The following is a 72089-nucleotide window of genomic DNA, read 5'->3' as shown; positions in this document are numbered from 1 at the left end:
TAATTAGGGTTTTGTCCTCCTGTCAATCTTATCAATCTTATCATCAATCCTTCAATCTTGTCATCATGCGATCAATTTGTCATCGATCGCTGTCATGTGCAATCTTGTCATTTTGCGATCGATTTGTCATCGATCGTGGTCATTTTCAATCTTGTCGTCTTGCAATCTATTTTGTCATCAATTCTTGTCCTTTTGTCAATCTTGTCATTTTGCGACCGATTTATCATCAATCGTTGTCTGTCTCAATTATGTCAATTTGGATCAATTTGTCATTGTTCCTTGTCAATTGGCGCATTTCTCAATCAATTGTCTATCTCACTGGTCATTTATCAATTCACAATCATGACATTAATTATCATGACAATCAAGACCTAATAGTCATTTTCGCATTTCTAATTTGTCTTCTAGGGTTTTATGATTTATTCATTTAACCTAATGTGTCATTTCTTCCTTTAGGATTAAATAAATTACTTATTTATCCTAAGTCTTCTCATTACAATTAAATCTTTATTTAATTGGCTAATTATTCCTCTTTGTGAATTGATTAATAAATGAAAAATTATTAATTAATTCACTAAATCCTAATTTCTAATTTCTTTCAATTTCTAATTCCTAATTTTCATCAATTTCAATTTTCTAATTTCTCAAATTTCCTAATTTCAAATTCCTCCTATTTCTCTCCTAATTCTATGGGAATGACATTTCAATTTGTCATAAATTGTCATAATTGATAATCAATCAATTTGACATAGAATGTGTCATAATTTGTCATCAAATTGTCAATCAATCAAATTGTGCATGGAAAGTGCATAATTTGTCATATTGATTTGCAATTTCCATTTGAATTGCATCATGCTAATCTTGTCATTTATCCAATTCTTCTATAAATTGGATGTTTTTTTTCAATCAAATCCCTTCGAATCCTCAATCCTTAATAACCCTTCGAATCGCTTCATGAATCTCAAATTTTTACCGAACTTTCATTTCTAGTACTCTTGAGCCTTTTTTCTTTCAATTGTGTGAGCACTTGTAGGTGAGATCCACAAAATTATTGAAGAGGAAAGAACAACAATGGAGCCGCATGGAAGGAGTATTCAATCTTGAATCTGGTTTGCATAATGTTTTCTTTTGAATGCTTCATTTTCATACCTTCATTGAATGTGCTTTAAAATTAGGTTTATTGCAATGAGTATTTCTTTGATTGAGCTATCATGTTTAACGTTTTGATTGATATACTTATTCTTGTAATGATTCCTAATTTCTACGCTACAGTTGGACCTTGTTGGTTAACAAATTTGTCTTTTCTTTGATTTTTATATGTTTTTTAAATAATGACTCGTGCATACCCTTCATGAAAAAGAAAATACACCAATAGTTGGGTGAACCGAGTTTAGGTTTACCCTTTACATAAGAGTGCAGCTCCTCGTAAGATGTTCAATAAATTTTTATGCAAATTACTCAAAAACAAACACACTTTTCACCAGAAAGTGAGAAAGGCTTTCACATTCATTTGTCAACACAAAATAACACTACAAAATATTTATTAATAAGTGTAAAGCTCACAAACTTTACTCTTGCACATATCCATTCAATATAAAACGTATTCCACCCAAAATACTCAAAGTAGTGTAAATGTTGATCGATTCTCGCTCATGCTTCATAGGACAAGGGGGATCAAAGCCATTTAAACAACACTGAAGTACCATTTAAACAAAAGAGAATCAATGAATTCACAGACTAAGAAAGAACTGGTAATGAAATAGCATATTCCACACACAAGCATACATCTCAACAAAGATTGCTTAATCTTTCAAACACAAAGATTTGAAGATCGTATCAAAAGATCATTTCATTCAAGTACTGGAAATATCTATACTGAAAATCCAAAGAAAAATAAGTCTATTCCTTTCAATCAAAATTTTTCGGACCTTTAAAAAGACTTTCAGAACCATATAAATAGCCGCCAAGCTATGATAGTCTATTACAAATAAAACCAAAGTTAAATGATTAACTCTATCCCATAGTTAAAGAAGTTTAGTTACTTAAAACTGAAAAAACAATAACTAAACTAGAAAAGTGGCATGAGCCACAAGCAACAGAGGCACGATCAGACTCCAGCCGATGATGTGGCTTCAACCTATTTGTCTTGTGATGTGGGAGTACTTTGAATGTTCTGCCATTCTAGGTGAGCTGAAGAGAAGTTTAGAATGAGCTGATAATGTGGGAGGCCTATATATAGGATTCATTGCTTCCATACCTCTTTCTTTTTTCTTACCTGTAGGACCTTACCCTTATTCATTTCCAGATGATCGAAGCAGACAACCAACATAGATTCAATTCTTGCAATCTTTGAGAAATCTTCAATTGTGAAGGACTTTGCTTCCTGAATTTGTTGTTTTGATCTTTGAAAACTTGAATCATCTTTGATGAATCCTCAAGCATTTTCTTATCCTCTTTTAGAAGTTCAAGGTCTATGCATTTCATGTCTTTTTGCATAGTGTGAGTCAATTCCTTCAATTCTTTTAGAAGTTTGAGGAATTCCTCATGTCCTTGCCGAATGATTGAGTTTCTCCACTCAATATTTTCTTTGCAAACAAAGAGTACATTATCATCAAGGTCGTGCACCGGCTTCTCAACGAGGAAGCTCATCACTCCATATATCTGAGTATCTCTCATCTGCCTTAACACAACCAACCATTTACTTTTCTCTTTCTCCCAAGCAACTATTTCTATTTCTAACTCTTTCCCAATAGACTCTGCATTCTCGAACACTTTGACCAAATCATAAATATAACCAGTTCCCTACTGTGCGATTGATTCAAGCCATTCGCTAAAGACATATGTAATCATTCGGCTCCTTTGAACCTGATCAAGTAACTTCTGGTTCATGGGCGGTTTCGGATCTAATGATAAAGAAACTTGGGAAAGAGGCTAGGGATTTGTATCCTAGATAGCATTAATATACTGAGCCATATGTATTATAATCTACTTCATCTCATTCTTGTCTTTTTCATCCTTCCAAGTCTAGTGAGGATCCTTTTGGTTGAAGACTCCAAATGTTTAACATCAGAAGCCCGGGAAGTTGCCCCTAGATCAATCTTTTCAATGATAAAATCTATCTCAGTGATATTCTCGACCTCCTTATCTGTTGGGGGTCTAGCCACTTCTACAACCCAGTGTCCTATTTGCTCATCTACATCGATCATGGTTTTTGTTTTGAGTCTTTTGGACTTTTAGTCCTTCCCAAACATTTGCTAACCATATCCTCCATAAGGATTGAAATAGGAATTACATTCCTCTTTTTGGTAAGTGAGGCACTCATCCACTTAGGAGTGGTGGATGTTTCCCTTGGTAATGGTGATTGTTGGTTAATGGTGATAACAGCCGTGGTATTCTTGGAATCCTCAGGTTGCAGGATTTCCTTTCCTTTATCTACAGCATCTATGATGGGCTAGTCTTGCATCTGAGTATCCATTGCTTCTTGAATTTCTTCCTCAGAATCTAAGTCCACTACTAGTGAACTTGCCAGGGTTTTCTGGTTACTTTTCCTACTACGTGATCTGGTAACACAGGGAGAGGCAAACCCACAGAAGACTCTTCTAGACTTGCAATTTTGGCCTTCTCTGTCCTCTGTTTCCCTTCACCTACAATATCAACAACAACATTAGAATAAGGAAGAGATTTTTGGGAAGCCGCATGAGTTCGACCAACTTTCTTATCCTTAGGTGCAGGTATAGGCTTTTGTCTGAAGTGACAATCTTTCAACATTTTTCTATTCTTCTAATCACATTAAAGGTTCTGGCCTCAATGCTATCATCCCCTTTCCTATTCCAATCAATTTCTGGGATAGGCTATCCCTGTATCCTTTCATCGAACTTGGGGTCAACTACTTCCTCATCTCCATCTTCTTGCACCCTAGAAATATTCATAGATAAGCCCATTGTGACAATTTGTTGAACCGTGAACCTTGACCACAACCTTCTTCTAACTTTGAACTAGGGATAACTTTAAGAAACCACTCCCCGGGCAACTGTGTAAAATCCTAGCAAATCAGACTTTATTTTCGGGGGGAAATTTTCATATCGATGGCGAATTTATTTTTTTAAATGGGGAAAGAAATTATTTTGTATTGCTGATTTTTTTCTAGGGTATGAAGATTCCATAAATTTCTGGCGAATAATACCTTGTTCTATGGGGAAAATATTTATTGTGGGAGGCGAATAATTTTTGTTAAAAGAAACAAATATATAATTGTATGAGCGAAAAAAATTTCTGTGAAGGAAAAATTATTTAAATGTATTGGTGATTTTTATCCACTGTTTGAAAATTATTTAATTGTATTGGCGATTTTTATCCACCGCTTGAAAATTATTTAATTTGTTTTGGCGAATATTTTGTTACTTATGGAAAAATATATAATTTATTGGTGATTTCATGAATTCATTGCCATTAATAGACAAGGCACATCACATCACATCACATAATACATTGAGTTTGGACTTTGCACGATGTATCAATAAGCGTGACCTCTTTGACATGTGAAGGGTGACACATACCTAAAATATATCAATGATTTTAAACCGTTCGATGATCATAGATCAATGGCTAAAGTGTTATTTCGGCCCAATTTTCTGAAGAGAACATAGCTCACCAGAAAGTGCCCGAAATGGAATTGGATTCAATAGACACGTATCAAATGTCATGAATCAGTATCGATAATTTTGTTCATTTAATATATATATTTTCACTAATTGCAATCCACTCTATCCCCACAACTTCCAATGTGATACTTACCAATTTGGTACTGGTTTATAGTTATTTCCATTTTCGCATAATAGTGCATTTATGGGAAATATTTGCAGAGATACGAAAGATTTAAATTTTTTTATAGGAATTAATACGGTTAAAGAAGTAATTATTACAATCAAGAGCTTCAACTATTTAAATACTATCTCTTCTTCTTTCATCTTCAATTAGCCTTTTCTATTTGGTAGATAAATCGTCGGAGCTCGCAGTATTTAAAATTTTAAATTCTTCCTCTGGTTTAGGTTTATAGGCTTAGGTTGTTTAATTTTTTAATCTATTTTCTCAAGATGGACACTCCCATCTGCTTGAGAAGCATTTTTGCAGAGGACTAGAGGGTCTTTCTAGGCTCCATTAGAGACCCAACCCTCCAATCAGTCTGCAATGAGGTTGGGTCGTTCACCAATGAGGCTGTGCGGATGGTGTTGGGCAGAGAGTTTCTGTGAAACAAAAATAGGTACCGTGTTAACACAGACATTACATCCCACTTCTTAGCGTCTCTTCTGGACCTCGGAGGAGACAAGGTGGATATGCTGATGTTGTTGAAGAAGGTTTTTAAGGAATACTTCCTTGGAGATGACATTACTCTTGTTGTCCTTGCAGAATTAGGGGTGGGGATCCCTTGGGTGAGTGAATTATCCAAGCTTCTCCTCCCTGACCAAATAGTGTTAGTGGCCAGGCAACTGTTTCTCCTGAACCTGAATGCGAAGTAGTTGACATGTCATAGGAAATGGGCGCGGATTGGCAGGGACTTCCTCCAGAAATGGTTGCTCCTGGACGACTTTCCAAACTACATTTGGCTTGAAGAATTCTCTCAGCTTATGTTGTCTGAAGATGTCTACATGGAAGGAGGGTCAGATTCTTAGGGCAAAATTGTAAACAATTCCACTACCTGTACCCTAGCCCCACCCCCCTGGGCCCCTAGTAGTTTTTTTTTCCTATGTCCTCGAACCCTAATAGGCTTAGTGCTAGTGGCTCACTCATTTTGGCTTTTAAGTTTTTGAGGGACTCAAGTCTCAGATGTAAAAATTGTAAATTTCCAAAGCATAAATATTAATGATAATATCAAGTCTTAGAGTCTTATGGATATAAAAATTCTTTCTATAATTTTATTTCATTTTTTATTAATTAAAGTTTTTAAAATGTTTTTTGTATATGAGCTATGTTATTTCAATTATTTGTTAAACAATGGAAAGAAATTTAATACTGTGATATTTTTTATGTAATGCTTCTTCCTCTATATTTAATATATATATAAAAAAAAATCAGTTCATTCCATTAATTATTTGTACATTGATTATAATTTTATAAATATATAGTTAAGATTTGGACAAAAACTCCAACTTACTTATATTAAACTAAATTTTTTTGTTTTTGATTGGTAAATATTTTTTTCATTCTATTGATTCAAAGATTTCAAAATACAAAATTTGCAGTCGATCACCATGCATAAACACAGATAGAAAGAGATCCATACTGCCCACTGTCCAAACTTGTAAATTATCCTACCCTACATCTAGTAGCAGTAAACAAAAAACCAGTTCGTGGCTAGTTATCCAAAAAATGTTCCAACATTGATAAAAAGTTTTGGAATTAAAAAACTAATAGTTGAAAACATTTGGAAGCAAACTAAAAAGAACTGGTCGATACTCGATAGGCCACTCACTTGCTATCCCCCTGGGTTGCCTCCTCTCTTCCTTCCTCGGAGGTCGATGCTTTCCCTTTTGCCACTTCAGCTTTCATTTTTGGAGTGCAGTCTAGGCACCCAAAGTCAGGGTCGCCCTCCAAACTTGCTAGTAGCTATATGGCATTGCCTTCTTCAAATCTATCTCTCAATTCTCTACCAACCTCCATCCTTGCCACCACGTGCAGAGCCTTCAAGACCTCATCCACCCTAGTTAATTTCACAAGAAATTTCATAGCTTCCCACCCCAAACGAGCTCGTTCACAGCACTGGTATTTGATTTCATCCTCTGGGCCATGGATAAAAGGGATCAATTCCTCCTGGTCATCCCCTTCCTTAATTTGAATGCCAACTCACAACACCACCCACTCCAAAATTGAGTCTAGGTTGATCAAAAAATCCCCATCTATCAATTCAACCAAAGTGAGTTTCACCTTTTCCACCTCCGATTCGAATTCACAGGCCCACCCCAGAATCAAAGAGTATACCTCCATGTTGGTTCGGTATCGGTGACAGATATGTGCTACCTCCTCAGCAAGCATCAGACGAGCTACCGCCCATAGCTTCTCATCCTTAAACCGAAATAATCCTTGCATTCATTTATCCGATACTTTGCCCAAAAAGGGCACCAATTTCTTTTATGTTCGCAGCATGAAATTGGCCTCCATGGTCACCTGCAATTTCAAAAAACACTTCCTACAAAAATAATGTAATACAAAAGCTACAAGATACAAATTTGGTCTTCTTCAAAACAAAATCTGACATGCAGATCAAAAGGTAATAAATTTTACCTCCGTCTAGGGCGGGTAATGCATGTGGAGGATAAGGCATTAATGCCATGAGATCAGGAAAAAGATTTCCTGCCATCCTCTCCTCCCTCCATTCATGCAACCTACCACAAAGAACTTCCTTTTGCAACAAACATTCGCCACCTTGACAGTTGTACTTGCCACATTTATTCTCCTAACAAGTTGAGAACTACACATATTTACTTATTTTAATTATATTAAACTTTAAATTAATATTTTAGATTTAATGTTGAATGTTTTCTTTTTTATATTAATCTTTTACCTTTCAAATTGTATATCAAAATTTATATTTTTATTTAGTTATTTGTTTTATTCTAGAAACTAAGTTTCATGTTTTATACTATTTTTCATTTTCATATTTTTACAAATAATATTAACAATATATTTAATAGTTATCTCAAACTATTGCACATCTTTAAAATTTAAATGTCTCTTATTATGGAACCGACGACATCTAACAACACTCAACAGGTACCATCGTCCGTTGGATGAGCAAAGATCAACGGCTTAGGGTGGATTTTGGCCAAAATGTGGGAAGTGAACACATTACTGAGAACTTCACTCGGAATTTAACATTTTAAATTTAATTAAATATAATTAAGTCTATAAAGCTCTTTTTTGGGCGGAATTTTAAAATGATTAAATAGACTTAAAAAATAGACCTGAAAAGTGACATGAGTATGGTGACATGCCAGAAAAATGGTGGAAGTCATGGGACCCACGGGCCATGACATATGACAATAGGTACAATTGTCCATTGGATGAGCAAAGATCAATGACTTAGGGTGGATTTCGGCCCGAATGTGGGAAGTGAACACATTTGTGAGAACTTTGCCTGGAATTTAACATTTAAAATTTAATTAAATATAATTAAGTCTATAAAACTCTTTTTCGGGTGGAATTTTAAAATGATTAAATAGACTTTAAAAAAAGACCTGGAAAGTGACACGAGTATGGTGACATGCCAGAAAAATGGCAGAAGTCATGGGACCCATGACATCTGACAACAGGTACAATCATCCGTTGGATGAGCAAAGATCAATAGCTTAGGGTGGATTTCGGCCCGAATGTGGGAAGTGAACACATTTGTGAGAACTTCGCCCAGAAATTGGAATTGAACATTTTAAATTTAATTAAATATAATTAAGTCTATAAAGCTCTTTTTCAGGCGGAAGTTTAAAATGATTAAATAGATTTAAAAAATAGACCCAAAAAGTGACACAAGTATGGTGACGTGCTAGAAAAATGGCATAAGTCATGGGACCCACGGGCCACGACATCTGACAACAGGCACCATCATCCATTGGATGAGCAAAGATCAATGGCTTAGGATGGATTTCGGCCCGAATGTGGGAAGTGAACACATTTGTGAGAACTTCACCCAGAATTGAAATGTTTTAAATTTAATTAAATATAATTAAGTCTAATATCCTCAGAATTTATATTGAAGTAATGAATGTTTTGTCCTTCGGCATGGAATAGTTATTAATAATAATTAATAAAATTACAACATGATTCTAGATATTTTGTCATCGTCCGTTGGATGTGTAGACACCTAAAATTGTCCAGTCTAATTAAATAAATATTTTATTTATTTAATTGATCCCACTTCTTCTATTAATTAAATAAATCTTTATTTATTTAATTAATTCATTAACCTTTTCTACCCATGACACATGTCATTCATCTCTTAATTCCTACACTACCTACCCTCTCATTATTTTCTTATTTCCTCTACCTACCCTCTAATCATAGCCGACCATTTATCTTTTACACCTCTCAATCTTATCCCTCCATTTCTTATAGTGTCTTCTATATAAGGAGATGCTTCCTTCATTATCAAACCCTGACCGCCAGCTGATTACTGGACTACACTACGCTTTTGAACTTTCATATGCGATCCTACTTGCAACCACATTCCCATTCTTTGTTGAGCTCTTGTGCACATATAAAATTTGAGAGCAAATATATCAAGCAAGATCAATGGAGATAGGAAGAATGAAGATTCAAACCCTATTGGACATGTGATGGTATAATCTTTATGATTTCATTTGATTTGCATTGTCTTAGGTAATCTTCATATATTATGGTGGATCTTTGTTGTTGTTAGGCTAGGGTTTTGTGGTTGAATTCATTTAGCCTTTCAATATTGTTGTTATCCAGTTTCACTGTATACATTTTGGCACGCCCAGTGGGACTCTTGTCCCTTTTCCATTTAACATCTTTTGTTGTAGATTTTGTGTTTTTGAAGTTGTAGATCTGACATTTCTGACAATATTTTGATATTTTCGCATTTGCGTACTTTCGGATCGCGTTTTTGATTTTCTGCCGCATCTGTGACATCGGGAATCGCGTCTGCGCCTTCGACAGTATTTTTTTTTTGTAGATTCCAGGAAATGTGTCTATGTTCCCTAGTTGCGTTTGTGAAGCCTTCAGGCGCATCTGTGTTTCAGAACTGCGTATGTGTTCAGGAATCACATCTGTGTCAGATCTAATCGCGTTTTTGTTTCTAGTAACCACGTCTGCGTGCAGTTGTTGCATTTTGATTTCTTTGATCTAGTTTTCCATCATTCAGATTTTAGATCTAGTTTATTTTGAACTAACATCTTCGGATCTAGCTAACAAATTTGGTGCAGCTTGTTTTGAAAGCAAAATCATTTTGTTGAAGGCCCCTATTTCACAAAGTCTTTTGGATCTAAAAATTTACGTAACTTGTGTGCATGCAGGAAGGGGTGATCATTTGAAACAATCCAAACTACTAATAGATCTTTGTTGCAAGGCCTTGGCAAGGGTTTTTGATCTTTATTGTGTGCCTTGTTTTCATAGACTAGCAAACACTTCAATTGGTGCACTAAAATTGAACCATTGTCTTTTGTGTCTTGGGCAATAGGCTCTTTTTGTTTCATCTTTAGAGGGCCTGTCTCCCCGTGTGGTCATTAGGACAACTAGTGAGGAGACAATGACCCAAGTGGTAGTGAGGAAAACCCACCTCTTTCGAACCACTATAAACAACTGTATCCATGGTGAAAACTATGGATAATGTGTGTTGATTAGTTCATACTGACACAATGTCTCCCCATAAACCCGTTTGATCAAATTTATTTGATCAGTTGTAGGGCGTAACCCCTACTGACTGGGAGCCTTCTATATTTATAGAGCTGAAAGTGCCGCATGTATGGCCACATGAGTGGATGCCCTTACTAGCACCTTTTTGTTTTAGAAGCCAAAATCCTTCTAGTTGTTGGGACAGGAGGTCAGATCTCTGGAGCGGCCCATACACATATAGTTCTTAGTAGAGATACAAAGTTCACCACGAGGAGTTTTCGTGGGGACTGATGCTTGGTTGCCCCAAGAAGTGAGTTCCGAGGGTGGAGCCAATGGGGTCAAGCATCTAAGTATCTGCTCTGAATAGCATAGCCTCATGTGGGAATCAACAACTATTGTACTAGCCAACCATAAGAATTGTGCTTGACTTATTTTAAACATTCAAATATTCAAGACCAAACATCAAAACATTGTGTCTTTTGTGTCTTCAAGTGTATGCAAAACATTTTTACATCAAACAACACACTTTTCTTTGAGTCATTTTAAGTCTAAACACTTGCAAACATTGAGTCCTCATCAACATTGTGTCCTCTTGTCATGAAAAACAATCAAACATTCAGATTTGGTCACAACAAGTCACTTCACAGATTAGAAAAATTGCACAAAATTTTCAGAAACGCGTCTGTGTCTGACAGACTCGCGTCTGTGTCATATAACCGCATCTGTGAAGGACAAAAACATGTCTGTGTTCTCTTGAGCAACATTGCACTTACAACATCTTAGAAACGTGTTTGTGTCTGACAGAACCACATCTGTGTCATTTAATCATGTTTGTGTCTAACATAATAGCGTCTGTGTCATTTGAGCGCGTCTGTGAAGTATACTCCTAGGCTATCTCTCTGGGTTTTCATCTAGCATTCAACCTATTTCTGGGTCTCACAGAGTCCATCATTTCTTTACACCTTACATTACATATACATTTGTCTAAACTTGAGTCGAAAGGTCACTTGCTTGTCCTCATCATACTTTGTCAACACACTACATACAACAACATTTTGCTAAGTGGTCCCTCATCAAAGTCTATCACCTTTGGGTCTCATTTGGTCTTACTTAGAGTCAAGGTCAACTTACCTCATCAAGAGAAACTATCATCTCTTTGGAAGCCACACCTACTCTACTACATACATTACAAGTACACTTCGGACATTACAAGTACACTTCAAATTCATTTACATTTTATCCAAGTCTTAGTCTTCCATACTCTTTCCATTTTCATCTAGTCTCACACATCTTGGTCAATACCTAGTTCATGGTTGAAACCTGTTCCCAAAAATCTAGGAGAGAAACTAAAGAGGCTCAAGAGTCCGCAAACATGAGTTCCTATGAGTTTGACAATGATATCTTTTTCAATTCGGATCATACTACATTACCTAACATGGATGCCTATAGAAACATTCCAAATGTTGAGAACATGGACACTACAAACAACAATGATACACACAATGACAATATGGACAACTTTTCCGTACATTCAACAAAAGTGGAAGACACCATTATGGATCCTAGTTTCAATTGATTAGTTGAGGAAATAATGAGGAGAGATAGACAATATTTCTTACAAGTGATGGCACAAAGTGGAACCAAGATCCCTCATGATTTTGACATGTCTCAAATAATGGAAAATCAACCTTTGCAACAACCTCACCTCAACATGGATCAAAGGAGGCCTAATAGTGGAGGCAATAGAGGACCACATATGGTGCCTGAATCACCATCATCTTTGTTTCAAAAACCAAAGGTCCCACATACACATGGTCAAGCATATGATACTCACCTTCGCAGACCATTATGGAAGTCTTATGTAGAAAAATATGCTCAATCACATACCAATGCTAAGGATCAACCACCAAGGCAATTGGATATTCAAAGGCATGCTCAAAATTTGGACACAAGGAAACCCCACACCAAATTTGGGGGCAACACACTAGAACAAACTCATGACATGCTTATAGAGTATGGTATATAAGGACAAAGCAGATATTCCATTCCTCATCATGACTCTATACCAAGTGGTCCATATACACAACATCACTATAGACCTCCTCCATATGAACATGTGTATGATCAATATCATCCATAAATGCAACATGCTCCTCCACACATTGGGTCAGGCATGGGGTATGGTCCAAGAAGTCGGTCTCCACCCAAGAATAATTTGGAACAATAAATCAAGGACTTACAGAAGAAAATGGAGGACATAAATACACTGAAGCCAACTTACACAATGAGAGGCATATGTCCCTATCCATTTGACAAAAGCATTCCAATGCCTCCATTTCCTACACACTTTGTGACACCTAAGTTTGATAAGTATAGAGGAAAATGGGATCCTAAGGCACATATAAGACAATTTTTCACAGCTTGCATTGAGGTAGCAGCAGAAGAGACATATTTGATGAGATTATTCCCACAAAGCTTAGGTGATCAAGCTATGGAATGGTTCTCCCAACTCCCACCTGGAATTAAGTCATGGGGTGACTTAGCTGAGGCATTTATACAACATTTCTCATACAACATAGAGATAGACATATCAGTCACTACCTTGTGCAACACTAAGCAAAAGGATGGAGAATCTTTTTCATCATTTTTACAAAGATGGAGGAATTTAGCCAATAGATGCTCTTTTGAAATTCCACAGAAACAAATGGTAGAAATGTTCACTCAGAATGTTAACAAAGACATTGGTTATAACCTAAGAAAAGCTTGTTTGTCCACCTTCAAGGATGTCATTGAAAAAGGCTTAGCAATAGAGAAGGTCCTAATTGAACAAGGAGTCATTAAGATATTCAAAGAAAACAAAGATGACTTTAAAGGAAAAGATAAGCCAAGATTTTGGAATAAAAACAAGAACACAGTCAATGATGGTGTTGTGGATGCCAATACAGTATGACCCAAAATTATTTTTTCTGGATCAGTCTCTACAAATAATCAAGTGAATACTCAAACAACTTCCAAATCATGAAGAAAGTACACTCCATTGGGAGAACCACTTGAGTCCATTTTCAAAAAGTTAGTGGCAAACAAGATAATCACAATTCCATATTTTCCTCCATATGAGCCAAAGGTTAAACCAAATTGGTGGAATAATGATGAGTATTGTGAATATCATAAGAGCAAAGGTCATAAAATAGGTAATTGTCATTGACTGAAGAATATCATACAAGATCTTATTGATAGAGGTGACATTGAGATTGAAGGACACTCATCCAATCAAGAACATGAAATGTTTAAGGAACCATTCCCAAAGCATGACAAGGGAAAAGCTACAGCCATAGATGACCAAACCAACTATACTAGAGCATCCTATAACTATGATTCCACTATCAATCACATTTTGATGGACAATTATGTCTCTACCATTATCATCAAGGACAAAATGCCTAAGAATTCTACCCAAAGACCCAAGATCGTCCTAAAAGGAATTGGATCTTCTTCTGAACCTACCTCTGAATGTAATGTTACAACTCGTCAAGGTAAATTCACTTTGCAAGGTGCTCCAGCTAAAAACACTGCTTCCTCATCAACCAAACCTGAATATGACCTTGTAGAACAGTTGGGGAAGACACCCATGCTCATCTCCATCCTTGAGCTCTTACACATATCTTCCACACATAAAGCCATTCTTGACAAAATCTTGAGAGACATTTTTGTCCCTACTGATCTGAACGTGGACCAGTTTCAAGCCATGGTGGGATACCTTTCTATTCCACACTCCCTTACATTCATAGAAGTCGATGATGCCTCTGTAAGTCAGCCACATAATGCACCATTACACATTGAAGCCTTCATACACAAACATTGAATAAAATGAGTCCTGATAGATGGAGGAGCAGGTCTAAACATTTGTACATTGAGCACTATTAAACAATTGGGATATTCTGATAAAGCTATGAATTCTACAAACAAAATTACCATCAAGGCATATGATGATGAAGAGAATTCATCCAAAGGCACAGTCACCTTGCCTCTCAGAGTTGGGCTAGTTATGAAGGATGTAGTTTTTCAAGTCCTAGACTTGGATCTCACATACAATATATTACTAGGACGTCCTTGGATTCATGAAATGAGGGCAATCCCATCTACATATCACCAATGCATTAAGTTTCCTCACAACGGAGTTGAAATAATAGTTAATGGTGATCCTAATCCATACATATACTACAATAACTTGAGACCAAAAACTGAGATGATCATTCCAAGTAATAGGGAAGTTGTCCCTTCCTTTGCATACATTGATCTTGAATCATTAAAACCTTCGACATCAAAACAAGGTGAGTTTATAGGGAAATTTCAGGACAACCACATGGGTGAATACACTTTGAATCAAACCCTGTGCTTACAACAAGTTATGAGTTCACCAAAAGAATATGAAAGACCACATCCTAATAAGCATGTATCTATCATTATACTCAAATGGGACCCTACTATCTTTCAAAGATGGGGTGAACTGGAAGAAGAAGACTTATACAAAATGATTTACAAAGACCTTGAAAATGATACACAAGATCACATCAGCATACCATGAGAAAAGTATGGCAAAGGATTCAAGATCCTACAAAAATTTGGGTATGATGGCAAAATTCCTGTCGGCTTAAGGAAGGAAGGCATCATTGAACCATTACAACTTGAATTGACATTCAAAAAGGAACGCTCTAAAGGACTTGGTTTCATGACTTCCAAGTTAAACACTCAAAAGATAGGAGAAGCATTACAAATCAAAACTACAAAAATTCAACAAGAGAATCGCTATTCCATAGACTCCAATGAATGGGAATGGGATTCAGACAAATCCTCCAGTGACTATGAACTCATCAAGACATTTAGAGAACTAGATGAACCCATAGAAGAAGAAGAATTTTATAAAAAATTCAAGGTTGGTCAAGAAACAACCCCTGAGGATCCCACACAGTCCTTGCTTCTAGGTTCTAGGTCAAAATCACATAGAATGAGAACACTTATCCCAGAAGGTGCTACTAGTGATGATAATTTGGATTCGTTCATGATTGAGACAAATGAGGAGAGTGCCAACGATGACCTCGATAACTACCTCGACATACTTGAATATAACTGCATCTTCACTCTTAGTCCCCCTAACTTTGAAGACATCAAAGGCCTTCCCCTTGTTCACCACCAACTTATTGACTGGGACCATGAAGGACTTGCACAGTTCAACACATTCCAAAATGATGAAGCCTTTATTGACTATCTAGGCATACGAGATGATCTCCCCCCTAGGGACCATAAAGCAGGATACACCATAGAACTCAACAGCATGGCATATTTTGGTGAGGGTATTGGGCCTTCCAGTCGCAAAAACATAAAAATAAAAACAAATCAAGGGTCTTATGGCAAAAACCACGTTGTGGCATTGTCTGACCCCAAAAAAGTAAAAAGAAAGGACGTATCTGAGGGCGAAAACCTCTTTGAGGCACTCGAGGATGGAAGGCTCGACATTCTCGTAGCATCCTATGAAGAAAAATCATCTATGTTGGTAGAGGAAACCATCAAAACAAACATTGGTATAGAAGAAAGTTCACATAACATATTCCTGGCACAATCTCTAACAGAGATAGAAAGATCAAAGTTCATAAGTTTCTTCACAGAGCGACAAATCAATTTTGCATGGTCATATGTTGATATGCCAAGATTGTATCTAGATTTGGTAATGCATGATTTGACAGTTAAACCAGGGGCAAAACTAGTGAAACAGAAATTAAGAAAGATGCATCCACAAGTGGCATTATTAGTCAAGGAAAATCTTAAAAAATTATTGGATGTCGGATTCATATACCCAATTGATTATCCTAAATGGATCTCCAACTTAGTGCCTATCAGTAAACCAGATCGTAGCATCAGAATATGTACAGACTTCAGAGACATTAACAAAGCTTGTCCTAAGGATGACTTCCCATTACCAAACATAGATTTTATCGTCGATCTCACAGCAGGTCATGCAATGTTATCTTTGATGGATGGATTCTCTGGTTATCATCAAATAAAAATCGTATCCGAGGATCAGCACAAAACAACATTCACTTGTCCTTGGGGAAATTTTTGTTGGAATGTCATGCCCTTTGGGCTAAAAAATGTAGGTGCTACATATCAAAGAGCCATGACTACTATCTTTCATGATCTCATTCACGTTACTGTGGAAGATTATGTTGACGATCTCTTGGGCAAATCAATAGACAGAGATACACATTTGGACATACTTTCAATCGTCTTTGATCGGTTGGAAAAATACAAATTAAGATTAAACCCCAAGAAATGTGTCTTTGGAGTAACCTACGAGAAGCTCCTGGGATTCATTGTATCAAAAAGAGGAATCGAAGTCAATCTAGCAAAAGTCAAGGCCATCCTAGAGATGCAACCACCATGAAATATCTGTCAACTTCGATCTTTGCAAGAGAGACTCCAGTCCATATGAAGATTCATAGCACAACTTGTGGATAAATGTAATCCTTTTCAGCACTTGCTACATAAAAACATCAAATTCAAATGGGATGATAACTGTCAACAGGCTTTCCAGATACTCAAAGATTATCTTCTAAATCTGCTAGTATTGATGCCACCAGTTCTAGGTCAACCTCTATTACTATACATATCAGCTACTTCAACAGCACTAGGGGCACTCTTAGCACAATAGGTTGTTGAGGGCAAAGAAAAGGCAATCTACTACATCAGTTGCACATTGGTGGGATATGAGCTAAACTACACACCAATCAAGCATGCGTGTCTCGTTGTGGTCTTTGCTTCATAGAAATTATGACATTACATGTTAACTCATAAAACTAAGTTGGTTGCAAGGATCGATCCATTGAAACACCTTCTCAATAAGGCAATGCTTACTAGTCGACTAGCCAAATGGGTGATGCTCCTGAGTGAATTCGACATCGAGTATGTAGACAGAAAAGAAATAAAAGGACAAGCCATCATAGATCAATTAGAACATGCTCCCGTGATAGATGATGTTCCTCTAACTTCAGAATTCCTAGATGAATCCATCTTAACAGTGTCACGTGCAAAACCTTGGCAGCTGTACTTTGACGGTTCATACACACAGCATGGGGCAGGAGCTGGTATCCTCTTCATAACTCCTCAAGGGGATTCCATACCAAAATCATATCGATTATCATTTCCCTACACTAATAACATAGCGAAGTACAAAGCATTAACAACTAGATTATGGATTGTAGTTCAGTGGAAGATCTAGGAACTTCATGTTTTTGGGGACTCTCAATTTGTGATTTGTCAAGCAACTGATGTCTACCAAATAAAGGATGAGAAATTAATGCCTTACAAAAGAATGGTGGATGACCTGAAACAACATTTCATGAAGATAGACTTTGAGTAGATACCAAGAGAGCAAAATCGAGCTGCAGATGCTATGGCTACAATTGCTTCACTAATCGATCTACCACAAAATGAGACTCCCTATGAGTTCTTGGTGGACAACCTTTTGGTTCCCTCATATGAGATCACTCCTACTGAGATGATATGTGTCGTTGGTCTTGAGTCCCAGTTATATGGTCCCATTTTCACATACCTTTGTGACAATACCCTTCCTCCTGACCTATCCAATAACCAACGTCGCACTTTCATTCACCAATCTTCTCGATACGTCATTTTAGCCGATATCCTATACAGTCGAGGTCTAGACAGTACTCTTCTTAGATGTTTAGAAGGGGATGAAGCTTAGATTGTGTTACCTGAAGTTCATGAAGGAATATGTGGTCCACATTCTAGTGGTCCTACCTTAGCCAAGAAACTCATTCGGACTGGATATTACTAGCCCAATATGGAAAAAGACTCATAGTAGTTTGTCAAGAAATGTAAGCAGTGTCAAATTCATGGAGACCTCATTCATGCGCCAGCACAAGAACTTCAACCAATTGCGACTCCTTGGCCCTTTTGTCAGTGGGGACTCGATCTCATAGGCAAGATTCACCCTCCTTCCTCCAATGGTCATAAGTTCATCATCACTGCCACAAAGTATTTCACAAAATGGATCGAAGCGGTGCCTCTTACACAAGTCACTGGAAAACAAATTGCTACATTCATTCTCAACTATATCATTTGTCGATACAGTATTCCTATTTCCATCATCACCGATAATGGGCGTCACTTCAAAAATCAGGATGTTCATGAGCTCTATGACCACTTCCATATTACCCATCATTTTTCCACACCTTATTATCCCAAAGGTAACGGTCAAGCTGAGGCGTCTAATAAAGCAATCCTTAAAATCCTGAAAAAGATAGTCAACGACGCTAGCCGCAATTGGCATATCCAACTTAATCCTGCACTTTGGGCTTACCACACAAGCATCCGCACACCTACAGGAGCTACACCCTATTCACTTGTTTACGTCACTGAAGCTATCTTGCCTATTGAGGTTGAATTACCCTCTTTACGAGTCTCTTTGCAAAACATTATCAGTGATGAAGACTACAAGGTCTCTCGCTTGCAAGAACTTGAACTATTGGATGAACGAAGACAAATTGCTTTTAATCACCTCAAGGCTTATCAACAATGAATGAGTTGTAGCTACAATCATAAAGTCAAGCCTCACACATTTGAGGTAGGTGACTTGGTTCTTAGAAAAAATCCTAAAAATCAGCAAGACAGAGAGAAAAAGGGCAAGTTCGAACCAAATTGGCTTGGTCCTTACATCATTACAATAGCATATGGATCTGGTGCATATCAGCTCTCAACCATAGAGGGTGAACCTTTGGAGGATCCTATCAATAGCATGCACCTTCGTAGGTTTTACACATAGCTCTTCACGGTATCCTAATTCAAAAAGACAAAAAAAAAATTAAAAAAAAAAAAAAAAATTAAAAAATACAAAAAAATCATAAAAAATAAAAAATCATTACTTGGTGAAAACCTGGCAAACAAGCGCCTTGTGACACACAAAAAAAAAAAACCATTTCGTCCAATGGTGAAAACCACTTTGGTGGCGCCCTGAACAAGTACCATGGTGAAAACTGGGTCACCAGCGCCATGCATAGAGACATTGCTCCTCCCTCCTTCAGGATTCCATTTCATCCTTCACTTTGCACACACTCACAACCTATTCATTCATAACAACCTTTACACATTCCCATCATGGCTTGTTATTGATCTACCTAAGATTGGTTTGCCATTCATAATTAACCTTCCTTTTCACCCTTTTCCATCCATAATAAGTCAGCTCCTACATGTGGCTAAGGAAAATCCTACGTCTAGTGATGGGTGTGGAACTGAGAGCATCACATGTTTCGAGGAGTACAATTTCTTCCACTTTTCTTCAGTCTATTTGCACACAATCCGCAATAAAGAAACACTTGCATCGCCAATCCACAATAAATTTTCATCTTCTCTGCAATAAAGTATCAGTTTCATGGATTCAGTCAGTTTCAGATAAGACACAATAGTGATGGGCTTCAATAAATCAAATCTTTCAACAGACTCAGACAACATATGGTTTAGTGCTATCTATCCTTTTTGTGAAAGTAAACATTGTGACCACAATCAAATAAGACTTATACAAGTGACAAGAGACACTAAACTTGAGGACTACAGTGGATGTTGGTGTTGAGTCTTGGTTTTCTTTTGATTTTATCTTTTTGTCTTTTAGCTTTTCCAGGATGTCTCTGACTAGAGATTTTATCTCCAAGATGTTTTTGACTAGAAAGGCGAGGATGGGGTATCGTCACCTATTTTTATTTGTTGTTTGTGGATTGTCTCTTAGTAATGCTATGACTTGTCCAAGGATATGAGGACACTGTGAGTCTAGTGTGAACTGGGGCATTCCTTGTTTGTGACTGTCTTATCTCCATGCAAACGGGTACAATGACTTTCTGGGTCGAACATATGCCTCGATTGTCATAACCTATTTTTCCATAATAAAGCTCAATGATGATAATGCACAAGAAACTCTTTCACTTTCATATCTTCTATCTTCCATCCCCCGTTCTTGATTGACTTCCATCGTCCTTCTTGAGTCTGCGTAGCCTTCTATCATATGACTGAGTATAATGACACACCAAAAACATTTGCATCTCATGTAGTTGCATCTGCATTACCACATATTAAGCATTTCATACATACATATAGATATCACAATTACATCACATTCTGCACACAACACATATTAGTACATTCTGCATTCTCATCATATTTATTTGCATTTCATACATTCACATTTGCATTGGCATAACATATTAAAAACATAAAAGAACAAAAATATGGCATTGCATCATGTACATATTTACATCCATATCATAACCATCACATAGAAATAAGCATCACATAAAAAAACATCTCATCACATAGGTACACATGCATATAGCTGCCACAAAGATGACTCATCTCATATATATATATAATCATAAGTGTTATGATACAATGATGTCAAAATCATATGGCCACAATCACCCGAAGGTGTCTACATCATCATACAAAAATCATACAAAACTGATACATAGGGAGCCCTCTAAGGCTATGATGAACTCCCTCCCTCAGAGCCACTTGGCCTCGACGAAGTTTGATCCCCAGAAGGACCCACCCCAGGATCATCTCTCCTGCCCCCTTTATCTATTGGTGGTGGAGGACCCATAACCCCACCACTGGACACCTGTCTCCTATCCCTCCCTCTAGTGGTCATCGTTGTCCGCGATGGTCTACGGAAGCTCCTAGCCCACTGCTCTGGTAGCACGGACCCATAGTATAGGTCTCTCTAGTAGCCTATCTCCTCCCTGGCTCATAGAACATAAGCATAGCCAACTCCTATGTCCTCTGCTACTTGCCTCCCCACCCTTGGTGTCATCTCAGCCTCTATATAGTGCTGAATGGCCTAATCCCTCTCCCGCTCTATGTCCCTCAGCTATCTCCTGAGCCTAGTTGTCTCCCTCTCCAGATCCTGGATCTCATCTACCTGTCCCTTGCAGATCTCCCTCAACTCCAGTAGCTCATCCTGCTCCTCCTCCTCTCCCCCCTATACCTATAGCTGCTCCTATGGCTGCCCCTGTCCCTGTCCCTGTCCCTGTCCCTGTCCCTATCTCGGACCTTGTGCTACTAGCACCTATAATGGTAAACCACCTCGGCCTCTCACCACCTGATCTTGTCTCTCCTCCCCACCCTCTCTCCATGGAGCCACTCTCCTCTCTCCTATCATCCCTCGCCTCCTTCGTTGGCCTCTACCTCTACCATCTCCATCATCATCCTCATCCCTCCCACCATCTCCATCTATCTGCTCCCCTGGATCTGTCAGTCATGGAAATGGATGCTCAGCCAAATATGTAGTATACTCTCCATCCATCCCTACATCCTCTATCTCTAGCCACATATCCCAAGGCATGGGTAGCATCTCTACCAGTTGCATCACGGCCTGATCATATGATAATAGCGGCTCAAAGTGTGCCTGATCCCTGACTGTCCGAGCATACATCCCGAAACCCCGTGGCATCCGCTGAATCCTGCCAAACTGCCTACATACCTTGTCAACCAACTACCTCTCTAGTACATAGGGCATCCACCCAATTAAATACCTGCTCCTGAAGGTGTATGGTAGCTCCACTGTGTCATCCTCCCATGCCTCACACTCTCAGTATGATCTCCATACCACAGTGTCAATCTCATCAATGACCTTGCGCCAGTGCTCCAATCTCCCGATCCATGGCTGCAAGGTAATCATATCATATAAATGCACAAAACTGCGCCCATGGCCCTTGCCTCTGAAATGTATCAGTCGAGTCATAGGCAGATGCTTATAAGCCCATACCTGCAATAATGTCACTCCGCAGCCCAATCCTACGGATCCATGATATATGAACTGATGAAGCTCATAATACAAGTGTACCAACATGCACGATCCCCAGGCATATCTGGTATGTTGTGTCACCAGTGTCTCCAAGGTACTCCCCTAGCCCATAGTCAACCCTTGTGTCGCCCTATCCGGACATAGGAACCCACTGATCACTCCTCCCAGCACTGTTGGTAATGCTAATCCAGTCTGTGTCATCGTGTCCCATGCCACATGTCCAGCCCTCATCTCTAGTCCTGGATCCTGAAACACTCATCTCGGGGTGTCCCTATCCTCATCTCAATCATAGGGTATCAACTCCCTATTGATTGGTATCGTCAAAATCCTATACACATCCTCCAAGGTGACTATCATCTCACCCATCAGCAAATGGAATGTGCATGTCTCAGAGTGCCAACTCTCAGCTAAAGCAGTTAGCAATCCCATGTTTGCCCAAAACTCAGGCACATACAGAATAAATCACAGACCCATAACCTCAATCACAACTCTATCCTCAAATGTCAGCTCTAGTCATAACCTTTGAGTTGATGGGAATCTCTCCCATGACTCCAGCATAGGTAGGTACTCCTATAGTCAAGTAAATCAGTCATGTCAGTCATAGTGGCATTCCCTGTTCATCACAAAATGCTGCTTTTCATCTTAAGTGCTTATGATACTCTATCCTAGTGACACTCACTGTTCATCACAAAGTGTTGTTGTTTATCCTAGTGGTACTCCCTATTCATCACAAAGTACAACGTGTTTTTGCACTCGCTGTTCATCACAAAGTGCTACTCATATTTGCACTCACTGTTCACCACAAAGTGCTGCTCTTTTTTTTAGTACTCCCTGTTCATCACTAAGTACTCTATCTTGGTACTCCCTGTTCATCACAAAGTGCCTTGATCTATCTTATCCTAGGGCCTCTGCTTGAGTGTATCCTCTTGAGTAGTTTCCTAATTGGCAACGTATGTTCTATCACAGAATTATCAATCCTAGCCCTATTTGCTATCCTAGTCTTCTCTAGAGGACTTGCTTGAGTGTATCCTCTCAGCAGCTTATCCAATCGACAATGTATGTTCATCAAAGAATTTCCGATTCGACCTAGAAGACACAAACACGCTTACATACTGCATAAACGCTCCTGCTCTGCGCAGACATGCCTGAAATACATAGACGTGCTTGCTCTGCATAGACGTGCCCACATTGCACATACACGCCTGCACAACGCAGACGTGCTCGCATTTAACATAGGTGCTTTTTCCTGCACAGACGCACCTAGCACAAACACAGACGCGCCTAGCTAACCTAGACGCGCCTGGCACCAATACAGATGCGCCTCGACATTTTTTGACCTTTTTTTGACATACCTAAATGTGCATTTATTGTTCTACCTAGCATGCATTAATGACAAAATTTATTGTGACAAAGTACAAGGAGGTTTTGTGGTACTCACTGGCTCTCTTGCATCTGCTGGCCTTTGGAATCGGCGAATGCGATCGAATCTATGCACCAATGCCATCGCTGCTGACTGGTACTGCTCTATTCTCTCTCCGCACTCTGATCTCTTGGATGTGTGGATGACAATGAGGATGTATTCCCCTTATGGTCTATTTTATAGACTACCCTAGCCCTAGCTCTAGCCCTCGTCTCTCGAGTCAGTCTTCTTTATCCCATGACTCTATCACTCTATCCGATCAATCCATTCTAGCCTTTCTCTCTTATCGAGAGATTGTCTGTGATCTTTCTAGACATTTTCATCCAATCTCTCAGGGGGGCATATCATTCCCATCTTGGGGCAACTTTGTATCAGTTCATATTATCTTCTTTGAAACAATGCAACAAATTGCATTGTCTCAAAGAGGGGCAAAATGTAGACACCTAAAATTGTCCAGTCTAATTAAATAGCCTAATTCTTCTATTAATTAAATAAATCCTTATTTATTTAATTAATTCATTTATCCTCTTCTAGCTTTATTTCTCATTTAAATAAATACCTTTATTTATTTAAATTATCCTTTTCCTAAATTAAATAAATATTTTATTTATTTAATTGATCCCACTTCTTCTATTAATTAAATAAATCTTTATTTATTTAATTAATGCATTAACCTTTTCTACCCATGACACATGTCATTCATCTCTTAATTCCTACACTACCTAACCTCTCATTATTTTCTTATTTCCTCTACCTACCCTCTAATCATAGTCAACCATTTATCTTTTACACCTCTCAATCTTATCCCTCCATTTCTTCTAGTGTCTTCTATATAAGGAGATGCTTCCTTCATTATCAAACCCTAACCGCCCACTGATTACTGGACTACACTACGCTTTTGAACTTTCATATACGATCCTACTTGCAACCACATTTCCGTTCTTTGTTGAGCTCTTGTGCACATATAAAATCTAAGAGCAAATATATCAAGCAAGATTAATGGAGAAAGGAAGAATGAAGATTCAAACCCTATTGGACATGTGATGGTATAATCTTTGTGATTTCATTTGATTTGCATTGTCTTAGGTAATCTTCATATGTTATGGTGGATCTTTGTTGTTGTTAGGCTAGGGTTTTGTGGTTGAATTCATTTAGCCTTTCAATATTGTTGTCATCCATTTTCACTGTATACAGGATGAGTTAAGCTGAACAGCTTAGGGTGGATTTCGACCCGATTGTGGGAAGTGAACACATTTGTGAGAACTTCGCCCAGAATTGAACGTTTTACATTCAATGTCCTCAAAATTTATACTGAAGTAATGAATGTTTTGTCCTTCGGCATGGAATAGTTATTAATAATAATTAATAAAATTACAACATGATTCTAGATATTTTGCCCTTTAGGTATTACTTTTGTACTTTTCAGAGTTTTCAAAATAAGAGACTCGTAAATCATAATCGTATTTCATTTCATGGACAAACCTATAAATCGAGGGAGATTCAAAAACAACTACTAGATTGAGGAATAAAAGTTGCAACAGAGACTGTCTGCGCCAATCTAGTGAAATATAAATTTCGAGTAAAATCTACAACACCTACATCCCGCCTTTTTTCTTTTTTTAATCTCGTGGTCCAATTTGAGGGTTAGCATTTTCAGGTTTTTATCTAGCATTATTTTGAATTATTAACAATAACAATGATGGGAAAAACGAGAAGCAATAGTTCAACAGGAAGCAAAGTGAAAAATAAAATGTACCTAACCGAACTGGTTAAAACACTAGGTTTCACTGATGAATACCATGATATTTATGACCCTGCTATCCATGGTGAAAAGTGTATCACAGATATTAGATATGCATTGTCTAGTAAGGCGGCAGATGCATCCAGGGCAAAATTTACTATTTTCAGCCCAATGTTAAAACAAAGAACAAATAAAATCACATCGTGGGATGCTGGATTGGGAAGCATGGTGTTACCTGAAGTATTCCCTTGCCCTGATTTTGTCATGGTCTGTGCTGAAAATTATGATGAAGATAAAAAAGAAATTGTCAATAAAAATACAAAAGAGGAAATTCTATCCGTAAACGAGGGAGAATTTGCTCGTTTGTTGAACCTAGGATTTGAAGCCCAAAACTCAAACACCCAAATTGACCTTGAAAAGCTGGCAAGGAATTATGAGAGTCTTGATCCAAGTTGCAGAGATTCATTTATCAAAGCTATAATAAAGAGTGGTACTGGTATTATGTTGGATCAGAATCACAAGCCTCCTTATGATTCTAACATTTTTGTTCCATGGGTTGGGGATACTATTTCCTTGCTGTCATTTTGCCTAGGATTGGAAAATGATAGGGAAGTGGGTGCAAGCCTTCTTGAAATAATTTATAATATCCATTGTGTAGGTCAACCAGTAAGATATAATTTTATTGAGCACATTGTGAAATCCATGCAAAAACAATTACTAATGATCAAAAAAGGTTCCTGTAAGACATTTAGGTTCTCATCCTACTTGTGCTATCTCCTTCTATCCAAGTATCATGCAATATTCTAGACCAACAAGCTTCAAATTGTGAGCTATAAGATTGATGAGAAGACTAGGAACAGAACAGAGTGTCCAATATATGAATGGACACCAAAGATAAGGATTCATGATAATAGAAAGAACTACAACCATTTTGTAGACTTCTTTTTGGCACCAATGTATAATGAAATTACAAGCACTCCAATGCCTAGGTTGTCTGTGTCTTGTAGAGATTGCATTCAACTTGGAAGTCAAATAGAATTGGCTGACTGGTTCTTCATGGAATAATTCACTATGTTGAGGTTTTACAGATCATCAGTAAAACCATATAGACTTCAATACATGTGATAGAGAGGGTATTTGCATTAGAGTATGTACGTCAATTGGAGAAAACAAATAGGCACTTCCATGGTCAGCAAAAGAAGAGCATATTTCCTTCCTTGCCTTTCTCATGTGCAGGGTTCACATTTGAGAGAAAATCATTCAATGTGGCACATGAGTTTTTGATAGTTTTTAACTTTGGTGATGAGGGTCTCTAGTAGTATGATATAATCGGTGTAGTTCAAGAAAGGCTTAAGAAAAATGGGAACTCTTCAGCGTTATGTCAACAGGAAAGTAAACCATTGCTAGAAAAGCTTAGAAACATGGACTCTTGGGATGAGGTTAAAAAAGAGATGGAGAAAATTGTAGCTGACAATAACATTTCAACAGAAGAAATTTCATCACAAATTATGGCATTACACACATAGAGGACAACAAAGGAAGACTAGGGCATCCAAAATAGGAGGTCCTACAATTTCTACCTAAAATCTGCTAATCCATTTAAGAAATCTATTCCCAAATCAATTCTGCAAGAATGTAAAGAGATTTTTTAGACTCAAACCAAAATAAATGATTTTTGGACTATGAGGAAGAATCTCGATGAACCAAAGACTAGTGCAAAATTTGAGACCATCGACAAGGATGAAGAGTTTAGAAAATTGTGGAATATGGAGCATCCCACAACATCACATGACAAGAGTGAAAATGATGATGAGTATGAGGTTGAGCCTGCTCCAACAACTACTACAGTCCCTAAAATATTAGGTGTAGTCCACGAGTCCATGAAAGAAAAATACAGCAAAGGGGCAAGAATTGTGGAAAAAATGGGTTTTGAAGGTGGTGGTCTAGGTGCCAGAGGAGAGGGCATTTGGTATCCACTTCAAGTACAACTTCCATCAGAATCAAAATCAAAAGATCCTATTAAACCAACCATTGGACTTGATTCTTCAGATTCATCACAGATAGGTACTACTCATTACCCTCAGGGTCCACCTACATTTGTTTCAGGTTCAAATCCACAACCACCAGCACATCATGGTATTCCCATTGGTGGTGAATCAAGTGCCACTGCCACAGGTGGGGAATTTGGGGATAGTATTCCCATTATTATTCAGTCAAGTGATGCTATGATTGGTGGCCATGGTGGGGTTGGCATGGGTACTACTAGTACTACTAATACTAGTTGTCTAGTTGTTGGACAAGGGCTAAAACAAAATATCTCTTGCAAGAGGCCACTAGTGGTAGATACTAATACTATTCAGAATCCTATATCAAGTGCCACTGACACTACAAAACAATCATTTGTAGCTTCAGATCACACACCTAAAAATATTATGAAAATTACACATGAAAGTGTCAGTGGGAGTGGGACAGTATCGGGAATTGTTGTTCGTAATCCTAGTCAAGCATTAGTTAAAACCACATGAATAAGTGGAACTGGAGCCTCTAGTATTCCTATGTCACCTTTCAAACATTCAATTGCTTAAGCAAGCCCAGATTTTCAATGTCGTGATTACTATGAAAAATATGAACACACAACAAAAGAAAATAAAGAAAAAAAGAAAGCATTCCATAGGGTTTCCCTGACTGAAGTTTTAAACAAAGAGCCTGCAAGGAACAAGGTATTTTTAACATATGACCCACATAAAGATATGATGGAGTTCATGGTTGTTATGCCCCCAGCCCCAACTAAAGATAAAAATCCACCACACAGTTAGATAGATCCCTCTAAATTGCAAGTTAGTGCCCTCCAAATGGATTTTTCCAAAGTACATAATGTGGACAAAATTAGTGTGTCAAGAAGGACTAACGAAGTGGTCTACACTTCACTACTAAAGGTGGAGAGAGAAAAAAATAAACTGGAGAAACAAATAGAAAATTTATAGGCAGACCTGGCAAATGAAAAATCAAGGAGGAAAGCAACATAAAGCAAGTGCAATGTTTTACAGAAAAGGATAAAAAATTCAGGTTCTGCAGTAGAAATTGTGGAGCAAGAGAAGATGGATGCATAATTGAAGGACCTGATAGAAAATTGGCTAAAAGCAGTAAAAAATTTGATGAGGAAAAAGCTAGTTTTCAAAAATTATACAAAAGTTATGAGTCTGTTGTTGCTGAAATGAGAAAATTACAGGACCTATTGAATCATGGGAAGGAAAAAGAAAAATATTTGCAAGAGGAAGTATAGGAAGAAAGAAAAAAATGTACACAAATGAAAGAAGACCTACACAATGCAAATGATAAAATAAAAACTTTGGAGGGTAGATTGAAAGATAATATGAAAAATACAACGAAGTATATACAAGAAAACATTTGGCAGAAAATAATGCAGAGGAGTGACAAGTTGTGGGAATGGTTTGAATTGAATGAAAGTCTAAGAGTGATTTATATGAAAATCAAAGGGCACTTTGAGAATAGCACACATGTTTATTCAAAAGAGGATATGGCAAAAAAGATTCTGCAAGTAGTCTATAGTTCCAGTGACAGCTACTTGGCATCCAAGGGAATTAAGAGTTGCTTTGATGCCATAGTTAAGACATCATCTATCATTGAAAAATGCCAAAAATAAAGAGAAACATCAGAAGTTATGAAAAATTGTGGAAAAAAGATATTGAAGCTGGAAGAAAAGAAAAAAAAATGATTAAAATTGATTTGCCTAAGACTGATGACCCATCAAATAAATTCATTGGAAAGGAAGCTTACAAAAAAAACATGGAGATAAAAATGAAGTCGGATTTAGACTTGCTTCCTAAGGACACAACTCCCCAAAGCTTTCTGGAATTCATCCAATCATTTACAACTCTAAATTCAGTATTGGATGAAATAGTGATGTCAAGTCAATCTTCTAAATATAGAATGTTGATGAAGTTGCAGTTGACTTTCCATAGTTTACAGAATATTGACCTTCCATCAGACAAAGAGTGGAGCACCCTACAAAAACTGGCACAAAAATCTTAAGAATCATAATATGTATTGCACAATTTTCTTCGTTTACTCTTAATTTCAAGGTTTTATGTTTTTTCTGTTTGGAATTCGGCATCGCTTGAAATAACTCTGTTTTGTGAATAGGAAAAAACTAGCACTCGCACAACTATGATGCATAGTGAAAAACTTCAACCAGTAAATATGTATTCTCAAATTCTCCCTTGCTTTAACATTTATGCATTTCTCTATTTCTGATTACTAGGTTTTAGGCACTGCTATTATCTATATTTAATTTGTCATGACTTGAATTAATATTTAATTTTGAACTCTGTTTTTTGAACAGGAGACATCAGACATGTAGCAGATGTTAAATTGCTAATATGTCTTGTGATGGCCATATAAATATGTGTTGAGTTTGTGATTTTGATGTTGAGTCTTCACATGTTTCAAACTTACAATTCCACTTGAAGCTGTTGTTGCTCCCTTGTTTCTATAAAAGAGAATTCGGGGTCATTTGCAAAGGGTTCTGAAACTTTGTATTCACTTTGCATGGACATTGGAGAATCACATAGGAGCTGTTGTTGCTCTCTTGTTTCTATAAAAGGGAATTTAGAGTCATTTGCAAAGGGTTCTGAAACTTTCTATTCACTTTTGCAATTTGCATGGAGAATCACACAGATTGGTGTATTACTATTGAATGAATTGTATCATATGGCCAAATTTTGAAAGAAATAATGAAAATATAAGTTCTCGACATGTGTATTACTATTGAATGAATTGCACCATATGGTTCTGAAATGTATCACACAGATTTGAGACTCAAACATGTCTAAATAAACAATAAACATCTCTGTAAGAATAAATACATTATGGTCTTTTTTTAATGCTATTTTAAATCTGAAAAATTTGAAATAGAAAGTTGAAAAATACAATTACAAATCAATATTAAATTTTTATGCTCTGCAAAAAGGGTTAGAAAATTTGTTCGATGACAACACACACACAAGAGCAAAATGTTAGTGTTAGCAACAAAAGATTATCCTAAACAGGCATATCAAAAGAGATACCAAAAGCATGCGAGAATATTTAACTAGGAAAGTAAATATAATAAAACATCTCGAAATGCCTCCTAATATGCTCTTAGCTCCTTCTCCTTTGTTTCTCTCCTCTCCAAGTTCCAAATTAGTGTAGCTCTCAACAAGTTTTTGCACTATGGATGCTTATGGAGGTTTGAGATTGAAGTATTTACTCTAAATGTGAATAAAAAGCTAATGCTAGATGCTATGATGTTAAAATGATTTATTTTAAACCAAAATGACAAGATATTAGTGATTGATGTTAAATGCTCTCTAAAATTCTCTATAACTTAGATGCATACAAGTTTTCAAGATCTGGATTATGAAGAAATGGGCTCTATTTATAGGAAAAATAAAGCAATGGATGGTCGAGTTTGAGTAATCTCAACAAGGGTTAGGATTGAATGATATTCAATCCATGTGATGGCTTTCAACCCAATCCTAGGATGACAAGTGTCAATGTGAGATAGGTTGAGAGGAGAGGGAAGAAGCATTAAATGCTTGACATGACCTGAGAGTTAACTTGGGAATTAAGGTCAAGGTTAGGTTGAACGAATAAATTCTTTATTCAAAGAATAAAGCTTTTATCCAATGGATAAACTCTTGTGCAAAGGCAAAAGGGATAACCATGGTCAAAGCAATAATTGTTTGAGGAGACACATGAGTGCAAGTTAAATAAACCATAAATGGTTGTGTAAGAGCCATTAATGGTCATGTAAGACTTTAGAGGTTAAATTGTTGAACACACAAAGCATTAAATGTTTTTCAAAGACTTTGAAGTCTTTGAGAAGTGACTCCAAGTTGCTTAAGAATGTGACAATAATTAGGGGATGGATTAGGTTAATTAGGAAGGGGGTTTAGGAATGCAAGTGGATTTGGTGGGTGAGAGAAAATTGGATTTTTATTTAAAATAAATTAATTTATTTCAATAAATGTGTGCAAGTTGCATTTGTAAGAAAATGCAAGTGGGGGGATAAATGATTTAAATAAATGTTTTATTTAATTTATTTAAAAGAGGAAAAGGGGTTTAAATGAAATAAATATGATTTATTCATTTAATTGATTGTGAATTTGGTTTAATGAATTAATTAAAATAAATTGAATAATTTATTTAATTAATAGAAGAATGTTTGAAGATGAATTAATTAAATATTAATTTAATTAATTGATGGCTTAGTGGATTTTTAATCAAATAAATATGAAATATTTATTTAATTAAAATGGACAGATTTATGTGACTACATTTGCCCCTCTTTGAGACGGTGCGGTTTATTGCATCGTTTCAAAGAAAGAAAAATAGGTGTGAAGAAATGCCCCAAAAAATGTTAATTTAATGGGTGGTATTCCCTCTTGAGAGAGGGGCTGAGAAATTTTGAAAAATCGAGCGATCTCTCGAAAAAGAATGAAAATTGGCAGGGTGATAGAAGAGAAGAAGTTAGCAATACTAGTGAAAAATAGAAGAAATTGGGGATAAAATGGAGAAATGGGAGGCTTAGGAAGTTCACGGGGACCACGGCGATGAGCGAGGGAAAGTTATGGTTACGGCGAAGGGTTTATATGGAGAGAAAGAGGTGAAAACAGGCTCATTTGTATCCGTGACCATAGTGAAATTATAGCTCTGATAGTGACGTTTCAGCTATCAGGATGCCGGTACCAGTAGCAAAGCACCGATTTGAGCGAGTCCGACGATTTCAGTGGCCAGATGACTATGGACCAGCGGTATACAAATTTGAAATTTTGAATTTTATGTATTTTTTATGTGTTCTTTGTTGAGTCCAAGTTGAGTCGAGACAATAACGCTGAAACTGTGTTTTGGCACTTTTGTCCAATGAATTAGCGCTGTTGTGCCCCAATGGCGCTATTGTCTAGTCTTTTGAGCGCTTTTGTTAGTTTTAGCGCATTGGCATAGCTGTTTTAGCACTTTCACATGTTGAGCACTTTTGTATGTTTGATTGAGCGTGTTTGCTATGAAGTGGCACTTTTGCATAGTCAGTATAGCGTTATTGTTGTTTGAGCGCTATTGCCTAGTTGGTTGAGCGCTTTTGATGCCAAGCAGTGCTATTGCCTAGATGTTGTAGCACTGTTGTAGTTTAAGCGTTATTGGATAGATGATTGAGTGCTTTTGGATGGAATAAATGCTTTGGTGTGCGAAATAGCGCGTTTGTGTAGAAAAAATAGATGCCCCAGTGTTTTGATCAGATAATCTCTGAATGTCGATGATGAATCGATGGAGATGTGGAGTGAGAGTTGTTTTGAACCATAGCAGCCCTGATGAGACTTAGGTCATTAGGATAAATGCTTATTGAAGTCTAGGTGTGCCATGATTGCTTACCTGTTGAGACACGAAGATACTTGATCAAAGTATCTGTTGATAGTCTAGGTTTAAACTTTAGAAATTTTGAAACAAAACAACTGATGATGATGGTTGATGCACTTGTGTAGGAGGATCTGCAAGTCTTATAGTTGCGTGAGAGACATCCCGCCACATAGGGGCTGCATGATTGGTTGACAGAGGTTGAGATTGATTGCATTGTAGCGACTAGGTTGTATGACATTATGTATATGCCCATGATTCAGATGAATCATGCTTTGATGACAGCCTTGGCAGAGCACCGACATAGTGAGACATGCATGTTTCAATTGGTATAGGGGGAGATGATGGTGACACTAGAGGATGTATGGCGCATCCTGTATATTCCAATTCAAGGGGAGCTGGTCACCTATGACAGAGCGTGGGGTACCTTAGCGGTATAGAGATTTTTCGATGAGGATGTTTATATTGATGATGGCTCCATAGCCTGGGAGGATATCGCTGCTTTGTACAAGCCATTACCAGCAGTGTTGTCGGAGATTGTTGGGGGGATACTATGTCCAGATAGACAATCACATGGTCTAGCCATTGGTTGGAGACAGGTTATTGAGCAGATGATGACAGAGGGGACTCGATTTGCCTGGGGACTATGCGTGTTAGCGCACCTATATCAGGAGCTGCATGAGGTAGTGTACCGCAAGAGGGGCTCCTTGGCAGTGGGAGTGATGCTGCTGCATATATGGGCATGGGAGCACTTACCAGTTACTCGACCAGTGAGTCTTAGATTCCGGGCAGTTGACCAACCCTATGTGTTTATGTACAGGGGTATGATGAGTCAGCCCCACCTGGGGAAGTTAGAGTGGTGGCGGCGGGTGCTGGATGACATGGATGCAGTTATTTGGAGACTGTATATAGAGTGTGAGCCCTAAGAGGATGATGCGGAGGCATTGCCGTATGTATTCATGACCCGATTCCTCATTGGGAGGACATGCTACCATGTAGAGAGATAGGTGCCGGGTAGAGTTATGAGGCAGTTTGGATGTCGGTAGGGATTGCCTAGGGGATTAGGGGAGTATGCTAGGTTGGTATGAGAGAGATATTCATGGGGGCCAGTACTACTCTATGATCAGGCATTGGCAGAGTTCCAGATGTTATAAGTGAGGCCATGAGATATACGACCGAGGGTGGTAGATGCAGAGGTATCAAAGGAGTATAAGCAGTATATGGTGGCTCATCCGATTCCGCAGATATCAGATCCGGCAGAGCCAATTCCCGATTTTAAGGAGGAGAGGGGATGGAGACGGAGGAGGAGAGGAGGTCAAGGACCGATGGTAGATGGAGGAGTTGGTGATGGAGGAGGAGGAGGGGGGGATGGTGGAGGTGGTGGATTCAGAGGTGGAGGTGGTAGTGGTGGTTAGGTGCAGTGAAGCGGGAGAGGTGGTTTGTCGTTGCGGATATCACAAGGACCTCTGATGCAGGGAGGAGTTAGATTGGGTGGGAGAGGTATGGGGGAGAGAAATGTATCAATGGATAGAGGGGAGGGAGCTACAGTTGAGGCACTGATGGATACATGGGAGGGAGCGACAGGGGGTGGTGATCTTCGGGATCATATGATATTACATTTGCAGACTCGACTGACAACAGCTAAGACACAGGTGGAGGATCTAGAGGCAGAGGTTGTAGCTAGAGATGTGCAACTATTTGCACAAGAGTCAAAGTTGACTATAGTGTTGCAGGAGAGGGATGGTGCAGTGGAGAGATTAACAGAGCTGCAGGAGAGAGTTCGGGTTGGAGTAGGAGCACAGGGTCCTACTGGGGAGGTGATGAGGGAGATCCAGCAAACACAGGCTGAGATAGAGTATTGGCAGGGATTATACGAGTAGGTGGTGCCAACTAGTTAGCAAGCACTAAGCTATTCATAGATGCGGCAGGCCAGATCAGAGCGGTCTCAGAGGGTGCAGAGCAGTGGGGGTGTGATGGGTCCTCTACGAAGAGATAGGTTAGGTGGCGCAGGAGCTAGTGGTGGTTTGATGGGTCCTCCATGGAGAGATAGGTCAGATGGTGCAGGGACTAGTGGGTGAGCAGGTGGTGATGGTGGTGCAGCATCTGGTCAGAGTGGCATTTGAGAGCATTTTGTATATTTTGATATTGTCATTTTGGACTATGTCTTGGATGGCTCTTGGTAGCCGATTTCGTAGACTTCATTGTACTCTGATACATGAGATGATATATATGAGGAGATCCCATATTTTTGTGATGATATGTATTTTGATGACATGTTATGGATGTTTATACTTGATGGTGATTTCATGATTTATTCTTAGATGGATATTTGTTTTATGCTATATGTATGTGTTTATGAGATGATTCCTATATGCATATGTTTATGATGATTTATCTTTACATGATGTCTATATGCATTCGTTGTATGATGTTGGATGGTAATCATGTGGATGTAGGTTTATGTATCCGTGCATTTTGATTTTTTTGGGATAAAAATGCAAGATGTATGCAATGCCATGATGTTTATGTATGCATAAAAATGATAATGTATGATGGTATAGATAGTATTTTGTACTTTATTTTAGCACAATGGTGGGATAATGATATGTAATGATGTTAATGAAAATGCTTTTGAATTATTTATTTATGTATATGCATATAGATGGTTAAAAATGAATGTAACATGGATAAACAAATGTATAGTACAAATGTTTAAATGATGATTTCTAAATGAATGCATATGCTATAATGTATGAATCAATGTTTGAGACAAATGATATTTATGATTCTAAATGCCCAAATATGATGTAGTAAAATGATGATGTGATGATAATGCAACTCATGCTTAATAAAATAATTGCACCTTAATGCAATTAAGAGGGCGAATGAATGCAATCTAATGAATCCTAAGTGAGATAAAATGGATGAATGAATGCACTTTAACTATTGAATAGATAAATGAATGTATGCAATTTATGGAAACCTAAACAAATGTATGATACATAAGTGTGGAAATGATGATAAATGATGATAACTAACAGATGTTTAAATGAATGTATAGTAATGAGTAATCATGGTAGGAAATGTAAAATAAGTATAATTATTTGTGTAAGTAAATCTAAATGTCATGAGTGTAATAATGAAATGATATAATGATACTAATGCAAGTAAAATGAGAATGAACTAGATGGGGTAAGTGCAACTAAATGATATTAAATGCACGCTAATGAATGGCTAAAGAATAATGTAAATGCAACTAAAATGTAATGAAATGATGATGGGATGATGATAGATGAATGCAAGGTGTTGTAGACTTTGCATGATGCACTTGATGATGTATCAGAGTACTCTATCGTGATTGTATCCAAAAACCAGCTCAATTTTCGCATAACGACTCATTTTTAACTTTGTTCACACTTTGCATGCAAAATTATGTAAATAAATGAGTAAATGGATGGATGGTATGCAACGGAATGAAATATAAATAGATGAGATGAAATGGCGATCCATAGTGCTTTATTTTGCATCATCAAGCTTTTAAAATGTTGTAAGAAAATACAAGCAACTTGACATAATGATTCAAGATGACTTGAGTATTCCTTACATGAATTTTGATATAGCAAGTTAATACAAACAACTTGATATAATGGGTCAAGTTGACCTGAGTATTGCTTGCAGAACAGACAAGGATCATCTCCTTTCATGCATGACTTGGATCGTCCTCCTTGATCTTGGGCTGATCATATCCTAAGACAAGTTCATACCGTAATAAGAGACAAAAACCTTTATCCAATTTGGATGAGGTAAGAGGAACCAAAGAAAGAGCATTGGACCGGTAAGTAAACAACATACATAAAGAATAAAGAATATGGATCCTTGGTAATGGTTCATGCTCATATTGTCAAGGTATACATTGTAGTCAGCAAGCCGTAGTGATCTATGACTGTATTTTTCATAAGATCACGTAGCTTAGTGAACTTCCCATGTAGACACCATTAGTACATGCCCCAGAACTTCATCGGAAGAAATCACAGAAGATACACAAACAATGTTGTAGGAACCTGATATATATAAACGAATGAATAACCCACAAATCAACCAAGTATTTAATAGCTTAAACATAATTTTCTTGTCAAATAAAATGTCATATTGTCTTTGTTTTGGTAAGGAAGGATGCATCCTTGTTGAAGACAGTTTGAATGTTGATGTTGATTGTTTGGTCAATTTGAGAAGTGATCATCATGCGAGTATTTTTCAATGCTTGTTTGGTATTTGCTCGGATGAGTATGTACAATGTGTTGCCATGTTTTTGTGTGATTTTTGATGTTTTTGGATTTTGTGAGACATTTTTGAATGTTTTTGGTATTTTGTGAGATAGTTTTGAACAAAGAATCAATGAATCACAAGTAATGCAGAATCCACTTCCATCAAATAGGTTAAGGGTATTGCCTCCAGTCTTAGGCATGACTCTGAAAAATTGGGATGCAAGACGCATGAAGTACTATCCTTAATTGTAGATCAATAACAAGCCATGACTTTGGATGGATGGATGAGTGGATGAAATGAATGTGATCGCAAAAAGTCTGAAAGATAATGGAGCCATAGCCTTTACGAGTGGCACCTATTTGCCAGGTTTTCACCATCACACTTACCCAAGGTGCCACTGAAGTGGTTGTTCACCGTTTGGATGCATGATTTTTCTTTACTATTTTGATATTTTTGTATTTTCTTCAGGTCATTTATCTAAATGTTTTTGGTGTTTTTTGTCAGTATGTATGGGAGCTTGATGCTCTATGCAGCTTATGTATAAAACCGTTTGAGGTGCATGTTGTTGATCGGCTCTACTAGCGGTTCTCCTTCTGACGTAGCCAACTGATATGCCTCAAACCCAAATACAGTAGTGATAACATATGGACCTAGCCAGTTTGATTCAAACTTGATGTTCGCGGTTGGGTTGGTTACGAGGATTTTCTCAAAGAACAAGATCACCTACCTTGAATGTACGAGGTCTAACCCGATGATTATAGCTTCTGCTCATGCGCTGCTGATAGGCCTTGAGGTGATTGTATGTAGCTTGTCACTTCTCATCAAGTAGCTCTAAGTCTTGGAGATGGGATACTCTATATGCTTCATCATTGATGAGATTGTGCAAGGAAACCCATAGAGATGGTATCTCAACCTCGATAGGTAAGATAGCTTTTGCACCATAGACCAATGAGTAGGGAGTTGCACCTGTAGGGGTTCGAATTCTAGTTCGGTACACCCATAGTGCTAGATTCAATTGAATGTGCCAATCATGACTGACATCATTGACTATCTTCTTAAGGATTCTTAATATGTTCTTGTTTGATGCTTCAGCCTGACCATTTCCTTGTGGGTAATAGGGAGTGGAAAAGCGGTGTTGGATGTGAAATTTCTCATAGAGTTCACATACATCCTGATTTTTGAAAGGAAGACCATTATCTGTGATGATGGACATGGGTACACCATACCGACAGATGATGTAATTGAGGATGAATGAGGCAATCTGCTTGTCGGTGACTTGGGTAAGTGGAATAGCTTCGATCCACTTTGTGAAGTATTCGGTGGCAGTAATAATAAATTTGTGGCCGTTGGATGAAGATGGATGGATTTTACCCACAAGGTCAAGACCCCATTGACAAAAGGGCCATGGTGTTGTGATTGGTTGCAATTCCTATGTTGGTGCATGTATCAAGTCTCTATGAACCTAGCATTTCTTGCACTTTCTGACAAAATAGTAGGAGTCTTTTTCCATAGATGGCCAATAGTATCCAGTGCAGGAGTTTCTTGGCTAATGACGGACTGCTTGCATGAGTTTCACAAATTCCTTCATGTACCTCTTCCAAGGCCTTTGTTATCTCATCCTGTTCCAAACATCAAAGGAGAGTACCATCAAGACTGCATCGGTATAAGGTTTCAGTGATAATGGTATATCGAACGGTTTGGTGAATGAAGGTTTTACGTTGGTTATTTGATTGGTTAGGAGGAAGGGTGTGATCGCGGAGGTAGGTGTAGAATTCACCGCACCATGGGGATTCAGAACCGATAAGGTGACATATCATTTCGGATTTAGGGATATCATAAGCAGGGATCCAAAGCTCTTCTACCAAGAACTCATAGCGTGTTGAATTCTGTGGAAGATCTAGGAGAGATGCAATGGTAGCCATAGCGTCAACAGCTCGATTATGATCTCTAGGTATCTGCTCAAAGGTGATAGTAGTAAATGATGTCTTTAGACTTTCCACCATTTTCTTGTATGGCATGAGTTTGTCATCCTTAGTCTGATATTCATCGGTTTCTTGTCGAATGACCAGTTGGGAGTCGCCATATACTTGTAGTTCTTGTAATTTCCATTGTACGGCTAGCCTGAGTCTTGTAATCAAGGCTTCATATTCAGCTATGTTGTTAGTGCATGGAAATGTGAGCCTGTAAGACTTCGGGATGCTGTCACCTTGAGATGTGATAAACAGAATGCCTACCCCCAAGCCATGCCTAGTGTACAAACCATCAAAGTATAGTTTCCATGGTTGTGTTGTTGTGATCATGAATATCTCCTCATCTGGAAAATTGGAAATGAGAGGATGATTGCCTATGAGTGGTGCATTGACCAACTGATCTGCAATGACTTGTCCTTTGATAGCTTTACAGTCCACATACTCAATGTCAAATTAACTTAGAATCATCACCCATTTGGCCAAGTGGCCTGTCAATGCTGCTTTGCTGAGTAAATATTTGAGTGGATCAATCTTTGCAATGAGCTATACCTTGTGTGTTAACAGATAGTGCCTCAGTTTAGTGGCTGTCAAGATTACTACTAACCATGCTCTCTCAATAGGGGTGTAATTGAGTTCATAGCCAACCAGTGTGCAAGAGATGTAGTAAACAACACACTCTTTCCCTTCTATATTGTGTTGTGCCAATAGTACACCCAATGTCATGTTTGTTGCTGATATATAGAGTAACAAAGGTCTACTTAGATCTGGTGGGATCAACAATGGTGTATTCATGAGATAGTCTTTAAGCATCTGGAATGCTTGTTGGCATCTAGCATCCTAGTAAAAGCGGATATTTTTGTGTAGTAGGTGTGTAAATGGGTGACACTTATCTGCCAATTGGGCAATGAATCTTTGGATAGATTGAAGTCATCCTTGTAATGTCCTTAGCTGACTGATGTTCTTTGGATGTGGCATGTCCATGATTACTTTGACCTTTGCTGGATCAACCTCAATGCCTTTACTTGAGACGATGTATCCTAGAAGCTTCCCTGAGGTTACTCCAAAGACACATTTCTTTGGGTTGAGCCAAACATGATATTGTTCCAGTCGATCAAAAATTTTCACCAATATGTGTAGATGTCCTTCTCTTGTGAGTGATTTTGCCAATAAGTCATCAACATAATCTTCCATTATGGTATGCATCATGTCATGGAAGATGGTGGTCATTGCTCGTTGATAGGTCATGCTTGCATTCTTGAGACCGAAAGGCATTACATTCCAACAGTATGTGCCTCATGGACATGTGAAGGTTGTCTTATGTTGATCTTCTAGTGTGATCTTTATCTGATTGTATCTTGAAAAGCCATCCATGAGAGAAAGCATGGCATGTCCTGTTGTTAGGTCTACTATTATGTCAATGTTTCGTAGGGGGAAGTCATCCTTAGGACATACCCTATTTAGATTTCTAAAGTTAGTAAAAATATAGATGCCCCCATTTGGTTTGCCGATAGGCACAATATTGGATATCCAATCTGCATAATCAATGGGTCTAATAAAACCAACATCGAGGAGTTTCTTGAGTTCTGCTTTGACTAGTACTCCAATCTGAGGATGCATGTTGCAAAGCTTCTACTTGACAGGTTTGGCTCCTTCTACTACAGTGAGGTGATGCATGACTAAATTAGGATCAAGCCCAGGCATGTCTACATATGACCATGCAAAGTTGATCTGATGCTTCTAGAAGAACTCAACAAATTTAGGTTGTTCCTCTGGAGTTAGAAGAGATGCTAGATGTATGTGGTGAGGAGTTTCACGAGTCCCTATGTTGTATTCTTTTGTTTCCTCGATGAGAATAGTTGATCATTCCTATTGTGTACTAGTAGGGAGAATGTCAAACCTTTCATCTTCTGGTGCCTCAGAGAGGTTTTCACCATTGGATACGCTCTTTCTATTTACTTTTGTTGGATCAAACAGTGCTACGGTGTGGTTTTCACTAGAAGATCCATGTTTTATTGTTATATTTTTGCAGCTGAAAGGTTTGGCATCCGCCCCAAAGTATGTTGCGCTATTAATTTCTATGGCAAATCTAGCTTTCTGATCCTTGCTTAGTATGTTATCCCGTAGTTCCAAAAAGTCAATGATTGCCTCATCATTTTGGAAATAGTCAAGACATGGGGGATTAGGTTGGTTCCATTTGATGAGTTCTCAATGGATAATGGGCATTACCTCATCGATAAGGTGAAGGGTGTTAGATGTGTCAGTGAGGGTTAAGACATTGTGATGAAGGTCATTGATGGTACTCTCCCTGTTAGAATCAAGTGTAGGATGTGACGTAGGGTCTGTAGAAGATGTTTCTAGCTCAAGAACCCAAGAGGTATTTATCTGTGCTTCTCTGTAAATAGGGATGTCTTTGTGGGGTGGAGGTAGTGATGTGTCTTCCTCATCTAAAATATTAAGCTGGATGGAATCAAACTCCCATTCATGTGAGTCGGTCTCTAAGTCACTTTCCAGTATCCAATTACTATACCATACTGGGATGTCCTTTGAGTTAAACACTACAGGTGTGATCGGTTGATGTACTTATGTAGATGAAATAAGCAGCGCTGCAGGAAGGATTATGGGGATCAATGAATCCGATACGGGGAGTATTGGTAGTGTTGACTCTGTTGCTTCTACTGGAACTACTGGTGTCATAGATACTATTGTGGGTTCTAATACAGTTGCTATTGCGAATGGTGCTATTGATGTTATGGCTGCTGCTGGTGGGATTGCTGGTTTGATTGGTGAGATGATGGGTATTATAGATGGTTGTGTTGGGATTTTTAGCCTCGGTGGGGTAGTTGTGATGGTGTTTGATGTTGCTTTTATAATAAAAGGTGTCCTCTTTGTAATAGGCTGATATAGTGGTTTGCTAGATTTTCCTTTGAATCTGAGTTTAGGAAGGATCTCCTTTTGAAAGCCTAGTCCTGTATTATCCTTGGGTTTTAATTCTAGCTGTAGCGGTTCATGTCTTCCTTGTTTGCAAGGTCCCAAAGCACTCTAACCATCATAACCCATTCTTTGCATAATGAGAAGGCCTTTGCCATACTGATATGTGGGAAGCTTAGCTTGTGGAATATCGGTGGTGATGGGATCTTTATAGATCCATTCTACTAAGTCCTCATCTCTGGTTTCTTCTTCTTGACTCTTTCCCAGGATGAAAGGCATCAAAGTACATGCTAGCTTGATCAGTGGTTGTTGAAGTAACCGCTGAGGTTTACCATGTGTTCTAGGAGAAGTGGGCATTTGTCCCACATAGAAGAGTTGACTGAAATTGTATTCCCCAGGACCTTCCTCTACTATTTTCGTCTTAAGCTTTTCTTGCTTGGGTATGGTGGTGTTTGAACTGGAAAGAGAGGCTAGACTTATGTATGAGGTAGAGGAGATGGCTTCTTTATTGTTGGTAATAGTAATCTCTGGTTGATGACTGATATTATGACAATATGCAAAGGGGTTTGCATCACCCAAGATTGTGATCTCTACACCATTATGTGGGAACTTGATACACCGATGGTAAGTGGATGGAATGGCTTGCATGGCGTGTATCCAAGGTCTTCCTAACAATAGATTGTATGGCAGAGGAAGGTCCAGGACTTGATAGATAATGTGTTTCACCATAGCTCCTTTGGATGAACACTTGACATCATCATAGGCTTTGATTGTGATCTTCTTGCGAGGATCCACTGATTCAATTTCATATCCCAAAGCTATGACTAATTGTAGAGTACAGATATTCAGGCCTGCTCCATTGTCGATCAAGACTCGCTTGATCCTATGCTTGTTGATAAATCCTTTAATATGGAGTGAGGCATTATGAGGTTGCTGGAAGGAGGAGTTGTCACTTTCTGAGAAAGTGAGAGAAGGTGAGGATCTTAAATTTCCAACCATGGCTTGAAATTGATCTGTATTTAGGTTTGCAGAGACTGACACCTCTTGGAGAGCTTGATCCAAGATTGTTTTATGGGATGGAGATAGGCGCAATAGCTCTAAGATAGATATCAATGCAGGCACATTGTCTAACTGTTCCACAAGGTTATACTGCTTTGGGATAGATGGGGTGCCTTGTGGAGCTGCTTTTATAGTAATCTTGTTGCGACGTGTAACAACATTGCAAGTGGAATTGGGATTTTTAATGGTAATAGTTGCAATTTGTTCATCGACATCGTAAAGGTGATTCATAGTGTAATTATATGCGGCTTGCGTATAATCGGTAGTATCTGTGTTTCTCCCTGAAGTGGAAGGACCCCTTTGATCATGTGATGGAAGCGGATTTTTGAACATCAGATGATTATTGTTTGTTGTCTTTGGGTCATGTCCTTCGATTTAAATATCACCTTAGTCAATAAGATCTTGAATAAGATCTTTCAATCTATGACAATTGCTTGCCTTATGTCCTTTTCCTTGATGGAAATCGTAATGTTCAGTATCCCTCCACCATGAAGGTTTGACTTGAGGTTCATAATTTGATGTTTTGGGTAAGGTCACCAGATTTTGAGAAACCAACTAACGTAACACCATTTCAATGGGTTCCCTTAAGGGAGTGTATGTTCATTTAGGTTTAAAAATTGTTTGATGTTGTGTGGGTTCCTCTTTAGATGTGATGCGTCCTTGATTTGGAGGAGCAACTATTTTATTCTTGGGTGGGGGGTTCTGTCCCGCAAATTGAATCACAAGTTGTGCACTTTTGATAGTTCTTGCATCCACAACCCCATCATTGATGATGTTTTTGTTTTTGTTCCAAAAGTTAGGCTTGTCACTATTGAAGTGTGGGCGAGGGCCATCTTTTGGCTCATTATAGATTTTGATAAGTCCTTTCTTGATGAGAGCCTGCTCACATTTTAAGCCTTTGGTGATCATGTCATTGAAAGAGTCTTTGTCTTTGACATCCAGGTGAAACTCCATTTCTTTGTTTAAGTTGGAAATAAATATTTCCACTAGTTCTTGTTCAAGTAACTGAAGAGAACATCTGCTAGACATTTGATGCCATCATTGCAGAAAGACTGAAAATAGTTCACCTGGTTTTTGTTTAGTGTTACATAGATCAGCCATGGTGATATCACATTCAATGTTGTGAGAGTAAAGTGCCAAGAATTTCTGGACTAACTCTTCAAATGTCCTAATGCCACCTGGTAATCGGGAAAACCATGATGTGGTTTTTCCTCCGAAGCTTTGGGGTAAAAGGCACATGAGGTATGTATCCTCGTATGCTACTTCGAGGCAAGCTGAATGGAATTCTCTAACATGATTGCGAGGATCTCCCTTTCCTCTATACTTTTCAAACTTGGGTGTTTCGAACCCTCATGGAAAAGGTGGCATATGAATATTCCTATCAAACGGATAGGGACAAATGTCATTGAGTGAAAATTGATTAGTCTTCACACCACTACGAAATTGTTGGGCGAGATTTTCAACTTGTTGTCGCAACATCTCTATTTCATTTGGAGGAGGAGGATGGGGGATTACCTTGATGAAAGTCATATCTAATGTGCTCTCGACCTCTTTCATCCTCATTACAACTTTGACATTCTGATGCTTGTCTTAGTTGTGCAAGATCAAAGTCAGAGGGGAGTTTGGCTCCTTCTTGAACAAGTTTTAAAAAGTGAGCATCAGCATTACTCTTGAGTATGTCATCAAAAAGCCTATTGAAGAGAGGGTTGTGTTCCACCCTTTCTATTGCCATAGGAGTAGGAGTTCCTGGATTGTCATCATTTATGTTTCCTCCAAGGGCTTCTTGGAACTCATTGATATTTTCCTTCTCTTCCTCTTCAATTTCTTGTTGTCTAGATCGTGACCTAGTATGAGCCATTTTGTTTATAAGTTTTTGTTGAAGTTGGGTGAAAATGATGATGAGTTGTTGATGAAATCAAAGATTTATGGTTGGTGTGGTGTGTTGCATATGGATTTTTAGCACTTTAAAGGTAGATGTTACCAAAGTTTCCTTCTTGAATTGCTTGTTGTTTTTGATAAGGTTTGACATGATAAGGTTTAGAGAAATCTAAGATGTGTTACAGACTTAACTACCTAGTAATGAGAGGATTCACTCATAGACTAGTTTTAACCTGCGTAGAAATATCTCTTTAGGATGAGTTTATCCTAGATGTAGAGATATTCTAAAAAGTGATGTGTTTGTGTTTGATTCAAGCAATTTGGAAAATAGAACTTAGGACAAAAACCTCTTGATGCTTTGAGAGTTGAAATGGATTCGATGATATGGGAATGTGATAATGGATGAAATGTTTTAACTTCAATAAAAGCTTTGTGTTACATAAGGACCAAACTCTTCTTCTTCCCTTTTGGGCATTGGTGGCATTTCTCGAGCTACGTTGTATGTGATGCAAATGTCTAGAAAAAATTCAGGATTGATCTTGCCTCCTTGGTTTTTGTGATAACTTAAAGCTCTATATTGCATAAAAGCTCTGCAGTTTAATGACTCTTGATCAAATTCGTTTGATTTCCCTTGAAGATAAAGACACATGTGATGTAGAAAAGCTCTATGAGAGATAAAGATTTGTCTATTAAGATAGAAGAATTTCCTCCTTTTGATAAGAGCCTTTGAGCTCAATGGTCTTTTCTTCAAGTTGATGTGTTGATGAAGATTTTTCTTTCTCAAGATGTGAAGAATGGTCATATAGTTTGATACTTTTTGTTATTGCTCTTTGTTTTTGATCTTTTGAAAATTTTTGTGTTGGATGAATACTTGTTTTGAATTTTGGATTTTAGGATGTTTCTTTGACAAGAAAACAAAGTAAGCACACAAACACAAGAATGTTTCCTCCAAAGGCACAAATGGGTATGGGTCTAGATCAACCCAATCCTTGGACTTTTTATGACCCTTTCCTTTAAATGTATTTTAGGTGTTTTTCCAAAGCCTGAAGTTGGCTCAATTTGCACTGGTCTTGACTCAAAAACAAAAACACTTCAAACACTTTTTATCCCTAAGGTCAAATGGCCAGTTGTGATAAATTCAGCCCACATCTCGATATTTCTTCGCCTTTGGTACTACATACCTTATGGATCCCGCCGTGTCAGGTAAGGATGTGATATACTAAGTTTTGCACGAGCATAACAAATAGATGATCCCTATGATGGGGGAGTCATTACTTTCATCAAGCCACAAGTGACTTTTCAAAAAGCTATGTTTCTACTCAAGGAAATATGTATGGTGAGTATCTTGGGAGCAAAACCATCTATGCCTTTGCACTGAATTATATCACAAATATCCTCAATCAATAGAATGGGTGGGCTACTACTTAAAGGTGTTTAGTAATGTTCGATGCTTTTAGACATAAGTTCATTCTGCAGCGACTCACTTAAGAGCCTTGTAACTTGTGGTGGGGCCCATTTGTCCTTTCGGCAAGTTACACTATAGGAACAACTATACCCAAGGCTACATCTTTCGCTCTCACTTGATTTCTATAGCGGCTCGAAGGATTTACCGTGTGAGGTCGTTCCCAAGAGTGATGTGTCTCTTGGCAAGCCTCTCTTAGAAAGATAAAAATTTGAGTGTTACTAACACTTTTCTCTTGTACCTAGGACCACGAAAGCCAAGGGAGAGGATAGTGTGTGTTAGAAGTAGGACCACTCGAAAAACTCTTTTTTGCACAAGTGTGCCAAACACAAAATACACTTGTTCTTTTCAACTTGTCATTGCAATGATTTTTTATCTATTTGGAGATGTTGCTCCAAGAACCATGAGGTTCTTTTTAACTTCAAAAGCAATGTGTTGTAATCTAGGAATTTGGAAATCCTGTCAACTAAATTAAAAGCTCGTTTTGCTTTGAAGTAAAATCGTTTTGTAAAATAAAACAAGTTGATTGTTATTTTTACTTGCACACAATTTGAAGTGTTGATTGTAAGTTTTGCTTAAGTTTGATGCAATAAAAGGAAATTTGTTTTTGTCTTGTTTTAAGCACTAAAAGGAGGGTGTATCCTAACTTGCAATAGATGAAAATTTGTTTGTTCAATTTTATAGCACCAAAATAGATTTTGTCCTAATCTTGCAAGAAATGAAAATTTATTTGTTCAATTTTATAGCACCAAATGTAAAATTTTCATTTTTAAACAAGTAAATGAAGTTAGTTTAGACCTGCACAAGGAACAAATGGTTAGTAAAACCCAAAATAAGGAGGGCTTCCACAAGCCTAAGAAAAATTATTTTTTGGTTACATGGTCTTTTTTATACAACGTTTTGTTACAATAGCGCCATTCTGTGTGCAAACAGAAGTGCTATTTAACACAATTGTGCTAATACGAAAACAAAAACGCTAAAATAAAAACTCTGACAGCAAAAAAAACAAAAGCGCTGAAACAATCACAAATGTGCTATTTAAGCCACAAAAGCGCTAAAAGATGGTCAATAGCACTAAATTTGAGACAATAGCGCTATTGTAAATATAATAGCGCTAGAATATCAAATTGTAATAGCGTTACAACGTGATCAAAAGTGCTAAAGCGCGACCTGTGTGTCAAGCTCAACATGCAAACAAGTTAGTTGTGTTTAAAAGAAACATTTTTGGGTAATTGGATTCATGTCGGGTTCACCAAATGATGCTCTGCAAAATGGGTTAGAAAATTTGTTCGATGACAACACACACACAAGAGCAAAATGTTAGTGTTAGCAACAAAAGATTATCCTAAACAGGCATATCAAAAGAGATACCAAAAGCATGAGAGAATATTTAACTAGGAAAGTAAATATAATGAGACATCTCCAAATGCCTCCTCACATGCTCTTAGCTCCTTCTCCTTTGTTCCTCTCCTCTCCAAGTTCCAAATTAGTGTAGCTTTCAACAAATTTTTGCACTATGGATCCTTATGGAGGTTTGAGATTGAAGTATTTACTCTAAATGTGAATAAAAAGCTAATGCTAGATGCTATGATGTTAAAATGATTTATTTTAAACCAAAACGACAAGATATTAGTGATTTATGCTAAATGCTCTCTAAAATTCTCTATACTTAGATGCATACAAGTTTTCAAGATCTGGATTATGAAGAAATGGGCTCTATTTATAGGAAAAATGGAGCAATGGATGGTTGAGATTGAGTGATCTCAACAAGGGTCAGGATTGAATGATATTCAATCCATGTGATAGCTTTCAACCCAATCCTAGGATGACAAGGGTCAATGTGAGATAGGTTGATAGGAGAGGGAAGAAGCATTAAATGCTTGACATGACCTGAGAGTTAACTTGGGAATTAAGGTCAAGGTTAGGTTGAATGAATAAATTCTTTATTCAAAGAATAAAGCTTTTATCCAATGGATAAACTCTTGTGCAAAGGCAAAAGGGATAACCATGGTCAAAGAAATAAATGCTTGAGGAGACACATGAGTGCAAGTTGAATAAACCATAAATGGTTATGTAAGAGCCATTAATGGTCATGTAAGACTTTAGAGGTTAAATTGTTGAACACACAAAGCATTAAATGTTTTTCAAAGACTTTGAAGTCTTTGAGAAGTGACTCCAAGTTGCTTAATAATGTGACAATAATTAGGGGATGGATTAGGTTAATTAGGAAGGGGTTAGAAGAATCTAGAAGGGGGTTTAGGAATGCAAGTGGATTTGGTGGGTGAGAGAAAATAGGATTTTTATTTAAAATAAATTAATTTATGTCAATAAATGTGTGTAAGTTGCATTTGTAGGAAAATGCAAGTGGGGGGGATAAATGACTTAAATAAATGTTTTATTTAATTTATTTAAAAGAGGAAAAGGGGATTAAATGAAATAAATATGATTTATTCATTTAATTGATTGTGAATTTGGTTTAATGAATTAATTAAAATAAATTGAATAATTTATTTAATTAATAGAGGAATGTTTGAAGATGAATTAATTAAATATTAATTTAATTAACTGATGGCTTAGTGGATTTTTAATCAAACAAATACGAAATATGTATTTAATTAAAATGGAGAGATTTATGTGACTACAAATTCTAATAGCAGAAAGTTATATGCTTTTGTAATATGAATGATGAGATACAGTAATGAGATTAATAAATACCAATCTCTTACAGTTGTCATTCATCCTCATCAAATTCAGAGCTTTCTTGATTCTTGTCTATGGTTTCTTCACTGTGAGTTTGCATACCTTCGCTAAACTGCATCTCAATAGGTCCAGTACATGAGTCAATAGTCCCACTGGGATTTTGGTTTGAAGTGTTGCCCAAACCTCTTCTTTCACATTTGGACCTCCATATTTGCAGTGCCCTGTCGTGAGGAAAAGTGTGGACATCATACCTAGATGTATAGAGCCTCAAGCAATTTTCCAAATTTTTGTCTAGTTTGTTTCTTAGCTTTGATTTTAGGAACCACAAAGCACTGAAAACTCTCTCATCTTCCACCGAACCCAATATCATGGTAAGACATAAATCAGCAAGCTTCACATATTCTGGCATTGAATCACACAATGCTAAGTTCTCAGCTATAGTTTTCCAAAGACTTGTTACTGATCCCTCTTCATGGGGGTTCTCCATTTTGGCATATTGTTCTCTCATAGTGTATGCAAAATGAGATGATTTCTCTCAAAGATGATTTTTGTCTAATATTCCATTTATAGTTACTCCATTCAATTCTTTGGATGTGCAAAATTGTTTTATCAAAATCAGTAGCTTACTTCAAAAATCAGATGCATTGTTGAGGCTTCAATAATGAGGAAACACAATAGACATGACTTCGAGAGGGTTGTCAGGAGGGAATCCATTTCTAATTTGTGAGGAAAGATCATACGCAATTTTCTTCACGAAAGTAGTTACAGTTTCAACAATCTTGTCGAAATCTTTCCTTGTAACTCTTTCTAGTTGCTTCCTGGGGTGTTTTCCTAGTTCCTCGGGGTCAACTGTGGCATAGAAGTGCATTGGTATCTCAACTCCCTATACATTGGCACATACCTCCCCGTCTACACCAATTTGTAAAAAGTTATTAGGATTGTTCAAATTTGTGAGTGTCCGCCACTTAACAATTTTTTCATCAGATAGTGTTGGTTGATTTTGATAGAGATTGTCGAGGGTCATGCATGTCATCTTATGCAGCGTAGCATATTCTGCAATATATAGAGCTCTTTTTTGGGAAGCCTTCATAATATTCCTTATTTCCTCTAGCATGGATAGAAGAGCTGCTAAAGTTAAGAGTGTCTCTAAATTACTTAACCTCCCAAGAAGATCAGGAAATTTTGGTTGACCTGATTCATCGCAAGCTGTGTGAAATAGTCCAATCAAGGATGGATATTCTGAAAAGACTCAATGTGTTGGACCATCCAAAGAGATCCATCTGGTATCATTATCCTTGAGAATCTTGTTCCCATTAGTTATTCTATTAGTAAAGTGTTGAAATTCCATAAATCGCTTGGGACTTCGACAGAAGTGTGAGTAGAGCTCTCTGATTAAAATTTCAATTTTTTTAATCGAAGAAAACTTGCTCACAATTCCAAAAGCTAGATTCATTCTGTGAGCCATGCAGTGAATTTCAGTAATGTACGGTGCAAATGAAGTTTCAATCTTTGTACAAAGACCGTTCCTATGACCTTTCATTACTGAAGTTCTATTTGCTCCAACACAAACCAATTTTTTGGCTACCCTCATGTCATCCATACCTCCATATTCAATTAAACTTCTCTTTACTAGTTGAAATAAATTTTTCGTTGTCGCACTCTCCTTCATTTTAGCAACAGATAGTAGATGAGGTTGGCGGGTATGATTCTCTACAGTATAAACATGCATGCATACCCATGAAGTATTTTCTACTGCCATAACTTCATCTAAAGAAAATGCAATAAAGTTTGACTCTCTTATTTTTTCCTTTAGATCTTATTTTTCAACCTCAACAAGACAACTTGGCCATTCCCATCCACTATTTACTGACCAATATCTATTATGATAGTTAGGAACTTTCAAAAAGTGTAATAAACCACTAATTGATGAGAAATCTGTCATAGCATGCCCTTTGCTCAAAATATAAAAAACAACGCTTAATTGAATAGCTTTTCCTAGTTATTCTATTTGCATTGCTTTTCCAAAAGTAGCTTCAATAGAACCTTTAACTTCAATAGGCTTCATCTATATTTTCTCATGCAAATAATACTCTTCAATATTCCTCACATGCTTACATTCCTCCTTTGTTTTCTAACTTATCACTGATTTTTCAACCCCGTCTATCATTTGTTTTTCATAAACTTTACCCATATGCTTTTCTATGGTGTCAAATTTTAGCTACAACCTAATTTCCTTGTTATGTTTCCAAGTGCAAATCTTACACTTGCATTCTATTGGAGGCTCGCCTTCAATTGGATTCTCCACTAGTGCAATGAATGGATACTTTGATGCTCAATTAATTTGAAAATTAATCACTGACATATCCCACTCCCAATCCATTTTTGATTGTGGTTCACCCTTTTTTGATCTGGCCTTTCTTTTCCCCTTATGTGCATTATCATCAATGGCATTATAACCCAAGTCGATTATATCATTTCAGCTAACTTGGGCATCTACCAAATAATATTCTTCAAGATCAACTCGATCTGAGATATCAAGTGTGTCGTTGTCTTCAACATGCGGTGTAGGTGGAAAATTTTGTACTTGTACTTGTGATGATGTACCTTCTTGATTTTCACCACAATCTTTTCCAATGCCAAAGTACGAGGACATCGTTCTTCTTTTTGTTGGCCTCTCATGGCCTTCCCCACATTCAGGTTTCCTACCCCTCTTCCTGTTCGACATCTGCAATGAAATAAAGGCTAGCAAAAAAATATCAATTTGTTGAAGAAGAAATATTAGACTATAATGTATAATATATGTTTCATTGGCCCTACGACCTACAATCTAGATGTTTGAGGTCTGAATGTCCCCCCTAAGTCTTGACTACTTGGTACTTATGGGTCGCCATTGAATAAAAATGAACTCAACAATGCAAACAAATATAGATAAATTTAGAATAATATTATAACACTTCAAAAATATGATTGCTCACCTTTAGGTCACTAGTAGTCGCCAATGCAGTCAACAACAATGATTTTCCTTGGTCTGAAAATTTGCTATCGATCAGAATTCAGAGCCTAGAACCCACCAGATTGTGTTGAGATAGATATGATGTTTGGATGTATTTATACCAATCCTTATATGGTATACAAATATTTGGCAAATCCTGCATAACAATAACATGACTTATGTAATTTTCTAGGTGATTATAGGCCGTCCATATATGACTTATGTATTTTTCGAGGCAATTATAGGTCATCCAAATAATTGGTAAATACAATATAGTTGGCAAAAGATGGGGTGAATGTAGACATGCGTTGGCAAAATTTTGGATGAATTGTGTCCTCCTGGCTAACAAATCTTCACATGCCTATAGGCGAATTATGGTCATCTATTAAGGCAACCTTGGAGAGTGTAGGCAAAAAACAAAAATTTACCGTGTGTCCAATGTATATTGTATTGGTGAAATCATTGCATAGAAACATTTAATTGGCTAAAACTTATGGCGATCGGGTCATGACTTTGACAGAAATTGATAATGTTCTGGTGACATGGCCACTCCCAGTCGGTACAAAATATTTGCCATTTCATAGGTCGTCGATGTGAAAAATTCACCATTGGTGAATATTCGCCACTAAAGTAATCTCTGCTTTGAACTCATCAGCATAGTTCTCCCAATAATCCTCCAACTAAGGTTCATGCCGAAAATCACTATCAACCTCTAAATTCTCTATAGCAAATGCTCGACTATCAAATTTGTATCTGGCAACATACAATTGCAACTTGAACTTTTTGAATTCAAGTTTAAGGTTCAATGCATCTGAAATAGATGCACATCTATAATGACCAAGTTCTATAGGAAATACCACCCCGGACTTCGCTCCACTCTTTTTGTCAATGTATGCTAGTTGATGAAAGGCTTCGATTAAAACATAACTATCCAAAACAAACTGGGGTAACCTAAAAGGTTCACCCTGAAAACTGCCAACTCGAATATAAGTGAACTGAGGGAATTGGATAAAGTAACTACCATAAATGTTGATGAATTACATGGCCTCCATTGTCAGCCTCTTATTTGTGTTTCCCTTCAATTCATAAACCAATCTCCTTGCAAAAAAGTCATTCCATCTCATAAATTCTCTGCATATCTCTATTCCTGCAGGTGAGGGTAATATTCGTATACCTTTATTCCATCAATCTAGGGTTCATGATACAACCCATTCCAATCCTGGGTACATGCAAGCATATAAAACAAATATGAAGACATAAAGAAACCACTCATTCCTGCAAACCTATTCAGACTCTTGTGCAATCTTTCTGCAATTACTTGCCCCCAATCTAGGTAGGCACTTACATTCAACATGACTTGGCTGTAGAAGTACATCCAGTCTTCCCAGTAGAAAGCATGGGCATTTCCTTTTAACCTATTCAATAGATTGACAATGTCCCACACCTCTATTATGAAGTGTTCTCTAGTAAGTGGCCTTGGCAACCTGGACCCCCCTTTTAAATCTTTAGTAACCAATTCCTGGCAATCACACTTTTATAAGTACTCTTCTTCTCAGAAAAGAATGAGTATGATGGGCCAATAGTCCAATACTCATATGGATCCTTATGAGGTATATCCATGGCTACCATTACGGTCTCCCTATCAATTTTTAACATTACTTTGTCATTGATGTTCTTGATACATTTGTGCTCCACATCATACCTATTCATGCATTCCAATACTAACTCTGGGCTTGGTGCACCAATGGGAAATGTGGCGGCCTCAATCAAACCACTCTTCACTATTCTCTGCATCATTGAATTCTAAATTGGGTTTTTGGCTCTCTCAAGAAAATCAGAGAGATCTGCCAAGGCTAATGAGGTATCTCCCATATTTGGGAGTGAAATAACTAGGCAAGAAGTGTGGCCTGGTTTTGGTAAAGTAGGCCTCATAATGGCCCCTCTCATTATAAACAAACTATTATAGGAATGCAATGAATTTTTATACACAACAAAGGGGAATGAACAATAGCTAGCTTCCAGAATAAGAAAATACAGCTAAAGAGAGAATGACTGAAACTAACTTTATCTCAACAACAAATTCTTGGAAAACTTTTGCATGCAAATACAATACCTCCAATTTCCCCCGCTTGTATTACTACTAAGAAAATTCTATAAATAATTGCTAGTTTTTGCAACAAAGATAGACAAAATCACACTCAAGACTTAGCTAGTTGTACTAATTAAGTAAGTTCATGTGAGCTAATGCCTGATTTGACATATAGACAAGATGCATTTAATTTCATCTCACTCCATCACACGACTCACAAATTATCATGATTGCTTGTCATAATTTTTAGAAACTAATATTTTGAATTCGCCAGAATATTCTCTTTTCCTGCCACCACATTCACTTTATGATGCATGTATCAATTCTACATTAAAATTCGGTCTTTAAGAATTTGAACTTTGAACTTTGAACTTTGAACTTTGAACCAAGAGGTTCAAAGGTTCAAGTTCAATATTGAGAAATAACATAAAGCAACATAAAACATTGACTACACGACAAGACAAATAACAGTTAACGAGCAAAGACAAAACTGACACATGACTGACTTTGAACCTTGAACCTTGAACCAAAAAGGTTCAACGGTTCAAGTTCAATACAAATTAAAACAAAGTCATGAAGAAAATTCTTTAAAGCGAGTTTTGAACTTTGAACCTTGAACTTTAAAAGGTTCAATGACTCGGGTTCAAAGAAAGGAAATATATCACCAAAAGAGGAAAGAAACACCAAAAGGAGACCTCCGAGTTTGAAATTTTAATGAAAATTGGGGGGAGGGAGGCCAATAGACCCAGAGGCTTGGAATATGTTGGCTGATACTATACCTAAAATCCTATCTGAGAGCCAAAATCATAATCTTCCTGCCATTCCTTCTAAGGAGGATATTAGGAGTGTTGTCTTTTCTTTTGATGGTAGTAAAGCTCCAAGCCTTGATGGCTTTCCTATGTTTTTCTTTCTGCACTTTTGGGATGTGGCAGGGGAAGATGTGTCCAATGATGTTAAAGAATATTTTGGAGCTAGATCTCTACTAGAGGAATTGAATGCTACCTTCATTGTCCTCATTCCTAAGAAGCAAGGGGCTGATTATTTGGATGTTTTTAGGCCTATCAGCTTGTGCAACTCTTTCTACAAAATTATTTTCAATGTCCTTACATCGAGATCGTTGGGTGTTCTTCCTCTTTTGATCTCCCCTCAACAAAATGGCTTTGTACCAGGAAAACAGATTCTTGACTCCATCATCATAGTTCATGAAAACATTCATTCTCTTTTGGAGGCGAAGTCTCAAGGCTTGTTACTACTTATCAAATTGCCATTAGTTTCATATCTAAAGTCATACTATATATTTTAGTCAGTTAGTATTACCAAATCATGCAGTCGGTACACTTAGAGAAGTCGGTATGAATAGTCTAGTTGGTTACTAAAGAAAGCAGTCACAGAACGCAGTATTCACCAAGCTGTTTACCGAGTAAAGTATCATGGCTACCGAGTGGTAAAGTTAACTCACCGAGTTGATATTCACCAAGTGAAACATTTTGCCAGATAAATTGAACCTAGACATGCACATGAAACCATGTTACAACATCGAGGCACATCTAACCATTTTTGCATTGGGAATTGCACTATGAGATTGTGTATGGTTACAAGGTCAATCTAACTAATGAGATATTTTGTTTAGTTATTCATTCGAAGAATCTTTTGTAAGATCGAAGCAATGAATCAGATCACTACTGTAAGAGATCTATTTATACAACATGATTCTAGGGTTAGATATATGAGATGCAATAAGAGATAACATAGTGTATGCATGAAGGAAGACTGTTATAGAGACACAGAGAGGTCACCGAGAAGGTTATCAGTGAACAGTTGAAGAACAGAGTAAATAGAAGGGTTTATCGAGTTTCATTATGGGTTACCAAGGTATGCTACAAGCTAGGTAATCTTATTCAGAGCACATAGAATTTGCTTTAGCATTTCAGATGTAAAGTTGCAGATATTTGTAATGATTTAATTGTAATATTTTGAAGTTGTAAGAGAAACCTTTAATAGGGTAAAAGACTCTAACCAAGTCTATAAATTGTAAATCCTTTAACTAGGTTCTACACTTATATAGTGTTGCAAAAATCCTTTAGTAAGGTAGATCTAACAGATCTTGATACTCCTAACAGGGTAAGCTATCAGAAATAGCTAAATTTAGCTCTAACCGAGCATTGTTTATTATTGTAGTAGTGAAGTTGTGGGTGCCATTCCCACCGCAGTTTTTCTCTCTAACCAAGAGTTTCTGTGTGACCAAAATATATGTGTTATGGAGTGAATCATGTATGATTGTTATTTGTTGATTTTAGTTTTATTTTATGCTACTGCACTATTATGTGTATGCATAACAATAAGGTTATTATCAAAGAAAAGTTTTGGAGTACTGATTCACCCCTCCCCTCTCAGTACATTAGCTTTCTATATTGGGCCTAACAATTGGTATTAGAGCTTGAATCTTGGAAAAGGGTTTAAGTACCTAAAGAGAAAGATCTTAGAAATGGAAGGCTACAAACAATCTTGGAGGATTGTGCATCTTCAAGAAGAGCTGGATAATGCAAATCAAGTGATTGTAGACATGCAGAGGCAAATGCAAAAATCTTTGAAAGTAAGGAGAAGATTATCTGATGACTTGCAGGATTCTCAAGAGCTAGTAGAACAAATCGAGACATCATCTGAGAATAGTATATCTAAAGAGACTGAAGAAATGATTGGAATGTTGAAAGAAAAGAACAAAGCATTGGCTGATCAACTAAAAGCAATGAAAAGAGAACATGAACATTTCAGTACACAAATGACTGAAAATCTAGATGCATTAAGGATAGTTGAGGATAAAGCAAGAGATCTACAAAGAGAGAAACAACAACTTGAAGCTCTAGTATCTGATAAGGATGACAAAATCATAAGTTTAACTGGTATTCAACAAAATATGACAGATCAACTAGGTTATGCACATCATGAAGCAATTCTAAAAAATGATGAAAATCAATCATTAAAACTTGAAGTATCAAGGTTGACTGGTGAACTTGAAACAGAAAAGAAATCCAAAGAATCATTGGAGAAAAGTTATGAAGCATCAAAGATGTTGGATGAGTAACTGAATACAAGAAGACTCTACAAAGATGGAGGACTCGGTTACAAAGGAAAAGACTCTACTGAAAAAGGAATTCATTCTATCGAGAGAGGAGAATCATCAAAACAAGCTGGAAAAAGGAATAACATCAAAAGGAAGAAGCCTATTTGCTACTACTATGGAAATCAAGGTCATACTGCCAACATATGCTAGATCAGAAAAGGTAAGCAACCGAATATCTCTAAGTCCAATGGATATTGTTATAATTGCAATAAATATGGTCACACACCTAATCAATGTAGGACAAAGTCTATTAACAACTATCAGAAGGCAAAATTCAAAGGGTTTTGTAAAAACTACAATAGATATGGACATAGTAACGAGAAGTGCTAGTTTAAGCAAAAGAACTACATGAAGTATCTGCACCGAGCAAACACTAGAGGTTACTGAACTCACACAGATCCTTACCGACAATATGCAGCAGTACCATGGGATTACAATACAAGGATATGGTGCGAATGTTGTGGAAGATATGGACATATAAGTGCCAACTGTTTTATAAGATTTGGAATGAACAACCAGAGATCATGGAGAAATCCCGGTATGGCATGTTTTCATTGTCACAAAGCTAGACATTTAGCTGGAGATTGCAGAGATCAACTGAGAAGAGACACTAAAGAGATAAAAGAAAAATTCAAGATGATTTGGAAAAAGAAAGAAATTATGTCTGATGAAGAAAGCACCTTACCTACCAAGTTAGGTGCACCTATTTCAAATTAGTCAAGAAAAGGTATGAAGGGACTACATTCTTTAAAAGTTGAATCATAATAGTTCCTATTCTATTATGTACAAAATTCAAAATTTGTATAGTTAAGATGCAATTAGTCAGTTTATATACTATACAAGAAACCTGTCAAGTTGGTGTATATAGGAAACCTGTCAAATCGATTAATGAAGCTAAGTTGGGTACTCGGTGAAAACAAAAATGGAGTAAATCGGTAAAAGGTGAAACAAGTGCATTTAATATCTTGAACTAACTTGCACGGAGCCCGATAAGGTATTTTTGAGTACTTAAAAGTGTTTTTGCGGTCATTTTCATTCACCCAAGTTTTTAAGAAGCAGAGCAGAGCAAATCAAAGTGATCAAACTTCATTCAGAGCAAATTTCAAGGTATTTACATCAATCTATTCACATTGTTTAGTTGGTTTCCGATCTAGTCAAATTGCTATTGTCTCTTGAGTGTGAAGAGTCAGTCACTTGTAAACCCTAAGGATAACTTGTCAAATCTTACCCAAAATCTACCATGGCACCCAAGATCCAAGACCTTGTAGTTGTCCAAAATGTGGAGAAGCCCTCACTGAAATATTCCCTAACTCCTAAAGTTGCCTCAGAACCGGATGATAAAACTGCATTTTCACTCATCCCGGATCGAGTCTTGTTGGTAGAAGATGTCAGATTCTTTACCAAATGTCATGTTGAGGAACTCGTTCATGTAGAGATTAGTGACACATATGATGAACTGTGCACTGATGGCAAACTGGATAGTAAATTCAACCATATCAGAATCAAGGGATTAACTGAAGCCCTAGTCTATCCCCGTGTGTTCAAACCCCAATGGATTAAGTTTGTATTGAGCAGAGTACATGATGATTTTGTGTGGCTACAAGAGAAATCATTCAAGATCACGAAGGAAGTCATTCACCTGATCACCGGATATCTCATCTACGATCATGCTCGTGCACAGAAAATGATATCACAAAAGGAGCTAATCAGTCTAATCAGAGTAGAATCCGATTACCGAGGACTAAAATTGAATAATGTCACTGATGCTGAACTAAAATTTGCAATTAGAGTTATTGGTTACTATTTCTTCCAATCTACAAGGGAAAATAGTGTACCATGTGCTGCAGTGGACCTGGCCTACAAAATAGTAAAGAAGGGAATGAAAGTAGACTTATGTGAAGTGCTACTAAAGAACTTGTTTGAGAGCCTGAACACAATAAGGAAGCCGAAGAAGAACAACTCGGCAAACACACTAAAGTTCAGTTTACTACTTGTATGTATGTTTTTCTATTTTGAGAAGTTCTTTCCCTCAGTCGGTAAAGTAGTATGGGAGCTACACCGACCTATCACCCATCAGATCAATGACTACATCAAGAAGTTAGGAGATAACTTTAGTGATATCATGGATGATTACTTTAGCAAATTCCAAGAGAAAATGCACAATAGGTACAGGATCCCACCACAGCTGGTCGAAAAATACAAGGATAATATATGTTTTTAAGTCGACACTGATTATTGCTATGTAAATGTTGTTGAACCGAGGACTCAATCGTTGCAACCAATGGGTTATGAAATTGATTATAATATCACACAGTAACAAATTGATGCCTATCTATCATTGCCAAGGCATGCAGCTGAACTAAGGTATGGAACCTATGAAGAGGTGAAAGAGAAAGTAAAAATGAGCATTGTAGTTCCTAAGGCTACAAGAAAAGCTACAAAGATGATAAAGGCTTTACCTAAGAAATTCAGAGAAGAATCATCCTCTACACCTATCAAAGGCAATCTTGCCATTACCAAGGAAGAATCAGAAGCACAGGAGGCTGCAATAAAATTGAGCATAGAGTTGCCAAAGGGAAAAGTTCTAAAAAGAAAGAAACAGGACATCACAAAGGCCCTACCGACTCCACCAGCAAAGAGACCCAACACCAGAGCATCAGCTGCATCACCGAGTGAGAAACAAAAGACTGTTGTCATTCCTAAGGTAACTAAGACTTACAAGAAATCTACTAGGAGACTCATTTTGGCAAAAGAGTCAAGTGATATAGAGTCTGATGATGCAAACAAATTCCAGGTTGTGAAAAGCAAAAGGTAAACATTCACATTGTTGAAAACTTTTGTGCCAATCTCAAAGAATACAGTGGATTTGCAGGATTCAGATATGTTAAGTATGAGTCTAGGAATAATGATGAGAAATGACAGATTGAAGAAGCTATCATATGTACACTTCTGAAGTTTCGGTTACCACCATTAGAACTAGCAAAGTCACTTCCGAGTGAACTCTACTCACATATTGACAACAGATGGAAATATGCAATGGATTCGGAGAGACAAATAAGAGAAAGAAGTCTATTCCATCTATTTCCTGACATGTCCGTAGCTGAAATCAAGGAGCATTTGTCCACATACAATTCAAAATTTATTGTGAAATAGAGAGCCTTAAAATTGATGAATGGGCTATATATTGATGTGGAAAATGAGACTAAAGCCAAGTGGCAGGAGATCTTCAAACAAAAGGATGTTGATGAACAATCTCAAATAGAAATTGTTGATGTCACTGAGCAAGATCCAGATGTCACCGAGCAAGGTCCAGACTCGATTGACACTATACAAATTGATGAAGATGTAATGGATGAAGCAACACTAGAGCAGGAAATGATTGAAGGCACCATTTATGCAAAACTTGTCTCTAGTGAATCTATCTTAGAACAAGTTCAGCCTTATCCACCGGTGAAGCCACCAGTCTCAACCAAAGCTCCCAAGGACACCGAGCAAGCTACCAAAGGCAACAAATCTGAAGCTGGACATGACACAACCCAAGATCAAACGTCTCAAGCACAAACAAGCACTGCAAATATTATAGCTAAGACCCCTAGCACCGAACCACCCAAAGACACTGCAACTACTATAGGTATAGACCAAAGTGTTGCATCTACCAAGCAACCTACCGAGGGTCAGCAAGCCTCACAAGCACTTGTCTTAGTGCCACAAACCAAAGTAAAAGAGAAGAAGGAGAGAAAGCATGGTTTTAAATTTGACTTATCTAAACCGATCGTGTTGCCCAATGTAGACATTTCCAAATTGAAAGGGCAAGCACTCACTGAATTCGGTGAACTATGCAAAGCAAAGGCCAAATAGGAGAAGCAACTGGCCATACAGAAAAAGAACAAAGTACTTTAGAAGGTTAGGACACTACTCACAGAAATGCTACCATCAACAACAGCGTCAACCAATGCAGCCATCCATATTCAGTTGGATGAACTCCTTAATCAGATTGAAACATCTGGAGTTGATGCATCCGAGTACTTAAGCAAGCTCAAGGATAAAGAGCTTACAGCAAAAATGATAGAGGAAGTCCCCTCAACTCAAGCACATTCTTTATTTATTCTAGAAATTATGTACATTTTCTTTATTTATTAAAGATGTCAAAAATAAAACTGATGCAATTGAGAAAGAGATCACCGATCTCTCATCCAAGTTGACCACTGAGCCTAATTTAGTTCAAAATTTTTACAAAAGCTACAACAACTCATGGCTCAATAGTTAGAACTGAGGAATGAAGAGCATAAAATTAGGATGGATATAATGACCCTTCAAACATTATTCCTTCCTCATCTATCATCAGTACAGGAGCAGCTCAATCAAGCTACAAGCTCATCAACTACACAAGAGGGAAGCACTCTTGATGGCTTGATATCACTTTTATCTGATATTCAAGCACAAAACTCCCTTATGGAAAGTCTCAAGGACTCACTCTCAGTCGCCCTCACCGATGCCCGGGCCAAGTATAAGACTATTTTTGATTAGTTACCGCCTCCAGATGGAAATTAAGCTTTTAATGTTTGTCAAAAAGGGGGAGTAATATTATGATACTACATAGAGGAAAGCCTAGCAAAGGGGGAGTAATTCTACACTTGGAGAGTAGTACAGTTTTGATAACACAATTTTGAGTATTGTATACAAGGGGAGTATACTGAGTAGAATATACAGAGCATTCAGAGCACACAAGTACAAAACAAAACCGAACATGCAAAATCCAGAGTTATGTATAGGATAATGATAAGGGGAGTATATCTGCATATACTATTTTATTGACTATTGTACATATTGTCAAGTATAGTCATTTTGTCATGTATATAGTTTTCGAGTTATGACTTTGTAAGTAGTTTTTGTCAAACATCTCAAATAATGTCAAAAGGGGAGATTGTTACTACTTATCAAATTGCCATTAGTTTCATATCAAAAGTCATACTATATATTCTAGTCGGTTAGTATTATCAAATCATCTAGTCGGTACACTCAGAGAAGTCGGTATGAATAGTCTAGTCAGTTACAGAAGAAAGTAGTATTCACCGAGCTGTTTACCGAGTAAAGTTTCATGGCTACCGAGTGGTAAAGTTAACTCACCAAGTTGATATTCACCGAGTGAAATGTTTTACCAGATACATTGAACCTGGACATGCACATGAAAACATGTTACAACATCGAGGCACATCTAATCATTTTTGCATTGGGAATTGCACTATGAGATTGTGTATGATTACAAGGTTAATCTAACCAATGAGATATTTTGTTTAGTTATTCATTCGAAGAATCTTTTGTAATATTGAAGCAATGAATCAGATCACTGCTGTAAGAGATCTATTTATACAACATGATTCTAGGGTTAGATATATGAGATGCAATAAGAGATAAAAGAGTGTATGCATGAAGGAAGACTGTTACAGAGACACAGAGAGGTCACCAAGAAGGTTATTAGTGAACAGTCGAAGAATAGAGTAAACAGAAGGGTTTACCGAGTTTCATTATGGGTTATTGAGGTATGCTACAAGCTAGGTAATCTTATTCAGAGCACATAGAATCTACTTTAGCATTTCAGATGTAAAGTTGCAGATATTTGTAATGATTTTATTGTAATATTTTGAAGTTGTAAGAGAAACCTTTAACAAGGTAAAAGACTCTAACCAAGTTTATAAATTGTAAATCCTTTAACCAGGTTCTACACTTATATAGTGTTGTGAAAATCCTTTAGTAAGGTAGATCTAACTGATCTTGATACTCCTAACAGGGTAAGCTATCAAAAATAGCTAAATGTAGCTCTAACCGAACATTCTTTATCATTGCAGTAGTGAAGTTGTGGGTGCCATCCCCACCACAGTTTTTCTCTCTAACCAAGAGTTTCTGTGTGACCAAAATATATGTGTTATGGAGTGAATCATGTATGATTGTTATCTATTGATTTTAGTTTTATTTTATGTTACTGCACTATTCTATTTATGCATAACAGTAAGGTTATTATCAGAAAAAAGTTTTGGAGTATTGATTCACTCTGAAAGCTGACCATTGGAAGGAGGGTAAGTGGGTTAATCTTCTTTCTATTAATCCTTCTTTGACCTAATTGCAAATTTCTCTAAATTCTTTTGGTTTGGAGGAAAGTGTGGAAGATGAACTAATCTAGAAATTCAATCCCAATGGGAAGTTTTGTGTGGCTTCTACGGATGTCTGTAAGGAACCTTATGTGTCCTGGTGTTCTAAAGTTTGGATTAAGAACCTTTCTCCTAAGGTCAATATGTTTTTTTGGCTCCTCTTTCTTAATAAAATCTTAACTACTGACAATCTTGTTAAGAGGGGCTTTTCTATCCCAAACAAATGCTACTTGTGCTTGCAGGCAGCCGAATCTATGGACCATATGTTCTTACATTGCTCTTATACCTCTGAGATTTTGAGTCTTCTTCTTCAAAAATGGGATCTTTTCTACACTTTACCTGGAGTTGTTAAGGAGTTTGTCCACCAATGGAACCCGCCCTCAAGAAATCCCTTCATAAAGAAGCTCTGGTTTTCTATGTTTCCTTATATGGCATGGGGTTTATGGAAAGAACATAACAATTGTATCTTTAGGGATACCCATCTCCCTTCTGATATTATTTTCAAGAAAATTTATAGAGCCATCTCTAATAACCTCTCAGTTGTTAGCCCCAATGTTTTCTCTCACAATGGCATCCTTAAGGAGTATGAAGCCAATGTTGTCAAGGGCTAGAATTTCGGTCATCATATGGTAGCACCTAAGGTCAAACCTAGGGACAAAATTAGTTGGATCTTCCCACCCCAAGGTTACGTCAAAATCAATTTTGATGGTGCGGCTAAAGGGAACCTGGGTCAAGCTGGTTGTGGTGGATTGATACGGGATCACAATGGCAACTTCATTTCTGCTATTGCTATCCCTCTTGGTAAACAGACTAATAATGTTTCCAAAGCCATAGGAACCTATTACAGTCTAAAAATTGTAAAATAAAATAATTGTAAGCTTGTTTGGGTCAAGGGGGACTCTAAGAACATTATCAACTACCTTAAGGGAAATTCTACTCCGACTTGGAATGTTGATATTTGGATGAAAAAATCTAAAGACATTATTAAAACCTTTGATAAATGTATGTTTTCTCATTTTTATAGACAAGCCAATATGATTGCTAACTTCCTTGCCAACATCAGAGTGGCATGTAAAGCCTAGCTTTGTTAGACCCATGGTGATAGGTTGGACTCAGAACTTGCGATGCATCTACTCCATGAGTGAAGTCAAGGGAGTAAAGTTAATGATTACTAGTGTTATTATGACTTTAAGTGTTTTTAGAACTGCGAATACCTTCCATTCCAAGACAGGTGGCTAGAGAGGACATAAGAATCAATGTGAATTTATTTTGCATGCTTTGTGGGTGATTTCATACATTTTCTAGAGGTTTGCCTTAACTCTGGAAATTTATTGCAAAGAGAATTACAGAGAGCTTGATAAAATGGGTGGTGTGAGAAATAAGATTGAGTTGCCTAGTTATGTGTAGCTTAAGAATGAAAAGAAGCTTTCATGGATTCTGAAGAAAGGTGGGTTCACTACTTACATTGAGAGGCTTCAAGGGTGAAATCAAGATGCTATTAGGTATTTTGCTAAAAACTGGAAGGATGGTTCGATTATTCTTCACGGTCAGAGGGTCCTGGTAGATGAATCCCTAATTGCTCAGGTCACTAGGTTATCTATGGATGGAATGAAGTATTACAGAGATAGGGTGTACACAGAGCAAGTTGTGCAAAATTTCCCTAAGGAGGAGGAGGAGAGGGCTAAAATTGTTAAGAAGATGGCTAGCTACTATGATATTGCAGTCATCAAGTCTTTGGATGGTCGATATACTAGGGTGTATGGCCACCATTTTGTTATTCTGAATCATTTCCGCCATGGAGTGAAAATGTCTTTCTCATTCTACTTCATGTCTTCTCTTAGGGCTAATTTCAGTGACCACTGTAAGAATCTTGCTAAGTTTCCCATTGTGCATGAAGGCCTACTGGTTCTTATTGATGCCCATTTTCGTGCTCTTCCTCCTCCTAAGGATTTTATCCATATTTCTATTGGCATTTGCATGAAGATTGCATTAATGAAATGTTATGTTGTCATTAATGTCACTTAACCAGTAATGATATTTTTATAATGTTGTTTTTGCAATCGGTAGGAAGAGCTAGTGAAGGAAACTGTAACTGGTAGGTAAGTTTGTGGAGTGAACCGGTATTGCTAAGTATTGGACATTTGAACCAGTAAACCCTACCTATTGATTTTATAAACCCTAACTGATTAAGTTTGGAGAATTGGTTGTATTGGTTTATGATCTGATGATGAGCGGTAATGATTATGACATGTATGCATATTGTATGAAGAGAGTTTCAAAGTGTTTTTGGTGCATTGAGATAACATTTTTTGTCTAGGGAATGAGCAAGTATATTGCATGTAATTCAAAGAATGTGATGAGTTACTGAGTTGAATGAAGTGGTGATCAAGGAGTGGTTGAGGCTTTCTTGAATGATGTGCAGAGATTGTTATGTAATCCAACGATCATACTTGAACCGACTTGTTTGTAATCTCTATGAGAGAATTAGGTTTTTTTTGTGTTACCGACCTATTGATTTATTTATAAGGTCGATGAGTTGTTTTGTTTTAGAGTTGGCAAAGTTTTAGTTGAGTGTGTGGTTTCCAAACCGAATGATGTATCTACAATTTGTGTAAAGGAATATAGGAGCATGAAAAGGATCTGAACAAGCAAGTGTAGTGCTTTTCAAATAGATCAACAAACCCCTGTTGTTTTCTAATAGTTACAACAGTTTGAAATCCCCTAACCGGGTAAGATCTAACAAGCTTGGTGATATTTAAATCCTCTAACCAAGTGGTCCATTAGCTTGGATTTCAAATCCTCTACCGAGTTTACTCCTCACAAGGTATTGCTTCTAACAAGGCATTATAGTCAATCCCTTAATCGGGTGGTCCCTAACAGGATTTGTTCTTAACAAGACTTTTTGTAAAGCTTTAACAAGCTTGGCTCCTAATAGGGAGAACTTTATAAGAGTTCAGATAGTTATCTTATGAGTATCATCTCATTGTTGTTTTTCCCATTTAGGGTTCCACATCAAAAATATTGTGTCAAGTGGTGAATGTTTTTGTGGTTATATTTTCTATGGTTGATTTGCTTAACTTCTTAATCCACTTTGATAAGTCATGATAACCGGCAGAAATATGAAATGAAGTTTTACTTATGTCAGTAAAAGTATTTGGATGTTTATAAGTTTCAAGTTGTTTACTGTTAATCTATTGTAACAGTCAACTAGTTTATTCTGACAGTGATATTGAATTTATAGTTTATTTTGAGAGGTTGATTTTGAGATTGGTGAAAGTTTATATCAGTTTTTCTATCTACTGATTCATCCCCCCCCCCTCTCAGTAGTTGACTGGATCCTTATTCTTTCATAATACCATGAATTGGTATTAGAGCATCTCAGGTCCTCTAAGGTCTAAGCCTAACAACTTGAGGTAAATATCTTGTAGAACATGATGAAGAAGGAAGTTCTGAAGTTTAATAGAGAGAGCTATAGAATATAGAGTGATAGAATAAAAATTTATATCAAGATTCTAGGAAATCAATACTGGGAACATGTTGGTACTCAATATGTTGCACCTAGTGGGATTATGACTGATGATCAGAAAAAAGAGCAACAAGAAAACAATCAAGCATTAGAGGCTATTATCATTTCTTTGTCTAATGCAGAATATGTAGATGTCCATGGTCTAGAGACTGTATATGAGGTATGAAAGAAACTTGAAGAGATTTATAGTGGTGATGAACATGTGAAGATTGCCAAGGAAGAGAGTCTAAGAGGAAATTTTGATGACATGCAGATGGCTGAAGGTGAGAATATCCAATAGTATGGTCAGAGGATAAAAGAGATAGTTGGTGAGATCAAAGTGTAGGTGGTAAAGTGGAAGATGTTGCAGTGGTTAGTAAGGTGTTGAGAACCTTGCTACCAGTCTATGCTATCCAATTTGCAACCATTTAGGAGCTAAAATCTATTTACAAAACTAAGCTAACCCTTGACTCCATCATTGGTAAGCTTACTGCTTTTGAATTAAATGGTTATGATGGCAGTGTTCAGAAATCTGAGTCTGCATTTAGAGCTTCAGATTCTAACCCATCTATGAGGAAAAGTAGAGATGCCAGTCACAGTTATGAATCTAGATCTAGCAGAGAAGTTGATGATGAAGATAGTTTGGTTGATCTTGAAGCATTGTTTGCCAAGCACTTGCCCAGAGGAATTGGTAAATACAGAGGTAAATTACCTTTGAAATGTTTTGCATGCAATAAGATTGGACACATTGCAGCTAACTGTCCTAATGGTGATAATGAGCACAAGTGAGAGAAGTTCAAGAAGTACAAGGGAAAACACAAAAGAGATTGTCTTACTATAGTTTATGGTGGTATCACTGATGAGGAATCTGAGGGTGATGCTAATTAAGACATTGTGTTTGTAGCCATTAAATAGGAAACATCTAATTAGAAGGCTTTAGTTTCTCACATAATTCTCTATGTAATATATGTCAGTTGGTAAAGATGACATCCTCAAGTTTCAAGAGAAAATCTTTTTCAGCGGAACATCTGTTAGATTTGGCTCATATAGACCTCTACGGACCAATAAGGACTAAAACTATTCAAGGTGACAAATAATTTATGATCTTCACTGATGATTGGTCAAGAATGATGTGGGTAACATTCTTGAAAGATAAAAAAAAATATTTTAGTAAGTTCAAGGCATTCAGGGCCTCAGCTGAAAAGGAGAGTGGTAAGAAGATAAAGTGTCTGAGGACTGATCAAGGCGGTGAATTTTCTTCTGAGGAATTCACTAGATATTGTGAAGAAAATGGTATCAAATGACATCTCTCTGCACTAAGGACACCACAGTAGAATGGTATTGTAGAGAGGAAGAGCCAATCAGTTGTTGAAGCTATTAGAACGATGTTGATATAAGGAGGTTTAGCGAAAACTTTATGGAGAGAAGATGTCAGCACAACTGTCTACACTATGAACCAGATTTTGGTAAAAAGAGGTAAGGATAAGACTCTTTATGAATACTAGTATGGTAGATCACCTAATGTTAGTTATTTCAAGATATTTGGTAGCAAATTTTTTATTAAGAGAGGTGACTATGTTAGCAAGTTTGAGGTTAAAAGTGATGAAGGCATATTTCTTGGTTATTCCACCAAGAGTAAGGCCTACAAATGTTATAAAAACTGGACAAAGAGAATCATTGAGAGTGCTTATGTTAAAGTGGATGAGTATCTTGAAGTCTCAGGGGAAACTAGTGTGGAGAAAAAGGATGAAGATCCTTGCATTTTGTTTTTGGAACCAGAACCTGTGAAACCTGAAACCGGTAAAGAGAATGTTGTTGTACCAGTTCAACTGGAATAGGTAGATTTAGAAGAAGATGATGATAATGAATAAGAAGAGCCTAAAGACAATGATCATGTTATTCCGAGGTATGTGAGACTCAATCACAATCCTGACTAGATTATTGGAGGTAAGAATGCTAGAGTGCTAACCAGAAGAAGAATTAGAGAGAATTCTTGCATGATCTCCACTATTGAGCCCAGAACTACTAAGGAAGCATTTGGAGATGATCATTGGGTCAAAGATATGGAGGAGGAGCTTGATCAAATTGAGAAGAACAATACATGGACCCTAGTACCCAAACTGGTGAATAAAAATGTGATAGGTACTAAGTGGGTATTCAAGAACAAGTTGAATGAAGATGGTGTTGTAGTCCGCAACAAAGCTAGATTGGTTTGCAAAGGTTATGCATAAGAAGAAGGAGAAGATTATGGTGAAACTTTTGCACCAGTGGCTAGAATGGAAGGTGTCAGAACTTTACTTGCATTTTCAGCACATAAGAGATTCAAAGTATATCAAATGGATGTGAAGTCAGCATTTTTAAATGGAATATTGGAAGATGAAGTATACATTGAGCAGCTAGATGGTTATGCTTTGATTGATGAAAAAGACATGGTATGTAAGCTGCACAAAGCACTATATGGATTAAAGCAAGCACCGAGAGAATGGTATGAAAGGCTTCATTCACACCTGATGAAGATAGGTTTTCAGAGAACCAGTGAAGATAGTAACATATATCTCAAATTTGAAGGAGATAAGATACTGGTTAGTGAATTATTTGTAGATGATATCATATTTGGAGGTAATGATTATATGAGCAATGACTTTGCAAATGAAATGAAAAGTGAGTTGAAATGTCTCTAGTTGGAGAGATAAAAAATTTCATAGGTTTGCAAATACAGCAAATGAAGAGTGGTATTTTCATCACACAATCTAAGTATGTGAAAGAGGTATTAAAGACATTTGGTATGAAAGACTGTAAACCAGTTGGGACACCAATGGTTATAGGTTGTAAGTTGTCTAAAGAAGATGAAGTCACATTTGTTGATGAAAAGGAGTATAGGTCAATGATTGAAAAATTGCACTATGTTGTTCATAGTAGACCAAATATAGCTCATGCAGTTGGTCTAGTTGCTAGATTTCATAAGAATCCTAAGGAAACACATTTGATAGCAACCAAGAGGATATTCAGATATTTGAAAGGTACTACTGACTATGGATTATGGTATCCATATAAAGGTAACTCTAACTTGAAAGTGTACACAGACGCATATTGGGCAGGTAATGTTGATGATAGGAAAAGCACAACCGATGGAGAATTCTTTCTTGGAGGAAGACTAGTTTCATGGAGTAGCAAGAAGTAGAGTTGTATATCACAGTCTACTACTGAAGCTGAGTATGTTGTAGCTTATATGAATTTTACCCAAGCTGTCTAGATGAGGCACATCTTGGAAGGTTTCAAGATGAAGTTTTTTGAACCTATAAAGATCTTAGGTGATGATAAAAGTGCCATAAATATTTCCAAGAACCCTGTTTTGCACACACGAACCAAGCATATTAAATTGAAGTATCATTTCTTGATGGAAAAAGTGCAGAGTAAAGATGTGATCTTGGAGCATGTTTCTACCAAGGAGCAACTTGCAAATATCTTAACTAAACCTCTGCCTAAGACTACTTTTGAGTATCTTAGATGTTAGCTAGGGGTTGTACCCCTTTCATGAGGTGAATTGAGCATGATGTAGAGTACATCAGTCCTAGAGCTACTTGCATAATTTCACAATAGGATTGATGTGGAGTGGAGTTAATCCACAAGGGGAATATCGAGTTGTAGGTTGTTGATGCTGAACAGTGAAGTTTTACATTACATTTTTTACTTTCAATTTGGCATTATTGTCAAAGGGAGATAAGAACTATGTGATTATGGGGAGAAGAATTCAGAGAGAACATATACAGCTAGCGACAAGCTGAAGACAAGGAGAGTACATGGTAAAATGTAAACCACGATTCCTATTCCCAATCACAACAATGAATGGTATTAATATTTGGATTGCCATCAATGCCAAAGGGGGAGATTGTTGGCATTTGCATGAAGATTGCATTAATGAAATTTTATGTTGTCATTGATGTTAATTAACCGGTAATGATATTGTTATAATGTTGTTTTGTAATCGGTAGGAAGAGCTAGTGAAGGAAACTATAACCAGTAGGTAAGTTTATGGAGTGAACCTATATTGCTAAGTATTGGAGAGTTGAACCGGTAAACCCTACCTGTTGATTTGATAAATCCTAACCGATTAAATTTGGAGAATTGGTTGTATTGGTTTATGATCTAATGATGAGCGGTATTGATTATGACACGTATGCATATTGTATGAAGAGAGTTTCAAAGTATTTTTGGCATGTTGAGATAACATTTTTTGTCTAGGGAATGAGCAAGTATATTGCATGTAATGCAAAGCCCGTGATGAGTTATTGAGTTTGATGAAGCGTTGATCAAGGAGTGGTCGAATATTTCTTGAATGATGTGCAAAGATTGTTATGTAATCCAATGGTCATACTTGAACCAACTTATTTCTAATCTCTATGAGAGAATTAGGTTTTTTTTGTGCTACCTACCTATTGATTTGTTTATAAGATCAATGAGTTGTTTTATTTCAGAGTTGGCAAAGTTTTAGTTGAGTGCATGGTTACCGAACCAGATGATGTATCTGTAGTTTATGTAAAGGCAAATAGGAGCATGAAAAGGATTTGAACAAGCAAGTGTAGTGCTATTCAAACAGATCAACAAACCTTGTTGTTTTCTAACAATTACAGTAGTTTGAAATCCCCTAGCCAGGGAAGCTCTAACAAGCTTGGTGTTATTTAAATCCTCTAACCAGGTTAGCTTGGATTTAAAATCCTCTACCGAGTTTACTCCTCATAGGGTATTGCTTCTAACAAGGCATTATAGTGAATCCCTTAACCGGGTGGTCTCTAACAGGATCTGTTCTTAACAGGAATTTTTGTAAAGCTTTATCAGGCTTGGCTCCTAACAGGGCAAAATTCAAAAGAGTTCAGATAGTTATCTTGCGAGTCTCATCTCATCGTGGTTTTTACCATTTGGGTTTCCATGTCAAAAATAGTGTCAAGTGGTGAATGTTTTTGTGGTTATGTTTTCTATGGTTGATTTTCTTAACTACTTAATCCAATTTGATAAGTCATGATAATCGACAACAATATGAAATGAAGTTTTACTTATGTCAGTAAAAGTATTTGGATGTTTATAAGTTTCAAGTTGTTTACTATTAATCTATGTAACAGTTAACCAATTTATTCTGAGAGTGATATTGAATTTATAATTGAATTTGAGAGGTTGATTTTGAGATTGGTGAAAGTTTA

Source organism: Cryptomeria japonica, chromosome 6, assembly GCF_030272615.1.
Source record: "Cryptomeria japonica chromosome 6, Sugi_1.0, whole genome shotgun sequence".
NCBI classification, from domain to species: Eukaryota; Viridiplantae; Streptophyta; class Pinopsida; order Cupressales; family Cupressaceae; genus Cryptomeria; species Cryptomeria japonica.
This window is presented reverse-complemented; position numbering follows the sequence as displayed.